This window comes from Silene latifolia, chromosome 9 (genome assembly GCF_048544455.1).
Source record: "Silene latifolia isolate original U9 population chromosome 9, ASM4854445v1, whole genome shotgun sequence".
In the NCBI taxonomy this organism is placed as follows: domain Eukaryota; kingdom Viridiplantae; phylum Streptophyta; class Magnoliopsida; order Caryophyllales; family Caryophyllaceae; genus Silene; species Silene latifolia.
The window spans coordinates 6,932,943-7,005,031 of record NC_133534.1 but is presented as its reverse complement, the minus strand read 5'-3'; the positions used below and the strand labels follow the sequence as shown (position 1 = coordinate 7,005,031).

The 72,089-nt window shown below is 36.1% G+C and overlaps 4 protein-coding genes across 5 annotated transcripts; 3 read left to right on the top strand and 1 right to left on the bottom strand.

The window, feature by feature from the left end:
* The first annotated feature begins 6,848 nt into the window (after positions 1-6,848).
* Positions 6,849-7,691, top strand: LOC141598916 (uncharacterized). The gene has a single exon (XM_074418738.1). The coding sequence runs from the start codon at positions 6,940-6,942 to the stop codon at positions 7,477-7,479; it is 540 nt and encodes a 179-aa protein (XP_074274839.1). The 5' UTR covers positions 6,849-6,939; the 3' UTR covers positions 7,480-7,691.
* A 27,692-nt stretch (positions 7,692-35,383) lies between these two features.
* Positions 35,384-43,414, top strand: LOC141598915 (ubiquitin receptor RAD23c-like). 2 transcript variants are annotated; one of them, XM_074418737.1, is made up of 12 exons: positions 35,384-35,608; positions 37,240-37,401; positions 38,988-39,041; positions 39,810-39,886; positions 39,973-40,038; positions 40,140-40,314; positions 40,444-40,596; positions 40,676-40,744; positions 40,868-40,915; positions 41,040-41,149; positions 41,718-41,796; positions 43,044-43,414. In XM_074418737.1, the coding sequence occupies exons 1-12, from the start codon at positions 35,543-35,545 to the stop codon at positions 43,158-43,160; spliced, it is 1,176 nt and encodes a 391-aa protein (XP_074274838.1). In that variant the 5' UTR covers positions 35,384-35,542; the 3' UTR covers positions 43,161-43,414. The 2 variants fall into 2 exon arrangements, with proteins under 2 accessions (XP_074274838.1, XP_074274837.1); XM_074418736.1 differs by having other exon boundaries at positions 35,405-35,608; positions 39,970-40,038.
* Positions 43,415-45,966: 2,552 nt separating this feature from the next.
* On the top strand, positions 45,967-50,292 carry LOC141598914 (ACD11 homolog protein). The gene is made up of 4 exons (XM_074418735.1): positions 45,967-46,475; positions 48,299-48,471; positions 49,115-49,260; positions 49,861-50,292. Exons 1-4 carry the CDS (start codon positions 46,281-46,283, stop codon positions 49,965-49,967), a joined length of 621 nt encoding a protein of 206 aa, XP_074274836.1. The 5' UTR covers positions 45,967-46,280; the 3' UTR covers positions 49,968-50,292.
* A 219-nt stretch (positions 50,293-50,511) lies between these two features.
* LOC141598913 (dihydrolipoyllysine-residue acetyltransferase component 4 of pyruvate dehydrogenase complex, chloroplastic-like) lies at positions 50,512-57,185 on the bottom strand. The gene is made up of 6 exons (XM_074418734.1): positions 56,124-57,185; positions 55,451-55,642; positions 55,210-55,297; positions 55,022-55,092; positions 54,791-54,874; positions 50,512-50,915 (listed from the first exon to the last, which is right to left on the bottom strand). Exons 1-6 carry the CDS (start codon positions 57,003-57,005, stop codon positions 50,811-50,813), a joined length of 1,422 nt encoding a protein of 473 aa, XP_074274835.1. The 5' UTR covers positions 57,006-57,185; the 3' UTR covers positions 50,512-50,810.
* Positions 57,186-72,089: the final 14,904 nt, after the last annotated feature.

The window sequence follows — 72,089 nt, the reverse complement described above, 5'->3', positions numbered from 1 at the left end:
GCATGAGGTGAGCAGATGATTATAACGAAATAAAGAATGAAATTTATTTTTCCATAGATTTTTTTCGTGTCATGCATGAGGTCAGATACTCTACAACCTTTTTAAAACCAACATTCTTCAAATAAAATTGCTTTATTCATTTATCTATCGGTAGGAGATACTTCAAATCAAATAAAACGCATAAGAACTAAACTATTAAGAGTCCCATACTCTTGGTATTCTTGCCATGAGGTTCCTTTAATAGTTTTTTTTTAAAAAAAAAAAAAAGAAATAAAAAATTGCATTTGGTGAAATTAAAGCGTAGTTTGGAAATTTGATAAATTATTATTATCAGTCTGCTAGGATGGCAGCCACCTATGATAAATAATTAAATAATTCCGTGAATTAATTTACGCACGTTAATGATGCATGATGCGTAGGTTTAGTTCATGCATCCGACATTATCACTAATCAGCATACTTACAAGTTACAAGAAAATGAAATTACGATAAGCTTCAAGTTGGTACGCAACTATTGTACTACATGATTATGGACTTACGGTCCCATTCAATAACACTATCAATTGCGAACTACCCATCTACAATAGGCGGGTAGCATTATAATTCAAATCATTCCAACTTGATCAATTACCTGCTACTTATTTATATCGATCGATAAAACATAATAAAAACTTCGTCACTAGAAAATTAACGGTGCTTATAGAGTTTTACGGAGTATTAATTAGTCGTAAATACAATTTTCTTTCTGAGTTTGCGACGGATTAATAATAATAATAATAATAATAATAATAATAATAATAATAATACCCAGGACACAAAGTTTCATCATTGTTAACAATTACTTCAATTACTCTGTAGTTTGTAATTAAAAGTCTAAAATCACATCAATTATACATAAATGTTTGTGATTAATATAAATGGAAGTAGGTCGTGTCATGTGTCGGCCCACTGTGCCTGAAGGGGAAAATGGCACGGCTCGAGCACAAGAAGGTGAGTTTTATATCGTGTCGGTGAAATAGAAATGGTGGCCAAGACACGACCCCGGTCCCATGGCACATCATGTCATGCTTGGGAACTCCACTTCAACCTTATTTATTTATATCTTGGACGAGCTTAAGTGGGCGATGTCATGTCTAGACTTGACACAATCTTCTTTTTCAAACTTTATAAGCTTAGATACAGTCCATGACCCATGGCGTGTCGTTTCATGTAGAGCTGTGTCAATCTCTAAATCGTGCTAAAGGCCATGTTGAGGACGTAAATGGGACAAATTTGACTAAGGAAAAATCTTTTGTCACTACAAAGTCACGATGCAAATAAACTTTACTCGGTACCATTAAATGCCTGCTCCAGCTAATATATTTCATTTCTAGGCGTAAAGGGAATCACACGATAGATCGATACTCAAACTATTTCAAACCAAGATTCGAGAATACAATCAAAACTATAATGTTTTTGAATCGAATCACAATAAATAAACGTTTTGGTTAGGACTCATAACGTTGAGGTAGATATTTAATTGACAAAAGTAGATACGAAGATACCGAATCCATAAACCCCACAAAATGGTGATCATTATGATTATGGAATAGCCACAATATTTGGTTGGTGGTTTGGAGAATAACAAGTCGTGACAATGAGACATTGCACCATACTTTACCAATTGCAATTAACTCCCAATTTATTCCGATGCCCCGGAATTAGATAGCCTACCCCTAAGAGGGGCCATACCTTGGGTTCTCAATTCCGTATCCATGGGAATCGTAAATTCTTATTTCAGATAGGTCATATTTGTCAGAAATAATATAAGACGGAATTTTAATATCATTTTATGGACAGATGTGATCACAATGGTTCAGCTAGTGTTCACACCTTTTGATAAAAAAAATTCTCCAAAAAGTAGTCACATTTGGCTGTTAAAGTGACCTCAAAACCCCGTCTTAGACTTTGTAAGATTTACATTTCGGAACTTATTTGAACAAAGTAGCTTATTTGACAAAAATTTCAGCTACCTGATTTTTTTGCAGGTGTTTGGCAAATAGCTTATTTGGTCAAATAAGGTACCTGGAATGAAATGCTACCTCAATTAGCATTTCAGAAATCATGTACCTGAAATGACTTATTTTCCATTTTGTACCTCTTTATTCTATAATATTAAATAATTTTCATATTTTTTACGTCATTTTACCAAAATCAGCTACATTTTCAGCTAGTTTGCCAAACACATTTTTATATAATCGGTTACCTTATCAACTCCTAATTTTCAACTACCTTATCGATTCCTTTTCGGGTTTTGATTAGCTTTTCGATTTTAAATACCTTTTCAGTTTGATTAGCTTTTTCGGTTTTTATTCCTTTTCAGATAGTTTTGCTAAACAGAGCCTTATTGTTCAGACGAAAATGATTAATCTTTAAGAAGACTTATCTTATAGTTTATTATGAGTATTTACAAAATTATTGTATTATAATCCGTAGGAAGCACATAAGTCCAAATATGTATAGTTGCGAACCAATTTTAATTTAGCTTTTTGCTTGATTTATTCATAAAGTTAAAATACGATACGACGATCAAGGAACTATTAGATATGTCCAATTAAAAGGAATTTAGGTCATGTCGATCCGATTGGAACATCTTGGGGTTCTAGATTTCATATCCTCGTTATGTTTGATGACAATAAGTAATCGAGTTGGGTATTAGTTGGGTTAAAGCGATAAGTCAAGTCATATCATGGATTAGGTTTTGATGTGTCAACATTAAGTTTGGATTTATGTTTTATCATCGAATCAGGTCATTATTTGTTGGGTGATGGGATGGTATAAGTTCAGATTCGGTCATTAATCGATAATTTAAAAACTTGTTTTACAAATTTAAATCTGGACTAATAATTTCTTGTTAAAAACAACTTTTAGATGTATTTACCTAGTTATAATCTTAAACAATTTAAACGAATGTCAGTTTTATCTTGGGGGGACCATTAGTATGTTAATTTGTTATCGTATCACCTGCTGGCTAAATTAATATCGGGTAGTTGATCATTTCACCTGGCTATCACATTTTAAACTTGAATTAGGTAGGTCATTTTCAATTCACTCAAATTTCAGGTTCTATTGAGTCATGTCACCTTTTGATAGTTCTACATATATACATCTATGATAAAACAACCTTATTACATCGAATCGAATTACCAATATGTATTTTATCACGGAATTTAAAAACAAGATTAAATTTGATGTCTTGATACATTGACGATAAATAAAAGAGAGTCTTGTCAACAAGCATAAATCAATACAATTATTATAAAGATAAGAGAAAGAAAATTCGATTCTTAAATTGTGACATATAAAATTATAAATGTATTAATAATTTACAATTTTACATACATATCGCTTTAGGTTTGCCGTAAATCAATGCTTTAGAATCATCTAAAATGTCAAACACGTATGTACATAAGAATAGTATTGATATTGATTTTGGTCCATTTCTAAAGTCATAAACATCACGAAAGAAGCATTCCATCTATTTGTCACAACATATGAATATTCCACCTAATTCCTCTAATCTTCTAATCTTCCCGTCAAACCTAATGTTCCACCAAAACATAGAAAACCAACCTTACTACTCCCTCCTATTCACTATGATCTTCCACATTATTTTTTGGGGAGTTTTTAAGAGGAAGGAGATTTGTGGTGAAAAATGGAGGAAAATGAAAATAAGAGAGAGAATGTGGGGTCACAAGTCATAAAAACCACAAATAATAGACTAATAAGGAAAGTGGAAGAAGTTAGTGAATTTGCCATTTTCGAAATTATGGAAGATCTTAGTGAATAGGAGGGAGTATTTGGAAAATACAAGTAAGAATTTAAAACAAAAGGTCAGCACCGTACTATTTGGAAAACTCCAATTGTAAATTACAAGGACATTGAATTGATTACTGACCCAACACAACAAGTGATTAGTATAGTAGTTAAATGTGGTAATCAAATAAATTGTCACACAATAACATCGGCTCAACCACTCTTTGTTTATCGGTTAAAATAAAGACAGTTAATTTGTTTTAAGATATACTTTAAGATAGTTATATTTATTTTAAGAGTAAACATGAGTGTTATTTTCTATGCATGCTTGTTTTGTCTCATCCAACTAGAGCTGGCCAAAGCAACGGGTCAGCCTGGTTTGACCCGTTATTGGCCATGTAAGGCCCGCCCAATTCACAGACAGACCCGAGTTCCATATATCCAGCCTGACCTGCCCTGGCCCGTTTATTTTAGGATTTTTTAAAAAAAATAATATACATGCGATGCCTGCCAGCCCGCCCCACCCCTGGCCTGGACCGGGTCATACATCCTACAGCCCGCCTCTCCCATGGGTCGGTTCAGTGCCTAGCTAAGTGAGCCCAGCCCGAGTACAACCCTACATCCAACTAATCAACTATGTTTGATCTATCTATTTAACTTGGTTTTTGTATTTAAGACGATATGCGCACTTTTTAAACAAAAAGTTGTTAAATAAAGAAGTAACTTTCAAATAATTGTCTTCATTTATTAAATTGGTTTATGTTCGGAATGTATACATTAAAAAAAAGCTTTAAATAATGCATGGAACACACACTCTCGTTTTTGCTTGAAATTAAAATGTCGGTCAAGGTCATGTGACATGTGGGATGAGCTAATGCTAATCCGTTGAACATTGGCTCAACTATAGAATATACGGAGTAACTGAATTTGACCTTCGTCTATCTATTGATTGCCGGATATATTTGACATTTTTAAAACATTGATTCAAAAATTGATCTTGATTCTTTAGATGGTTGTGATGACTACTAGAGTACAAAATTTACTTTGTTTAAAATCATCTTAAACTCATAACTTTAAGTAACAATCCCTAGATGAATTGCACAATATCCATTTTACAGGTCAAGTAAATCAAATAATATAGCAAATTAGTTAAGTTATATTTCATTTTAAAACCTAAGGCCTCGTTTACTTGCCCTACAAAAATAGGTGAATTGGAAAATCCTATGATTTAGAAAAATGGGAGATGTAAATCATGGAATTTTTTTTCCATGAATTGTTAACTCCTCCATAATAAAGGGTTTGATTATCTACTCCTAGTGGGTAATTGAAAATTCCTTTTGTCAATTCAACTCCCACGTGTTCACCAACAATATATGCAAGATTTGAAAGGAAAATCACCTCTTTCATTCTCCCCTAGTCCCTCTCATCCTATCCCCTAGGGAGGGGGAATGAGGGAAGGGAAAGGGAGAGAAGAGAAGGGGAGGGGGAATGGGGTGTGGGTATTTGGATACAATTTCTCTCCAAATCTTGTCTATTATAGAGAGATTTTAATTAGGTTTGGAGAAGGGTAATTGGATCCCTCCAAATCTCCCCCTCCATTTTCCTCCACACTCATTTGCTATCCAAACAAGGAATTTAAAATTCCCTATTCTCCCTTCCTTTATTTTTCCTTCAAATCACTCAATCCAAACACCCCCTAAAAATTCAAATAAAATTTTATACTGGAACATTATGCCAACACGTCATCGATAAACCATTTTACTCCCTCCCATTCAAAATAAACCTCCCTATTTCCTTTTCCGTCTATTCACAATAACCTCCCTATTTCCTTTTTTGGTAAGTGTTTGTGTGGTCCAAATTTAATTGTATGGTGGGGTAGTGTATTTGTGTGGTTCAAATTTAATTATATGGTGGGGTAGTGTGTTTCCTTAATATTTGTGCCAAATTGAAATGGGAGGTTTATTGTGAATGGGAGGGAGTATTAGTTAGTGTTAATGCAATTCAGGGAACGGTCACCCATTAATCGTGACGTTATTTTATACGCTATGGAATATCTACGTACAACTTCAAAGATATACAAGTTGGTCAAGTCTTGCACCCAAAAAAAATTAGAATAACTAAAATGACCTAACATGTGTAAGTGTGTAACACAATAATACTTCGTATCTGGAGTACGCTTTAGTTATACGGATATTTGTAAATTATTATTTTCAATCATAATGTTTATTTGAATTTTTTTTTCCAAATTTTCGTATGCTCATTTTCATTTGAGTTATAGTGAGTACAATAATTATTGTTTAGTGGGTTCTACAAATACCCTAGAAGAACAATAATTGTATTTTCAAGGGTAAAAGGTCTAGATTACATGTTTTTTAGGAGTGGTCATATACTCATATTTATACGCTTCTTTTCTAAGGCTCGCGTTCTAGCAATTTCACTGCTGATAATAAGTGTTTTCTAAAAGAAAATAGAAAAACAAAACAAGTAGACGCTTATTTTTTTTCTCTCGTTCATATAGCTCAATGTTATTAGGGGGACGATTTGACTTAAGAATAAGAAAATAAAACAGATCAAATTAATTTGTTGCATGATTTTGCAAACTACCAAAAAGTAAAATGTTAGTACTAACATTTATTTTAATAACCTCGTATAAAAAAAAGAATCTTTTGGTAAAATTATTAAGTGATCATTTATCAGTAAATATTTTTTAAGATGATATTATCTATCGTAAGTTTAAAACAAGTCAAATATATTTATCTTATATATGTAATCGGTATAATAATTAGTTCGTCTTAAATTTCAGACGGATAGTGTCGTGTTGGGTTGAGTCACTCCTATTTGATACCGTCAATGAAATGATGGCCCAAGGATTCGACCCCCACGCGGCGACCCCGCCCCTTTTTACAATTATCTTATTCCCACCATAATAAACGGAACATCACCAACAAAAAGAAATATAATTAAAAAATTCCGTATTTTTCTGTATTTTCTTTTAGGTACACGTCATTTTCCCGCTTTTTCTTCCCCCACTATATATAAAAACCGTCTCCTCCCTCATTTTCCACTACACCACATTTCTCTCTCTATCACCTACGTATTTCTCTCTCTATTTTTTGCATTATTAATTAACTATTATAATAATAAAATGGATGAACTGAGTCACAAGAAGCGTTCCCGAGTCGACTCATCCGAGTTAGTGTCCGAGTTTGAGTCGACGAAGGCGAAGAAGATGAGGGATCAGTTACTGAGCTTACTAGACGACTCGGACACGGTACCGGATCGTGACCCGGTGAGTCAGAATCACGACCTTGACTCGGTTATCCGGAGCTTCGAGGAGGAGATTTCCGGGTCCGGATCTAGCTCTCCTGCGGCCGACCCGATTACCGTTTTCGACCTTGAAACTGGATCCGGTGAAATTCTCCCGGATGTGGACGAGTTGACTCGGGTTGGAACTGAGTTACAGGGAATTGGTGAGTTGTGGGATTTTCAAGACGATTTACTGAGTTACGACCCGTTTAGATTCGGGTTGGATAATAATACGGATAGCGTTGCTAATGTTACGGGTGAGGTTGGTGGCACGGAAAATGGAAAAGAGTATGTGTCGTTGGATGGGATATTTGACTATTCGGATGAGAATTTCGGGTCGGATTTTTCTTGGCGTTATGAAACGTTGCCCGCTTTATGAGTTTCAGGTTTTCGGGTCGGATTTTCTGTAATTTAGGAACTCTTTTGTAAATTAAAAAAAAATATATACGGTAGAGATATTATACGAAAAGAAAATGATGGATGTTTTTTTATACTGGTGCCTTTAGGCAACAACCATGTCTTTTCTATTAAAATTAGAAATCCCCTATCTATAAAAGCTGAAGCATTTAAAGCTTTCTGATTGATTCCTCATTTTTAGAGAGTTAAAAATCTTTTATTTCATATGGGACCCCACCATTTTCTCACAAGAAATAATCACCCTCTCCCCTGTTTATAATTTTTAAGGTTTCATATGGTTTAATTTCATTAATTAGTGAAAACTATATCGTTAATTATGCTGCATCTTTAATTATTCGAAAAAATTCTTCAAAATAATACTGTGTATTGATATGAATATATTGTTTTTAATGTTTTAAAATGAAAAAAACACGAAAATTGGTACAGCTCCTTAATTTCTACGGCTACAATTCTATCAAATATAGAAATACATGAAATCAACTATACAAAATTACAAATCCATATAATATTTACAAATCCATATAATATTTACAAATAAATTCTGAACATCAAGAAAATACAAATTGAAAAGTTACAAATTTATAAAAATATTCTGAATAAATTAAAAAATTACGAAAATGATACTTTTAAAAATCAGATCTGTATGACCTCAAAATTAAAATACAATACATTAACTCCAACTAAATTAGTTAAAATCGAAAAAAAAACACCTTTGATACCAAAAAAATCTAAATATGCGCTATTTAATACACCAAGAGTAGTTAAAAATCTCAGAATAATAAGTAAATCTCAGAATAATAAGTATAGATTTTATAGAGCCAAAAAATCGATACATTGGAGAGAAATATCATGGATTAGTATTTCATGTGGTACATAAATAAATATATAAAAGAATGTTATTTGTATGATTTAATAGAGTGTTAGATGTAAAGATGGAGTTAATAAAATATTTGAAAGGGGGTGAGTGAGAGGAGGGAGCCGACGGTAGTGAGGGAGATGTGAGAGTGTTGATTGGGAGAGAAAATTAGGTGGTGAGGGAGATGTGAGATTATGAGTGACGTTAAAGAAGGAATTAGGGTTAAATACTTAAATGTGAGACAATTAGTGTGGGGAATATATTCGGGGGGCTATAAGGATATTGGTTAAAATTGGGCTTTAAAAGTAAATGGGTTGAATTTGATTACATTAAAAATAAAGATTTGAAATAATAGGGAATGAGGGATGTCAGGTAGTCTTTGCCCGCATCGATTAATGGGTAGATGGTATGGGGTACAACTTTAGTTGATGGGTTGCGGGTACAAAAATTTCACCGTTTAGGTGGGCGGGGATGAGTTTTACGTCATACCCACCAAATACCCGCTTACCCACCAATTATTAAAAAAAATATACTTCGTATATTATCATGACTTTCTATAATATTCTTTATTGATTTTATTATTGAAAATCTTAAAATAGGATTATAAATATGAAAATTTACGGATATTTATAGTGATTAAAGTACATTTTATTTAAAAAAATATTGATAAAAATTATAACATAGGTGGTTGGTGGGTAAACATGGCGGGTACGACTCTAGATTTTCACTCAGTGGGGCGGGTACGGGTATGGAAAACCTGTACCCGCCGTGGGTGGTGGGGCGGTACCGATATGAGAATTACTTGGTGGGTACGGATACGGGGGAGCCTATATCCACCACCGCCCCGCCCCAATGACATCCCTAATGAGGGATATATGCGGTGTTCAAATTGGGTCAAATGAAAATGAGTGGAATAGGAAGAGAGTTTTATATAGTTCTTTTTTTCATTTCATTTATTTGTTTAGCTTTTATATTTTTTGTAAAAGATATTTTAATCATAGAAACATTAATGATCGCGATGGAGGTAGCAAATTTGTATAATAATGCAATATAGTTCGGTTGTATTTTTTTTTTTATCATAATTATATAGAAATAAATTGTCGGGATTTACGTACTATTTTTGTATTGTTTGCTATTTAAATCAAAATTATTATTTTTATTATAATTATTAAATATTTGGCAAGTGCTTCAAAACTATCTCAATTATTCAAATGGTACATTTATTAATACGTTATTTACTCATGTTCTTGAATATTCAATCCCGAGCAATTCTATCAACATAAGCTTAATTTACAACTATATTATTATTATTATTATTATTATTATTATTATTATTATTATTATTATTATTATTATTATTATTATTATTATTATTATTATTATTATTATTATTATTACTATTACTATTACTATTACTATTACTATTATTATTATTATTATTATTATACATCGTATTATGAGTTATTGCATGAAAATATTACGCCATAAATAATCGTCTTAAGTAACATATTTTGGATATAATAATTTAAAATTAAACACTAATAACTAGGAAAAAGAAGTATTTTTAGCTATTTGATTGGTGAAAACTAGCCGCTTTCTAATTCTTCAAAAGCGTTTAATGTACATAAGTACATAACTAATAATATTACATATCAAACACTTCCTTAATTCTTGTGAAATATTGTCAAACGATATATAAAATGAAACGAGAGTAAGAAATACTATATTTTGTTTGCTTTTTTTTTTAAATCAGCTCGTGCATTGTTTGCACGGGTGTAAAACTTGTGTTGGAATATAGACGTTTTGGGTTGAAAAATAAAAGGGAGTATCATAAATAGAATAATAAGATAATGAAAAGATGTACAATTAGTTATTATTTTTATTAACAAAATGAACATTTCTGTTTTTTAGTGTTAAAAAAAATAAACATTTCAATAGTATTATAGAACAACAAATCTCCCTTTACATAGGGCTTTTTCGTCTTAAATTAAGATACGAAAATATATTCCATTTACCAAAAAAAAAAAATGTAACCATCTTTCGATAAAAGCTATCAAAACACTCTTTAATCTTTATAGCTCGAATAATTTGTAGATAGATGTTCTATTTTGATAGTTTAATCAAGGATTTTTCCGATGTGGTATCTTCGCACTTTTAAGAATTTTACCGTTCTGTGTGATACTTTTATCTTTTGAAAACATCACTTGTACTCTTAACCTAATGAAAACTAATTAAAATACCCAAAATACTCTATTTCACCATCTTCAACACCAATTCGGAATTCATGTGCATAAGTAAACTGGCCTATAACTTAATGGATACGCACTCATGGTCTCATGTATATAACTCATTTTATCCACATTAATTTTCACTTATCATGATTGATTAGTATAGGCTGCTTTAAGGGACCGAGATTGGGTATTCGATTAAAACATTATCCAATATGTACCATCATCTCTTACTCATACTTTTGGATAGCGGAAATGCATATAATAACTTCCGAGAGTTATTTCAGGCACAGAATAATGCTAAGGGGACGAATCTTTAACTTTATTATCTATATCAACACTTCTTTGTGGCTTGTTTTACCACGGGTATATAGTTGATTCGGAAAAACCAAAAATTTAGTCCTTTAATGTAATACCCCAATATTTTATATATATATTCTTGCGTAGTTTGTGAGTAATTCATGAGTATATATAAGCTATGGGTGTTGGGTATGACTTATGAGTCTTATGTGTTATTGTGTATCGTTTTATGAGCTACTTGGGTGTTTAGAAGTTCGGTCTAGCAAGATAGTGGAACTATCAACTAACTTGTGCTGGGAGTCGTCCGACTTGGGTGTTCAAGTCGCACGACTTGAGAGATGGCAACACTGTTTGCACGACATAGTGGTTATTTGAAAAAGGGGTGTTCGGGTATGTCCACCGACTAATTGATGAAGTCGGCCGACTGGTTTGGCGTGTGACACCAGGGTGTCGATCGACACAATGAGGGATGTCAATCAGCCAATCCTTGATTGTTAGACTAGTTACAACATTGAGTATAAAACATAACGTCGACTTCATCTATTCCCTTTTGTCAGTTTCTGAATACAAACACACACATAAACCCTACCTCTATTGAGAAAAGGAGAAAGAAGAGAGGGAGCACACACGATTCATCTCTACCATCTAGCAATTTAATTATTGATCGTCGTAAGTAATCTATTATCATTCTTAATCTATGTAATTAGTATTAATATCGTAACTCGGTATGGTTATGCCCTAATCACCCAATTATAATTATTGATTAGACGGGGTTTTGAGATGCTTGATTAATCATTGGAATTTATACCGTCTAGTAGTTGATTGTATGAATTGTGTTTTCGTAATTAGGGCACGGATTCGTAGAGGATCGATTCTAGAACCTTGCTTGTCATCGTATTGCGGATTTGCCAACAAGGTAGGGATAGCCTACTCAACTAAGCTTTATCGCTTATTGTAATTTGTGAATTGATGCGTGTAAGATGGATGCAAGAACGTGGTATTGAGTTTGGGCCGTTAGGTCGATCGAACGAAGTTGGTGGTCGATCGACTTAGGGCGTTGATTTGGTGAATGTTATCGTGTTGTTTTATAATTCATTGCGTAATGAATTAGCATTTATTATTTATCGTTATTGTGTATTGCATTGTGTGTTTTGAGGCGCGGTGACCAGGGAGATGCGCCAAGTGTGGTGTTATGGGGCACGCACGGTGACAAGGGAGTTGCCATAGAGGTGTATTGTTTGGTGTTGTGACGGTATGGTGACCAGGGAGTTGTACTATTCTAATATGAGCACGGTGACTATGGAGTTCTGCCAAATATGTGATAAGGTGGTCAGTTGACCTGCGAAGGTAGGGACCGTAGACATGCGCTTTATATGATTTTGGTTAATTATATTTCTACTCTAATTTCGGTACTATTGTTCTTGTTGTTATTTATTATCGCAACTCAACTAGTGGTTGACGTGTTTGTGTCTTGTGTCAAATTGTCACCTATTTTCGGAGTGGCCTGTGTTGATACATTCAATAATTTCCGGTTGAATGGGGAGCCGTTAATAAAGCAGGTCTAAATTAGTAGATGTGCTTGGGGGATGGATTATCGCGACATGTCATGAAGCTTGAGTATGGTCTCACAAGTCATTAAACATTAGTATTTCATTTGAGTTTAATAAGCATTGTAAACCTTTATACTTTGGTTACTCGGGTTGGTTGTAAAGCCGTTTTGGCTTTTCTTTTAGTTGATGTAAACTTTTATTAAAGTACCTTTGATTGTTTATACTTTGCTATTCATTAGCTCGGTTTACCGAGATGATAGCACGTTCATTTAGCTGGACATGCCTTGTTAAGGCTCCTTTCTAGATGGAGGTGTTACACTTAAGACGAGGCAAATAGATATAAAGTTGCGTAACAAGTTGCCTACAAAATGCCAAAAGTTTTGTCTATATTATCACTTGTGTTAGTTTTTTTTATCCATTTTATAGATAAAACGGATATTCCCTCGTAAGCAACACCTGATGATATTTTATACAATTATCCCCGTAGTTTTGCACTAGTTTCCAACGTTTTTAGTTTATTTTATGCGATATTTCCTTTTTTTGCGGTTTTACTACCAATTTGTATAATTATTTGCAAGAGGCTAGTTTTGACACTAAAAGTCAAGGCTCTGTTTGACATGATATTTCAGGTAGCTTATTTGATCAAAGTTTCAGTTAACTGGTTTTTGCAAGTGTTTGGCAAGTAGCTTATTTAACCAAATAAGTTACATAGAATGAAATGTTACATAGAGTAACATTTGAGATTTCAGGTAACTGAAATAAGTTTTCTTCCATTTTTTAATCTTTCAATCTATAATATTAAATAATTATCGTACCCTTTTACGTCATTTATCAAAAATAAACTATCTTTTTAGCTAGTTTGTCAAACATCTTTTATATAATCAGTTAGCTTATCAGATACTCCCTCCCATCCAAACCAAAGGTTACATTTGACTTTATTACGCTTGCCGAGACGTGTTTTGTAACGTGAATATCTTTAGTTACACACTATTAAAATTATAAAAACTTGATATTCTTATAGCATTCATGACGATGAATCAAACAAGATCTCGCATGACTATGTTTTCTCTTATACATTACTAATAATACCAAAGATTCTCCACAATCATGAATAGTGCCAAAAAGTCAAATGTAACCTTTGGTTTGGATGGGAGGGAGTACTAATTTCCAGTTACCTTATGAGTTACCTGTTCAGGTTTTACTAAATTTTTTAGTTTTCAGCTATCTTTTTCATCTAATTTGCCAAACAGAGCCTAACTCCAGTAAAAAAATACTCGTATTAATTAGGCCCTGTTCTTTTGGACTTAAAGTCACTTAATATAAGTTCACTTCAGATCCTATAAGTTGATTCGATTCGATTCGAGATCCTATAAGTTCGATTCGAGATCCTATACCTCACTTAATTTAAGTTCGATTCGAGATCCTGAAGTTTAGTTCGATTCGATTCGATCCTATAAGTTCGATTCGAGATCCTATAAGTTCGATTCGATTCAGATCCAATAAGTTGATTCGAGATCCTATAACTTAAGTTAAGTTCGATTCGAATCTATAAGTTCGATTCGATTCGAGATCGAGATAAGTTTTAGTCCAAAAGAACAGGGTCTTAGAAGCGGAGCTGTTATTTGCAATTTCCGTGTTGAAAATGTGTGCTTGGAGCGAAACGCGGACTGGGAGAAAACAATTAGCCCATTAATCTACAAGTCCACGTAAAATAAAGAAAATTGTTTAATTAACACAAGGCCATGGATGAATGGGCCATGGGTTGTTCAACTCCTAGTTGGGGAGACTGGGTTTTCTACCAAACGAAGAGCCTCCTAAACTTCCCGGAAATGATCATTGGATGTTACCGTAATTCCTAAGAGCACCCACAATAGAGAGGATTGAGTCTCCTCTTAATCTTCTGTTTCCTTTAAGAGAACATCATCTCTGTTGTGGGAACTATGTTGGGTGTCATCTTGTATAGAGGAAGATGGGTGCTTCCTCTACTTTTAGAGGAAAGGAGACATAGGCCCTTGTGTCCACAAGGACCACAAGCTAATGTTTATTTGCCATATGGATAATATTTTAATTTATAATTTTTATTTATTATGGAAAAAAATTACTCAATATACTTTTAATTGTTATTATACATTCATTCATATTTGTTCGGACTATACTTCAAGACTCGAATATAAACTAAAAATATGCATTACAATTTAATGTTAAGTTTCATGTATTTTGTTTTATGAATTTTATATCTTACTTTGTAATTTGTATTATGAATTTGATGTATTTTGTTTTTTGAATTTTATATGTTATTTAACTTAGCAACACAAACTTTTTTAAAATTAGTTTTTATTAATTTGTAATTTATTAAAACAATATAAAGTAACCAATGATATTAAATATAAAAATAAGAAAAGTAATACTCCGTATAAGAGGATTCTCTCTATTGTGGAGTAAAAAAGATTTAGTAGAAATGAAGAGGATGTTGATAGTGGGAAATGAGATGGATGAAAGAGGGAATGAGGTAAAGGTGGACATTGGGTTGGGGTTTGTGCGGGCCAAGGCGCGGGTCAAATGGGGTAGAGCAAAGACTGCACGAGTACTAACATAGGATCGGCCTTGCCGGCCGTTTTGTCGGGCCGGGCACGCACTATAGGGGCGGGCTGGTTACAATTTTTATTTTTATTTTAAAACAAAAACGGGTGAAAACCGGGGCCGGTGAAAAAAAACCCAACACTAGCACGGCCCCCCATAGGGTTTGGCAAATTTGAGCCATGTCTTGGCAAAAAATTAAATTCTGCCCGTGTGTGATCTTTGGCCGGCCCGGACCGACCATATGTTGTCCACCTCTAGAATGAGGTGTCAAAAAAATAAAAAGAAAGATAAAAAAATAAGAGGATGAAACCATCATCTCTATAGTGGATGCTCTAAAGGCTGCTAGTACTCTAAAACCTCATTGGTTTTTGTGTCCGTGCCCCACTTATCAATTAGTAGGCCCGCGGCCTACCTAAAGTCGACAAAGAAGCTAAATTTGAACACCAAGACACGAAGAAACATTTGTTATATGCTTATATTTCAATTATTTATATTTTAATGTACCAAATTAACTTATTTTGTTGTCAATTTTTGGAATTTCATGCCAGAAATTTTGATCTACTTCTAAGGCCATTCAGTGCAACTGTTTATTAAAACTTTAAGTCAAGCTCATGATTATATAAACAAGCACGATTATTATTTATCATTCTCTCCATCTTAATGAAATGCTTATATATACTTTGTACACAAAGATCAAATAACAAAAAGAAGAGAATTGATTTAGAGTAAAACATACCAACAATAGAAACGTAAACTATTATTTGAAACACTCAAAAAAGTAAAGTCATAAATTATTGACGGGACAGAGGGACTATTTGTTTATTTAGCTAAATATTAATGTTTTAATGTAGACCTGGCAAACGGGTTAACCGGGTTCGGTCAATTTCGGGTCTGTTGACTTCAGGTAAGGCCGAGTCGATTTTTTGTCATTTTCGAGTCAATTATTATCAGTTTTTTTTAATAATATTCTGTTTATAACAATAAATATTCGGGTCATATTATACTGGGTTGGGTCAAATTCGAATATCAGATCAAATGATTTGGGTCAGATCGATTTTGCCAAGTCTATAATGATGGGGACATTCCTAGACTCAGTTAGAAAGTGGAGGCTATAGGGTATACTTCCTCCATTCAACTCCACTCTACCACTTTCTATTCTCTACACTATTCACAACTTAACATTCAATTTTAATTTTCTCTCAATACATAAGTGAAAATATATTCATGTGAGATCTTGTTTGATTCGTCTTTACGAGTACATTAAAAATATCTAACTTTTATAATTTCTACAAATACGTAGCTAACGATATTTACCGCGTAAAACACGCATTGGCAAACGTGAAAAAGTAAAGTGGTAGAGTGGAGTTGAATGGAGGAAGTATATGATTGCTGCGATACTCGGTTATTTATTTACTAAGTTACTAGTGTAGATGCCGTACAATTCTTATACGGTATTTACTGATTTTTATTGAGGAGCCTGAAGCTCAACATTGTTTAGACCATCTTCAAGTAAGGTCAATTGCTTGGTCATGACCTTGCTTGGTCATGGTTAATTTAGTAATTAGTATTGTTAATATGTGACCAAAGGTGGTTAATTTGTAACCAAAAACAAGAAATGGTAAATTTGTGACCAAGGTTGGTCAAAAGAGATATATTATTGACCTTTTATATGTCAATTTCTTATTGTTTCGACAATTATAAAACAATAAAAAAACAATGATCGGGAATATTGTAAAGTGAATAATAATCGGGTTGATGACCTAGGTCGCAACCTTCTGCTTGGGAGAGTGAAAATGGGTCAAGGTTAATAAAGCGAGATTAAGAGTAAAATCGGGTCGCGACCTAATTAGCTCGACCCTTGGGAATGGTCTTAGAGGATTTATTGTATTGATTTTATTTGGTAAACATCAAATTCCGTACTGGATATGAGGCTATGAGCATGTACAATCATACCTAACTTCGACAATCTGTTTCTCTTCTTGGTCAGCTCGTTTCCTTCCATTGCTGTCCGCTCATTTTATTCCATTTTTGCCTTCTATTGTTATTCACTCATTTTATTCCATTTCTTCATACAATGAGGACCTTGAATTATTGCGTCTGGTATATTGATTACTGATATATGACGTATATGAAATATTTCATTTTAAACGATTAAGTTCGTTTTTAGCGTAACACTAATTGAATGTCATAGACAAATAGTGATCACTTTTAAAAAATAGGAAAAAAATAATCATTTTATAATACTTTTATAAGATAATTTTTTATCATAAAATAGTCACTTTTTATGTGGTCGCATCATACGACGGTCTTATAGACTATAAAAACTAAGTTCAATTCTAAATTATACTATAAGATCGTCGTATGATGAAGCCCTAGAAGAAGAATAATGTCTAGTAGATAAAGGATTATAATGATTAGCGTTTGTGTGTTCTACACAAACCATAAAAGAAGAACAATGTATTTTCAAGGGTGAAAAGTCAAAATCACGGTTTTTAATGGGAGGTTTAATTTCAAATTGTGTCAATTCGTTATAACTAATGAATTTATCCTACTCCTTTCCAGCCTGTTGATTAGTTTTCTCTTTTCATTTTTTATATATTTTTTATATATCCTACTTAGAGCAACTCTAATGATAAGTTATAACACCGTGTAGCTTGCATTTCCACATCACTATTCTAAGCAACTTAGCTTTCGAGCTACATCTTCCTCCAATCATAAACTACAATACATTATACTCCCTCCTATTCCAGATAACCGTCCCATTGTGAAGATGACACAAGAATTAAGAAAGTGAGTTTAGACCACATAAAACGGACAATGGGACAGTTATGTGAATAGACGGAAATGGAATTGAATTTAGACCACACAACACTTACCAAAAATGGACAATGTGACATTATTGTGAATAAACGGAAATGGACAATGAGACAATTATTTAGAATAGGAGGGAGTAGCTTACAATGCCCCGCATGACAATAAATATTACGGAGAACATTTTAAATTATTTTTTTAATTAATTATTTTTTCAATTTAAATGTCAAGTCATGTAGTTTGGGAGAGCTACAATGGCTTACAAGTTACAAGCAGGGTCATATTAAATTTATTAATGTTTATCTTTAAGACATACGTTAGAAAACCATATTAAAAACATAAAGTAAACTCTAAATCTCAGGTTCTAATTTATTATTCACAAGTTTTCATTTCAAACGTTTATTTTCGTCTGAAATCTTTAGACGCGCCATTATTTACCAAGACAGACTAACAGAAGGATATCATGAATCATGATTAGGCGTTCGCCTAATAATTAGTTACTGTTAGTTATACATAACGGACCAAGGAACATTCTCGACAATAACATGATAATTTAAAAAATAAAAAATAATACGTAATAATTTGTGTACACGTCATTTTCCCGCTTTTCTTCCAACACTATATATACAAACCTTCTTCAATTTCCATTTCCGCAATTTTTCTCACATTCACCTCTTTCTTTCTCTATTTTCTGCGTAATTTATAAACCGAAAAGGTCTTAGTCTAGTGGTTAAGATTAACGTATCGTGATAATAGGTCACGGGTTCGAATCCCTTTCCCCTTATATTGTCTTATATTGTACTGGCATTTAACAAAAAAAAAACTAAAATGGAGGAACAGAGTCACAGGAAGCGATCCCGAGACGATGACGACTCGTACGAGTTCGAGTCGACCAATGCAAAGAAGATTAGGGAACAGATACTGAGTCTACTAGACGACTCGGACACGGTACCGGATCATGACCTGGTGAGTCTGAGTCACGACCTTGACTCGCTGATCCGGAGCTTCGAAGAGGAGATTTCCGGGTCTAAATCTGGTTCTACGCTGCCCGACCCGGTTACAAATTCCGACTTTGAAACCGGATCCGGCGAAATTATGGCGGAAATGGGAGACTTGAACCGGATTGGAACAGAGTTACAGGGAATTTGTGAGTTGTGGGATTTTCAGGACGATTTATTGAGTTACGACCCGTTTAGTGTTGCAACCGGTAAGGGTGAGGTTGGTAACCCGGAAAATGGGAAAGAGTATGTGTCGTTAGATGGAATATTTGATTATTCGGATGATAATTTCGGGCGGATTTTTTTGGCGTTGTGAAACACGGTCTGCTTTATGAGTTATGACGGATTTACCGTATTTAGGAAGTATTTTGTAAATTCCGAAATATACACAATAGAGGTATTATACGAAAAGAAAATGCTACAGAGTACTTATACAACCATGTCGTTTTTTTCTTAAATTAAAAGTGTCTTGGAATGTATTATACAACTTTTGTGAAAAATTAAAATGTATTACCATTAATAATAGGATAATGAATGATGTACAATTAGTTACTCATTTGTGTAAAGTGTACTAAAATAAATAAATTAGTTACTCGTATTATTTTTTATAAAAAAATTGACTGAAACTCACAAAAAAAGAAAAATGTAAATTTATAACTCGGAGGAAGGGAGTAGCTTGGTTTGTGGACTTTTTGGTGCCTTGAACCTAAACTCTAAATTAATTGCTAATAGATTTAGGTGCTGTTTGAACTTGCTTATGGAAAACCACTTTTCTTTTTTAAAAAGAGTTTATTTACAAGTTACTTTTCGGAAAGGTTTTAGTTGTTTGGCCACACTTTTATAAAACCGGTTTCTCACAAAATTTACATGTTTGGCCTAACTACTTTAATACAACTTTTGTTTGCTTATTTGGTTTATCTAAAAAGTAGGAGTAGAAGTAGTAAATATCTACTTCTCCTTTTGGGGGTAAATAATGAGTTTTTGACTTTTCAAAAGCACTTTTAAAACTCTCTAATTTACCATGTTTGATCAAGCTACTACTTTTTCAATTACAAAAGCATATTTTAAGTTTGGTCAAACAGCACCTTACTTAGACATCTTAAATTTGTGATGTCAATAAATTTGTTGTTTTCTAATGCATTTCGTGTCCATAATATTTCATACTTTTTAGGAAAAGGACTTCGAAGGGAACGATTTTCTCGTACTTTTGATAAGAATGATTGTCTTTGGCTTAAATTACTAAACTATAGTTTGAATGACACTTTAAATTATTTTCCTTTTTTTTTCCAAAAAGATTTACGACTAGTTGCTATCCCAGAAAACAAAAAGTTATTGAAGTAAATGGGAAGAACATAGGCAGAAGTTCTAATTAGAGGACTTCTTAAATTTTCGTTGTCATAGACAACGACTAGTAGCTCAACATTCTAGTCGCTAACTCGCTACCTACACAACAAGAAGGTAAGAACTAAAACGTTATGTAAACAAACCTGCTGATTGTGTTCTCCCCATTTAGGGGTCGTTTGGTTGCCACTTAGAAAATATAAGCATTGGAAAATCCCATAATTTTGAAAAACATGGGTTGTTTGGTTGCCATAAATTTTACAAAATGTAGGAATTAGAACTTCCCAGGAACTTCCAATGCCTACATGATGTGGGAAGTTGCTTACCTACTCCCCCCCTTGTGGGTTGGAAGTTCCTGTGAAATTTAATTCCTACATGAGCAACCAAACACTTTTCCGAAATTCACCTGAATTGGATGAGGGAACTTAATTCCCATGAATTGCATTTTCCTAGGAAAATTAAGTTCCTTGATTAACCAAACAACCCCTTACTTTAATAACTTTTCGCTGTTTAAAAGAGTGACTTGTCCTAAGTTTATATAAAAGGGAGAAAAATTAAAAATAATGACGTAAATCCATTTTTGATAAATAATTTTGAAATTCGTTCAATTGTTTTAAATAGTTTGAATTTCAGTCTCATTTAATTAGAAAAAAAATTGTTTTAATAATGCTTATACCTTTGTTAATTTATTGATGACGTAGGGAACTAGGGATATGATGATTTCACAATTGACGTTAGCGAACAAGTATTTGACACTATTTTGCATTTTTCGGCCGAATGAATTTTCTCGAATATAATAATCCTCATAAAAATAGAATTTTAAAAAACAATAAAAAAAAATTGGTTACATGTCATTTTCCCGCTTTACTTCCACGAACTATAAATTCCCATTACCGCAAATTTCTCAAATTTATCTCTTTCCCCGTATTGTATTGCTGACATTTTATCGTCCGAGCATGTGAGGAGGTTTAATTAATCAACAATAAACCTGTTTTTCTAAAACCATAAACAAAAACAAAAAAAAATAAAAAAATGGAAGAACTAAGTCACAGGAAGCGGCCCCGAGCCGATTCGAACTCGTTCGAGTCGGCCAATGCGAAGAAGATCAGGGAACAGTTATTGAGTCTACTAGACGACTCGGACACGGTACCTGATCATGGCCTGGTGATTTTGAGTCACGACCTTGAGTAGCTGGTCCGGAGCTTCGAGAAGGAGATTTCGGGGTCCAAATCTAGTTCTGACCTTGAAACCGGAACCGGTGAGCTTCTGTCGGAAGTGGGTGAGTTGAACCAGATTGGAACCGTGTTAGAGGGAATTGTCGAGTTATGGGATTTTCAGACCATTTAGAGCAATAACAATAGTAATTTTTAGCATTGTTACCAAAAATATTATTTTAAAAGTTTTTGTTGCATTTAAAAGTTATTCTTATTTTTAAGAACTAAGTTTTAAAATAAGAACTAAGTTTATAAATACGGGTTTTATATCCTATGTCCGGTGGGCATAGGTGTGCCCGTGTGGGTATAGGTTAAGAAAGCAAAAATAGAAAGATTTAAATTTTTTCTTGGGAAAAAAGTAAAAGTAATTGTCTATTATAATTTTCCATAAAGACATCAAAAGTCTTTCTATTTTTGACTTTCTTAATCTATGCCCAATATTTGAAAATGTACAAGCAATAAATATAGCTTTGTAAAATGTGTTGAACCATCTAACATTATTCATTTTATAAATTTTTTCATCTAAAAACTTTATATAAAATTCTGCTATTGTGAACAAAAATTCTTAAAAATTGGGGTTGGTGTATTATGATATGGCATGTGAAGAACTTTATATAAAGTTCTACTATTACTATTGCTCTTACTGGGTTATGACCCGTTTAGATTCGAGTTGGATAGTCATACGGATAGTGTTGCTAATGTTACTGGTGAGGATGGTGACCCAAAAAATGGGGAAGAGTATGTGACGTTAGAGGGGATATTTGACTATTTGGATGAGAATTTCGGTGTGGGTCGAATTCTTGGCGTTATGAAACATTTCCCGCTTTTTGAAATGGAGTTTCGTGTGGGTCGAATTCTTGATATTTATGAAGACTTTGTAAATTTCGAAATATATACGATAGGGGTATTATTCGAAAAAAAATTAAAAATGTATAGAAAATACGTTTAGTTAAAATTTTGTTAACTTAAAAAAGGCTAGTTATTAAAAATAATGGTCATCAGTGACTCAGTGTGATGTCAATATGTTTTATTTGTCATATTAAAAATACACATAAGTAAATTTGATTATTGACGTCAAAAGATTAAAATATATTCGTACCTTAGAAACTTCAAAACACTCAAAAAATTTACACAAAAGTTCATTTTAAATTTAATAATCCTATTGTGTTTATCTAGATGTTTAATCCTTTTTCACGATTTTTTTTTTTTTTTTTTTTTTTGATGACGAGGGGTTGAATCCCCCTGGGCCCATGCATTCCCGCACCACCACATGGACCATGTAAGCCACTCCCTTCGAAGCTGCAGTGGCCAAGTGATCATCGCCCCAGCTGGGAGTCGAACCCGGGACCTCTCAACTCCTGCATTTCTGCAAGCTTCAAGGTTTAACCCGATTACCACTGGACTAACACCACTTGGTTTTCACGATATTTTGTCCTGCTGATATACGTCAATGTTATTAGGGGTGCGATTAATATGGTCGCATAAAATTCCATTGATATCTAGACGTGAAGACCTATTGTTATAACACAAATTCTCATTTTATTAGAGGTTTTTACCCGTCTGTTCGCCCCACCCGTCTATACCAAGACCTATTGTTATAACACAAATTCTCATTATAGACGGACACTATCTGTCTATACGTATAGACGGATACCATTTCCCCTCACAAAATACTCATTTCCCATAAAGTGGAAAGCACATGGGGGTGCCCCACCTTGTCCCCCCAACCCATTTTATCAGAGGTCTTTACCCGTCTGTTCGCCCCACCCGTCTATACCAAAACCTATTGTTATTATAATGGTAGCTGTAGTATATTGCTACTAATTTATAGTTCTGGTATTTTTATTTGTGCCTGAATTACACATAATAATAATAATAATAATAATAATAATAATATTAATAATATTAATAATAATAAATTTATATACTCCGTACTACTTACATGGATTTTTATTCTATACAACCGGTATATTTTAAACCATTATGAAACAGAAAATATCATTGCCACTTTGATTAAAATAATCTTTTCAAGGGACCGAACAACTCATTACAACTATAAGTATATTTTAAGCCTAATTTCGAATTGTTTCAATTTATATCACGTCGGATCAGTTCTATTATACCTAATAAATATATAACGGAAATTGTATTCAAAACCTCAAAAGATAACTAACTATATTTATCGTCATGTTAAGACATTCGCCTACAAGTGTATGGAACTAACACTCATTTGTTTCCTTGTCCGTCAAAGTTCTTCTCCAACTCTTGTGTTTCAAAATGGCTGACCCTATTAGCGGCCTCCCGCCGGAGACCGTTCAAATAGATATATCACAGGTGAATGATGAGTTCCCCAACAGTGAGATCCCTACTATCCCAGTTAAGAATGCTAAGAGAAAGACTATGCATCTGAGTAATTTCCTTGCCGCGTCACCGACTCAAGCAAGATCTGAGGAAATCTCCAAGACCCCTAGCAGTGGTTCCCGCTCCCCAGAGAAGAGACCGGCTGTGAATTCATCCTACAAGGATATGGTACAAGGATTCAACCCCCAGTCGTATTCCTTCGATGATCCTATGCTAGACGATTTCGAGGACGATTTCGAGGATGATATCGACTACAATGAGGAAGAGGAGGACAAGACTTGCCCTAGAATATGCCTAACGAAGCAGGAAAAATCGCAAATTCGGAAACCTTGGCGCCATTCTTTAATCGTTAAGATGTTCGATAAAAATATCGGTTATCTTTCGCTCATGAGAAAATTACAAGCCAAATGGTCGATTAAGGGCAAGCTTACTCTCACGGATTTGACTGGTTCTTACTACATCGCTCGTTTCTCATCTAGACAAGATTATGAGTTCGTTATCACCCAAGGACCTTGGATGATCGACGATCATTATCTAACCATTCGAAAATGGGTGCCTAATTTTGTGCCGGCGGAGGATAGCATCAAGTACTTGACAGCCTGGGTTAGAATCCCTAATCTGCCTGTCGAGTATTTTAACGAGAATTTTCTCAGGAAAGTCGGTTCAAAAATAGGAAAGGTTATCAGAATCGATAAGAACACGGCCTTAGCGGAACGAGGTCAATTTACCAGGTTAAGTGTGGAGGTCGATATCTCGAAACCGCTGCTCTCTAAGTTTCGATTATATGGAAAAGTTTACTGCATTCAATATGAAGGTTTGAAAATGATATGTTTTAAATGCGGGAAAATGGGTCATCAAGCGGAGAGTTGTGTCAAGGAGATGGACGGTAACTCCATCATGGCCACTGAATCTGACAATGGAAGTGAAAACTCCCCTGTTCCCGTGGCAGAGCATTCTTTGGAGGCCGGCCTCCGTCCAGAAGAACAATCCGACTTTGGAGATTGGATGGTAGTAAAAAAACCCCCTCGTAGAAAGCCAGCAGGTAAGGGTGACGTGGTCAATGTGCAGCCTAACCATAAAGGGAGTACTTTCGAATTCGGGAGCACTTCCAAGGACGGGTCGAGGTTTGGTGCCCTTAGTAATCTCGGACAGTCTGATGGCAGTTCTAATCCACCCCATGGAATTTTTGGTCAACCAACGAAATATTCTTCAACCAAGAATATCCCTTCAAATAATAGTCAAAATACTACAATCCTTCCTAATCTAAACCAATTACCAAAAAATAGGAAAATCTCATCTCCTAAAAATATTAGCAACAATAAAACTACTCGAAATATTCAGCAAAAATCTACTCTCGGTCCATCTACCCACGCTAAATCAAATATCTTACGTAATATTTCCAATAATATTCCTATTCCAACTAAAAATCAAACAACAAAACCTACAAACAATAATATCAAATCCACCCATCCCATTAACCAGCCTATCAACCCTATAATTCCATCACCAACGCAGAAAGAAAACTCACTTGTAAACACCGAGACACCAGAACTTCCTAAGAATGCTCAACTACTCGACAGTAGTCGAGTGCAATCCAGGGCCGGAGCACTCGATTGTGGACCTAACCCAAGTTCTTATGATACCCCCATATCGCCGGTTCATGTTCACGACTTGGGAGGGGATGGCCGTACCCTTTATGGGGGTGATGGCAAGGGAGTCCCCATCAATGAACCTGACATTCGAAGTGGTCAAGGAGAATCCAACGAGCCTATGGGTCGAGATGTCGATTCCATGGAATGTTAACGAGGTATTATCTATCGTCAGTCGAGCGTATGTTTCGCAGTTGTCTTCTTTACCTTATTTTATGTCGGATATAATTCCAAATTTGACACCAAACTTACCTCACATCACGTGTATGGTATGGAACTTCCAAGGCTCTGCTAGCAAACCAAAGCTTGCAGCTTTAAAAGATATTATTCAAACCTATAAACCCTCCGTTTTTGCACTTATCGAAACTCACATGGGCGGGGAGCATGCTGAAAAAGTTCAAAAAATAGTGGGATATGATAGTCATGCTAGAGTTGATGCAGTAGGATTTCGAGGAGGGATTTGGGTGTATTGGAAATCGGATATCGTCGAAATCACTCCTATTACTAAACACTCCTAGTACATTACCATGGAAGTATCAAGAAGCAGCGGTACTCCATGGTTTTTCACAGCCGTTTACGCAAGCCTAGACCCCCATAATAGGAAAGAACTTTGGGCTGAGTTGGAAGAGTTCGCGAGGCGTAATGATCAGCCCTGGATGGTGGCGGGTGATTTCAACGAAACGCGGAATCTCTCTTAAAGACACGGTGGTGATGCGAATATGGCCCGTCGTTGTGAACTATTTAATAACTGGATCGATTCATGTGAATTGGTCGAGCTCGAATTTTCAGGTGCTGCTCATACTTGGTCCCGAGGTAATAATGTCGAAACAAGACAAAGTGCTAGATTGGACCGAGCCTTATGTAACAGTGAATGAAGTCTCCTTTTTAGCGAGGCAAGCGTTAAACATCTGCCAGCTATTCAGTCCGATCATTGCCCCTTATTAATATCCCCAAACGGCTTCGCCCCCCTTATTGCTATCAATAGACCGTTTAGGTTACAAGCTGCGTGGCTTACACACGAAAAATTCTCGGATTTCGTTTCCAATAATTGGCAACCAGGGGGCGATCTCACGTCTCAACTTAGCACTCTTTCTTCGAAATTGTAGAACTGGAACGAAGAAGTGTTTGGTAACATCTTTAGAAAAAAGAGAGAGCTTATTGCTAGAATTAATGGATGCCAAAAGAAGTTAGCCTTAGTACGAGATAAAGGGATTATCGTTTTGGAGGCTAAACTCCGGCGTGAATTAGACGAAACTCTCGAAAGGGAAGAGATCCTCTGGTACCAGAAATCGCGGGTCGATTTTATTAGAGATGGAGACAGAAACACCTCGTATTTCCATGTTAGTACCCTTGTCCGTCGATGGCGAAATCGAATCAACTCCCTCAAAAACAGTGAGGGCATATGGGTAGAAGATCGAAATGCTCTTATCGATCTAGTTACTAATTTCTATAAAATTCTCTACTCACAGGAGGGTAACTATGATGCGAATGCCGAAGTCCCTTATGATCTTTTTCCCGAACTAAGTCCTGATGACTTCGGGTGGCTCACTCGACCATACACAGAAGCCGAGGTGGAAAGTGTAGTTCATAATATGGGCGCCTTAAATGCTCCGGGACCCGACGACTTTCAAGCTCTTTTTTATCAAAAGAATTGGGAAATAGTGAGATCGTCGGTTTGTGCGACAGTCATCAAAGCACTCCAAGGGAAGGGATTCCCGGCTGATTTCAACGACACCCACATTGTTCTAATACCCAAGGTAACAGGCCCCGAGTATATTACGCAATTTCGCCCGATTAGTTTGTGTAATGTCTCTTATAAAATTGTTAGTAAAATCCTGGCCAATAGAATAAAAAGGGTACTACCTCGCTTAATCTCTGAGACTCAAAGCGGATTTGTCCCGGGCCGGCAAATTTCCGACAATATTGTAGTTTTCCAAGAGGTCATTCATACAATGAGAAAAAAGAAGGGTAATAAAGGGTTTATGGCGATAAAAATCGATCTTGAAAAAGCTTATGATCGATTGTGCTGGGACTTTATTCGAGACACTCTTAATGACATGTGTATACCGGGTTATTTAGTAGATGTTATTATGGAATGTGTCACAACTTCTAGAATGCAAATTTTATGGAATGGGGAACCGACTGCAATGTTTACGCCATCAAGGGGTGTTCGGCAAGGGGATCCTCTATCATCCTATCTATTTGTGATGTGTCTAGAGAAGTTACAACAGCTCATTGACGCGGAAGTTCGAGAAAATAAATGGAAGCCGATTTCAGTCTGTTCGAATGGTCCTCGGATATCTAACCTCTTTTTTGCAGACGATATGGTCTTATTCGCAGAAGCTACAACTGAACAGGCAGCAGTAATAACTAAAGTTTTGGACATTTTTTGTCGAGCTTCTGGTGAGAAAGTTAGCTTAGCCAAATCCCGCGTTTTCTTCTCTGCAAACACGGATATAGCGATCCAACATTCCGTCTCAAATCATTTGGGTTTTGAGATAACTAATGATTTAGGAACGTACTTGGGAATGCCAACAATAAATGGATGGGTTACAAGGAATACTTTCTCAAGTATCATGGAACGGTTTAATAGAAGGCTAGCAGGTTGGAGCACCAAACATTTATCCCTTGCGGGTAGGGCTACCTTAATTCAATCTACTCTGTCTACGATGGCTAATTATAGTATGCAGACGGCGAAGATCCCAAAAACGACCTGCGACACGCTAGACCGCAAAATGAGAAGCTTTCTCTGGGGAGGGAATGAGGAGAAAAGGAAGGTCCATCTAATCTCATGGGAAACTATTCAAAAACCGAAAAGCTTAGGTGGGCTAGGCATCACTTCCTCTCGTCAAGCTAATGCCGCTTTCCTTACTAAATTGGACTGGAGAGTTCTTGCAGAACCTCAAACTCTCTGGTCTCGAGTTCTTAGAGCGAAATATTGCAGTGGGAGGTGTGACATTGATATGTTCACATCCAAGGCAAATATGTCTAATGTGTGGGCAGGCATCTCATCGCAAGCAAGTAACATTGTAAAAGGTACTACTTCAGCAGTTGGAAACGGTCATAGGACTCTTTTTTGGGACCATTCATGGGTCGAAGCTGGTACCCTGTCTGACATAGCTGTAATGCCAATTCCTAACACGCTGCTAGGAGCTACGGTGAGTGATATGTGGGACGAAAATAACGGGTGGAAATGGGATATCTTCGCCAACTACTTACCGCAAGAAGCTCTCCTAAAAATTGCCTCTTACTCGCTATCTCCGAATCCTAATTTAGCTGACTCTCTTTATTGGAACGGTACATCACATGGTAAATTCTCTATAAAATCTGCTTTGAACATTATAAGAGCTTTGGAACCGTTCCCGGAAATTAATCAATTACAATGGCATGTAATATGGAAGTTGCCGGTCCAACAACGAATTAAATTTTTTATATGGTTAGCTGCCCATGGTCGAGCTATGTGTAATGTGAATAGAGTCAGGCGTAATCTTTCAGACGATCCAAGCTGTCCACGGTGCCACGCTAGTGAGGAAACTATGAACCATGTTCTCAGACATTGTCCCATTTCTCGTGAAATTTGGTCCTCATTGGGTATATCGAACTCATCGTCCGCGTTTTATTTGTCATCGTTCTCTGATTGGATTTCGTGCAATGCTTCTAATAAAGTCCTCGTGGATATACAAGACTGGTCGATGAAATTCGCTATTACCTGTTGGTGGATTTGGAGGTGGCGAAATAATGTTGCTTTCGGCCGCCCTAATGATAACCCCATTAACCCAGTTGCTCTCCTCCATCAACAATTCGATTCCTCTAAGCAAGCTTTCGACAAACACTCCCTGTTTATACCTACACCTGGCTCCATTCGCAATGAGATATTTATTCGTTGGCATCCACCTCCCTTCGGCTGGTGCCTCTTGAACACGGATGACGCGTCTAAGGGGAATCCGGGTCCTGCAGGTTGTGGTGGTATTTTTAGAGACGATACAGGTAACTTCGTTTCTGCTTTTTTCTTCTTCGGTGGAATTTGCACATCGATGAGAGCGGAAATGCTCGCCTTGCTGACTGGTCTCCAACGTGCGAAGGAGCTTCATATTGACAAGCTCTTAATCCACATGGACAATGATACTTGTGTGAATTTGGTGTTGGAGGAACAACTTCTTAGCAACAGCCTTCGTCACCTTGTGATTCGTTGTAGAGAACTAATTCAGGACCCCGGTTGGAAGGTCAAGCTTTTACATGTGTATCGAGAAGCAAACAAAGCTAGTGGCTGGTTAGCGAACCAAGGAGTCTCGTCGTCCACAACAGTGATCCATCTCGATGAACCCCCTGCGGCTCTCCGTTCTATTTTACGTGAGGATATTATGGGTGTTACAACCCCTCGTCTAGTTCCTTAGTTATGGGCTATGCCCTCTTATGTACCAACAAATAAAAGTTATATATGACGGGCCAAGGAACATACTCGAAAATCTAACTCCCAAAAAAAAAATGGGTACATGTCAACATGACATTTTCCCTTTTTTCTTCCCCACAAAATATAAAACAAAGCATGTTATTTGGAACCTAATTTTAGCTAATTTTAGTTTAGTTCAACCCTATTTAATTCATTTTAGCTTCATTCAGTTCAGTACGGTTCAACTCATTTTTTCACATATTAACTCTTTTTTTAGTTCAGATTAATTGAGCTTCATGGAATAGTTCGGGAGTAAAATTTTAATCGGGTGATAATTATTGTGAAGTTAATTACTTGAGTAATTAGTTCTTTGATGATATGTTTGACATAATAATTAATAAGGGTAATGATTACTGAGTAGATGTTTTACTCCCTTTAATCATTACCCGGGGGTGGGTAATGTATTACCCATTTGTGAGGGTAACAGTTTAGGGAGGTGAATAATTACTCTCATGTTAAACAAGGAAAATGCACCACACATATCACTCCCCTATTTATTTCCGTTCTTTTACCCTCAATCCAAGCAAGCTCTAAGTCTAGTTCAGTTCCATTACATTTAGTTCAACTCTTTCAGCCGAATAAGACAGGGCCTAAACCTTCTAACTGTAAAAATAAAAATAAATAAATAACCTTTTGAGTCGAATCTTCCAAGTTAGTGTCCAAGTTAAAGTTCGAGTCGGCCAAAGCGAAAAAGATCGGGGAATAGTTGCTAAGTCTACTAGACGACTCAAACATGGTACCGAATCATGACCTGGTGAGGCAAAGTCACGACCTTAACTCGGTGATCCAGAGTTTTAAAGAGGAAATTTTCGTGTCCAAATCTAGTTTTTCTGTGCATGACCTCGCTAACCCTTCTCGACCTTTATACCGGATCCGACGAACTTAGGCCTAAAGTGAGCGAGTTCTTTAGTGGCGGAGCGAGGATTTAGGGCGAAAAAGATAAGTGAGAGCAAGCAAAAAACACCATAAGGCAACTCAAAATTTTTTTGAATAGTTGAACTAAAACTTTCGCATGTTTCAGTGTTCAGCGCAGACAAGCCCTTTAAATCCGCCACTAGAGTTTACCCGTGCTGGAACCTAGCTATAAGGAGTCAGTAAGCTGTGAGATTGAGAGGACAATTTATTGAGTTACAATCATTCTTATCTTCCTTCCCTAAAGGGATCGTTCCATCACTAAAGGGAAAGTGGAAAGGGAGACAAAGGCTGAAGTCTTACCCGATCGAGAAGGACAGTACTCGACCAGGACTAAACCCTCTCAGCACCCGACTTTAACGAGAAGGATCTATCCGGCCGGAAAACCTTTACTTTTTCTTGTTTGTTTTTAAGGTGTCTTGCTTTATTTTGTGAGAAGTAGCATTTGAGGGCACGAAACCTTATATCTGAACTTTTATCTATTCAGTTTTAATCTTCCTTAATTGTTCGTAGTCTTTTCTTAATTAATCAAACTTAGCGTTTCTTCAACTTATTAATTAATCTAGTCTAGTTTAGTGACTTAATCCTTGGGTTATATTGATTTGGAGATTTAATCTTCTTTCTTTTAATCCAATTTTCTATCTTTTTTACAATCTTACTTTAGTTTGGTATAAATATATTCTCTTGTTCATTATTTACGGAGTACGTAAATCTTGTTTATTTTAGTACAAGTGACTAGTATTTTACTATGATTGTACATTACATATTTGTTGTAATACCCCGTATTTTATATCGCTAATTGAGTCGAGTTAATTGTTTAGTCGTATTGATATCGTAAGATCGAGTTATTCGTAAACTTGTTGAGACGGGTTTAACTGAACGAAGTCACGTTAGCTTACCCATTTACCCAATCACGTTACCCATGATCCATTTACCATCTAACCTAATCTTTAACGTAAATTTTACCCTAGCTCTACAAACACTCCCCTCTCACCCGCCTCCCTCTTTTCAGCGGCACAAACTTCAACCCTCACGCAAAACGAGAGAGAGAGTGAGTGTGGGTGTTGACGGCGCAGCAAGGAAGAGCATAGGGTGGTTGTCGACGTCCGAAGGCGACCCTGGTGGCTGTTGTGGTGGCAGAAAAGGTATGAGTGCAACCCTTCCCTTTTTGTGTTCGTTTTTCTGTCGGGTTTTGGTTGCGGTTGTGTGTCTTAGGGAGGTGATGTTGGTGGTCGTTGACAGGGTAAAAGGGTTGTGTGGTATGTGACCAGTGTGGTGGTGGTTGTTAGGGAGGTTTTAGGTGGTGTTAATGGTAGGGAGAGGCGGCTTCGACACGGGGTATCAAACGGGTTTATATATGGTTTTCAGGCGGGTTTAGGCGGGTATGTTTGGGGTGGCGCCACCGTGGACTCGGGGGAGGTCGAAACGGCGGCGCCATGGCGTCTGGGTTCGTGGAATGACGGCGAGCAGGGCAGTGGTGGTTTGGCAGGGGATAGGTGATGGCTGCGGTGGTGGTAAGGCGGGAACAGGGGGTGGTTGGTGAGGCACAGTGCTGAACCAGGCCAAAAGACGACCCTGGTTTGACTCGCCGGCAACAGTCGACCCTAGTGGGGGTGGTCGTTGGTGGCTGGGTCAAACTGGGGGTTTGGGCTGGTGGTTGACACTGGCTAGTGGCGGCGCGTGGGAGCGTGGGAGTGCGTGTGATGGGACGGGGGTTGATGACGGGTTGTTTTTAGCTTTGAAACGGCTTTGTCATAGTTTAATCGTTAGAATTCGTTAATTTATCGTATTAATTATTTAATTTCATTCCCGAGTCTTTTAAAATAATTAGAGACGGGTTTTGAGTCGGGTTTGTTAAAATGGAAAAGCTGCTAGATCGGGAAAGTTTCCATTTAGGGAAACTTTCCATTTTAAGAGGTTTCAATTTTAGTAACTTTCTATTTTGGGAACGGGAATGGTTTAAGTAATTGTTTATCATTTATTTATCTTTCAGAGGGCGAATTGTTGTGGAATATTACTGAGCACCCAACTATTTGACTGCGGTATTGAGGTAGGGAAACACACTTGACTTATTATCGTTGTTGTTGAATTGTGTTGACTTGTTTGTGTTTCATATGACCAAACTGTGAACGTTGACTTGATTCGTGGTTGTTGATTCATGTTATGATTCATATCCTGGAATGTGCTTGACTGAATTGATCGTATTGAGTATATTATCACAAATTCGGTGAACTTAGCATGATTCTATGATTTACCAGTTCAATGATATACATATTGTGTTGCATTAATTTCTTGAGCATTCATATGCATTGGGTTTGGAGGATGTTGTGGTGACGTGGTGTGGTGATTATGATGTTGTGATAAGGCCCAAAGGCGGGTTCTGCAGACTTGCCCTGTGTCCTCAACTGAAATGGGCGGATCGGCTACGGTCGATATATAGTCTCACTGGGATCGGTATGGTTTGGGTTGTCCCAAGGGTTATGAGATATGAGTTGAGATGGAGATGGAGGTGACGGAGGAGCATGCATATCATACTTGTTGTTTCATTGTATTCCCTACTCAACCTCGTGGTTGACCACGTGTATTCGTGAACACCGTGATGATCCAAATATTGGGAGCGGACTTGACGGGTTTATGAGATAGGATGGGAGCTTGATGGGCGTGAGACACTGGATCAGAAGACTTAGTAGCTAGATCACCATTTAGAAGACTTTCACTTTTATTTATGTTAGTTCTTTGTAATTTGATGTAAATGAGGTTTTGTAAAAAAAAAAAAAAAAAAAAAAAAAAAAAAAAAAAAAAAAAAAAAGTTAAGTTAAAGAAATTATGTAATTTGCCTTGGAGTTTAATTTGTTATTCACTACCTCGGGAAACCGAGATGGTAACAGTCCGGTTTATTAGGGAATGTCTTGCTAGAGGCTCCTTTATAGATCGGGGTGTTACATTTGTTGAATTGGTTGCTCACGCTTTTATTCAACTCATCGATAAGTAACTGAAAGCCTTAACCGGTGATAGCGAGTGTGTAACTTGGTAGTAAAGCATAATAAGTTGCGATAGCCCGTTGTGATTGACTTATGGAATTGTAAGACCAAAAGGATCCACCCTAAGCTAGGCAACTCTTCAGTTTTGACCTCTTCCCCACCTTGACCCGTTACATTATTGTGAACCGACCAATCGTAGACCTTCCTCTTGTTTTATCACTCTACTCATGTTATTTTGCTGATTTGCTTATTAGTGGTTGCTTAATCTCATTTTAGTTTCCACTAGATTTAGTTAACTCAATTTAATCCAAACACTAGTGATTTAGCATAGACTATTAAATAGCAACCTTGTTCTCCCATCTCCATGGTTTCGACCCAACTTAACATAGCTAATAACCTTATGTATTGTTGGATTTAATTGTTAGATGAGGAACCCCACATGCCACAACAATTCTAACATCCAACCAACTAGTTCAAGAACTAGTTAAAAAGACGACATTTAACACCTTCCGGATTAATTATCATCGAACACAATAATATTCAAAAGATAAATATAAATATATAATTAGGCCAAGTAAAGCCGGGCCTTAAAATTGGTAAAGAATATAACTCAATTTAAAAGCTAGAAGATCGCTGTATACACCGTATACCAATTTTATTAGGTTACTAGTATGAGTCCCCGACTTTGTTCGGGCTACCTTTATACACCATTAAAATATATTTTCAGTTAACTAAAAATACTTTAAAGTTCTATAACTTTTAAATTTATCATTAATATATTTTTCTATGATATAGATTATATCTTAAAATTACAATGAAATAAATTATGAGATAAATTTACTACTCCCGCCATTAATATTTTAATTAAATCGATCGCTTAGCTATTAGTATTATTACTTTTATTGCATTTTTATTATTACTTTTACTTTCACTACTCCCGCCGTAATTATTGTTACGTTCACTACTTGTACATTAATATTGATAATTTCACTACTCCCACTGTTACTTCGGTTACTTTCACTACTCCCGTTCGCTGCTAATATTGTTATTTTGACTATTCAAATGAGTAATTTATATTATCATATTACTATATACGATGTTACTACAATTCTTTCCACTACTAACAGAATTACTTTTACTCTCTAAGTGTCCAATGAGTGATTAATATATCCAAGGTTACTTTTATTACTCTCACTACTCGAAATAAATATATTACATATACGCGTTAAATTAATTAAGTCGAAATAATTATGGAATTTTATACTTTTTTTGGAAATCTAGCTTGATTTATTTACTTTTTAATAGTTTCCAAAATATAATATACTTATATTATATTTTTTTTTATGTTAAAATATCTTTATACTAATTAATACCATAAGTGAGTCATGTTTATATGTTTATTTTTTGGAAAATAAACATATTCCGGTGTTCTCTAAATTTATATTTCTACCAAAACTATATAATATTTACATTGAAATCCCTTGTTCAGGTTCATATTATTGATTTAAAAAAATTATATAGTATAATTAATTTATAAAGATTTATTTATTTTTCTTGAAGTTCGTTGATTTCTGGAATTAATATATACGGGGTAGTATTGATTAAACAAAACCAATCCTATTACCCTACGAACTCTTTGATCCCTTTCTTAACACACAAGTCCACGACTCCACGTATATAAACCCTAATTCTCTAATTTCCCCCTTTTCCTCTTCGTCTCTCCACTCTCTCTCTCTCTCTCTCTCTCTCTGGGTTTTCGCAGATCGCATACTGAACACCATCGCGCTGAAAACGATGAAGATTATTGTCAAAACTTTGAAAGGATTAAACGTTCCTATCGATGTTCAACCTACCGATTCTGTTCGTATCTTTTTCTCTACTTTTTCCCGATTATTTTCGTCAATTTATTGTTTTTCCTTGCAATTTTGCTGTTATTTGTTTTGTTTTGATTTTGTGTAGTGATTCACATGCGTTTAATTGAATTAGGTTAATCTAATTGACAATTAAAGTAATTAGTTTTGTAGAATTGTGTATTGGTTGTATTTTATGCTATAGTAATTTTATCTTGTTCGTCTTGTGAATTGTGTATTGGTTGTATTTTATGCTATAGAAATTTTATCTTGTTCGTCTTGTGATTGGGAATTGGTTTTATCGGAGTGATAAGTTTCGGTATTGTTTAAAATATAGGCGGAAGTATGGTCAAATTTTGTTGTCGTTCGTCGTCGGGGTTGACGGAGTTTGTTGTGAACTTGGGTGAATATAGACTGTATATTGCAGGGATGTAGAAGATTATAGGAAGGAATAGTGATGATATAGACTATAAAGAGTCATTGGGTTGGACTATTGGAGAAAGTTCGAGTTTGATTTTTAGTCTGCGAATTTAGGAAAAACGAGGATAGAGCTGGGGTGGTGAGGTGCTGTTTTTTATGGTACGTTGTTGTTGTGTTAATTGTTAAAGCTTTAAGAGATAAACACTAGGAGGCTCAGTTTTGGATCTATAATGATGATGTTGATTGTGTTGGTTTGGTTTTGATTTTATTCAGAAGTTCTCCAAGGTTCCTTGCTGTTAAGTAATATGTTGAAGTTGTTGCAGCCGGAAAACGTTGTAATGGCATTTAGGGCTTGTTTGGATGGGGGTTTCGGAGGGAAAGGAAGGGGACGCGGGATATCAATTCCGTTGTTTGGATGACATTCGTGGTAGGAGTGAAATGGAGGGAGAGGGATTTGGAGGGATTCATTTTCCCTCCACTAAGACAAATCAAAATCCCTCTAACATAGGATAGATTTGGAGGGAAAAAAAATCCAAACACCCCTTAGCGTTTGTGCATTGGTGCATAAAGAAGATTTCACATTTAACAACAGCACATGTTACAATATAATTGTAGAGCATAATAACTGATAATCATAGATCACTGTTTATTCTAAATGTAAAGGATTATCGCTACGGTTTTCTTTGTAGATAATTAAGAATAAATTTGTCTTAGCTCCTGTTGTATTTGTTGTGTGAATTGTTTCATTTAGGAGGTTTCACAATTATCAAGCAGTACGTGTTACTCTTAAGCCTATTTCTCATACCAATTATAAAGGTTGTGTTTAGAATGGGTCACGACTCACGTGTTGACACACAAAGTGTTATGACAGTTTGACTTAGCTCCTCCATCCTCAATGGTTGACATCCTCCTTCCCCATTATTGACCTCTACATCTTTCTCTTCGTAGAGGCGGTTGTGCAGGGTGGGAGTGGGTGTTGTGTAGTGAGTTAGGTTGTGGCATTTGAAGGAGTAGCTTCAAAGGTGTGGGAAAGGGTTGGATTTTGAAATTGGTTTGGTTTAATTAGTGTCTTACCAGGCCATAACCCATGTCACTTTGGTAATTTTTTGTCATATAATGTGATTACCTTAAACAATGTGCCTAAAAGAAATTTCTGGTGTGGCATTGAGAAATGAGTGTTGGCCTTTTTTTTTGATTTTGCGTTCTATCAAAACTTATCAGATTGCTGATGTCAAGAGGAACATTGAATCTGTACAAGAACTAGGTGTCTTTCCAGCTGCGCAGCAGATGCTTATTCATCAAGGAAAGGTTCTTAAAGACAATACAACATTGGAGGAAAACAAGGTTGCTGAAAATAGTTTCGTGGTTATCATGTTGACAAAGGTATATTGCTTTGTTGCCCCCTTTATTTATATGTTTACATAAACATATTGTTTATTCATGGAACTCATTCCAAACATTTAAGTTCTTTTGGGTGTTAGCGTGTCTCTTGGTTGGAGGAGATGTAACTACCTTTTTTTTTCTACATCCACGATATCATGATTGCATGACCATTACCTTGCTTGTGACTGACACTACATTTTTGTACCATGGTATATGAGTTAAGATATCCAGCTCTGTATCCCCTTCGTCACCTGGCATAAGCTGTAGCCTTTCAGTTGCTCAGATGTTATAATTTTCTTGGGAGTAAAGTTGTTGATTTTACATAAACTGGTGGTGGTGCATGCTGTTGTTGAACTTTCCATTTCTCTCTGATCATGTGATTTGTTTTTATGTTATTAATGTCTTGCGACTCCTAGCCCATATATATTAAGTGAAAATGGTATCAGGTATAGTGTATAATACATCTAACGATATAGATTGGACATTGTATCTGGTAGGTTGGCATTGCTGTTAATTTGGGAAACGTGTCTCTTGCTTCATTAGTTTAAATTTTTTTGGTAGTATCTAGTGTAACTATCACTCCATATGGATAATTTGTCGGAATAACTGATCTTTTGTAGGCATCGTAGCCATTACTTGACCTGCAAGGCTCTGTTATTAAAAGATTTATTAAAAACCATGCACTGACAGCGATCCTATCCTACATACATGTAAAGTCGACTGTTATTAATTCACCTTAACAGTCACATGGAAAATATTTTCTGAAAAATATATAGGGTACTTAAGGTACAACATTAGGGTACTGAAACACAGTAAAGATGGCGAGGTACGAACGATGTGAAACACTAAAGGGTAGGTCTATTATCTGAACTTATGAAGTACTTAAGGCTAGGTGTACATGCTAAAGTGTTTAATTGGGTGCAGTTGATAATTTGTCCTGCTTGCTATGTTGAGTTGCTGTTAGGGCCGATGCTGGAGTCCTTTTAGTACATTCGCAAACTGGCTTTACTGATCAATGACTAAATTTTGGGCTTTTGACACTTTATTTACCGTATTAGTCAAATTTGAAATTGACGGAACCCTTTATACAATAGATCGAACCGACATCTGAAAAGCCAGTTCACCGACCTCTGGAAATGTTCTTTGCTATTTTGAAGAGTGCCTGTGGGGAATATGTTAGGTCCTGGTTTTTTTTTGAACTCTTGAAGTTTGAATTCAAGGTTAAGATCTGAGGTACCTTTGTGGAAATGAACCCGAGTTAAGGTTGATGGTACCTATTTTCTGAATACTTGTGTGTCAAACAATTTTTCATTTGGCCAAAATGGGTGCAGAGTAAATTTAGAATTCTGTTTGCATAGTTTTAGTTTCTACTTGCTAATGATCTTTGTTATGAATCTTTGTGAATTTTTATATTAAACACTGTAATGATGCTGTATAATTTGGGGTCTGTCTTGCTCTCAACCTTATACTAAAGGGAAGTATGAGAAAGCTGTTATTTGGTGGAGGGATTATTTTTGCAATTCAGATTAGTTTTTTGACATTCCCTTCTGTCTTGCTAATTTTCTTGAATGATTGACTGTTGTCAGAATAAGAGTTCGTCTGGCGAGGGGTCGGGAGCTGCAGCAGAGACGGCATCCAAGGTAGGAAAAACTTTGCGGGTGTTGGTCATGCAATATGTTTACCTTAGTCATTTGTTTTGGTTTATTTTGTTATTTTTTCTGCATGTTTTTCTTTTAGTGTGTATTGTGGGCATAGAATGTTCTATTGCAAATTATTTTATAGCTTGTTCTTGTTGGACCGCTGTGAGTTTTTTGGGGCCTTGTTCTTGCATCTATCCAATGTTTGGAGCTTGAAATCCTAAGATAAAGATATGTTCACACTCACCATTTCTAATTTACTTTGCACGTATAATGCAGACTTTTTTTTTAGTTTGCTGCCCTGCTGCAGTGCAGTATGAGAGGTTTCCCCGTGTAAAATTCACTGTGAAATTTTCATATTCATACCTGTGATTGATCTCTTAAGCTTTGTAGCAAAAGCTAAGCTTCCTTTAAAAATGTAGAAGTTTGAAGAGGAATGTAGATTAGGATTTTCGTTGAGGAGTGAGAGGCGCTGTTAGTTCAATTAATTTTCTCCTTGCAGCCTGTGTTATTCAAAGTCAATATACTGCTCTCAGACTTTGTTTCAAGCATAAATGCTTGATGATTTTATCTTGTATGCATGTGTGAAACCTGTAATGACGATGATGTAATCTCGTTTGTCACACTTTTTAATCATAATATATCACTGACTTGTACTTTCCTTTCCCATGCGGTTCAAACTTAAAAGCATATTTCTTTATTTTACATGAGAACTTTTTTTTTGTATGTTTCACTTGTTCATGGCAAAAAATGTTCTATGCTTTTCTGCAGGCTCCATCAACAGCTGGTGCTACCCCTTCAGTCGAGGCAACTACCGCGCCTCCAGCTGCTGTGACAAATGTGGCTTCGTGAGTTTGTCTTCTTTACTATATGGTTCAAGTTTTTGTAGTTCGAGTTTAACGTTTTCCGGTTTTAACATTTGCACCTTCAGCAGTCCTGTTTCTATGCCTGGATCAGCTCCACTTGCGGCTTCAGTTCCAGCTACATCTCCTGCCCTTGCGTGAGTATCTTATTTCTGTTGTTAAAGCAAATGAAGCGGAATATTATTGTTTCTACTTTGGAAAAATTTGCTATTGAACTTTAATTGGAAAATATTTGCAGGTCTGGTGATGTCTACGATCAGGCAGCTTCCAATCTTGTTGCCGGTAGTGTCCTTGAGCAGACAGTTCAGCAACTTCTTGATATGGGCGGAGGAACGTGGGATAGAGATACTGTTACACGTGCTCTTCGTGCTGCTTTCAACAACCCAGAGAGAGCAGTTGAATATCTTTATTCTGTATGTTCAGTCTTGAAATAGCAGTTTCCATATTTTACTTGATTATGTGCACTTTATTTTTTTTACTGGATTTCAGTCAAATAAAGATTCATGATTTTCTTTCCTCTGTTTCTTTGTGTGAAATTTTAGGGTATTCCCGAGCAACCTGAAGTACCACCTACTACTCAATCTGGCGGAGCTCCTCAGCCTACCAGTGCTCCATCAGTTCCCCAACAGCCAAGTCAGCCCGCAACTGTTCCATCTAGTGGGCCAAATGCAAATCCTTTAAATCTTTTTCCGCAGGTTTGACGTGTGATGATTGTTGGTGCTGGGTCTCAAATGTTTTTCTTTCCCGCCTTTATCTAACCCGGTCATGAAACAGGGTATGCCAAACCTGGGGTCTGATGGTGCTGCAGCTGGTGCCCTAGATTTTTTGCGTGGTAGTGAGCAGGTAAGTGGTCTATCATCCATATGAAAGACGTTCTTGATGTGTACATTATCCAATATAAAGAAGTGGTAGAACTTGAGGAGCAATATTGAGATAGTTTTTGGTTTATTTGTTCCTTTTGTGTAGTTTCAAGCGTTGCGAGCCATGGTGCAGGCTAATCCCCAAATATTGCAGGTATCTTGTGCTTGGTACCTGAGTAATTGACTATCCCAACCCCTTCTACAATTTTCTCTCTTTTCTATTCGCAATCCTGAATAAATTTGTTTTTTTTCTTTCCTTCTCCACTCCTTGGGAACAGCCAATGCTTCAAGAACTTGGAAAACAAAACCCTCAGTTAATGAGACTTATACAAGAAAATCAGAATGACTTTTTGCAATTGATGAATGAACCTGTTGAAGGTGAAGAAGGGTAAGTAATCTTAGGTCTTCATAAATTTTTGCTTTCCAACTCCACGTTACTAGTGGCACATACTTCTTCCACTCTATGGTGGCTTACTTGGGTTTTTATCATTTGACTACAAAACTTCATATTTTCTGTTATTGTTTTTGACTCACTTAGAGGACAGACCGGTTTTTATCATTTGACTACAAAACTTCATATTTTCTGTTATTGTTTTTGACTCACTTAGAGGACAGACCCCTATTCGATCACGGACTCTAATTTAAACTGGAGTTTGAGACTTCAGGGACATGGTCTGGTTCTGTATCTTCTTATTACTGGAAAACTAGTGGTTATCGTTATTTGTGGCAACTGCCTGTTGAAGTTTTGTTGTATTCGGGTTTAACATAACCAATGATTTTGCCTTTCGACCGTTTGTGCTTTTGCTGAAGTAGAATGATGGGAGTTCGGAGATGCAAATCTTTGCCAACCTTGTCTGGTTGGAGATGTAACTAGGCAATTGAGTTATTCCATCCATTTTTTTTCTAGTAGGAACTAGTAATTTTCCATTCACAAACTAATAATTGAAATATCTCAGGAATATACTTGGCCAACTTGGCGGAGAGATGCCTCAGGCCATCGAAGTTACACCCGAAGAACGTGAAGCCATAGAGCGGGTTAGTTCTCAAAGATCTCCTTTGTCTCGTAATCTATGAATTATGTATACTAAACAATGATTCTGAAAACGGTTTTTCTATCCTATGCCCACTAGGCATAGGATAAGAAATTCAAAGAGGAAAGAATTAATGATGTTTTTCTTGTAAAGTGATAGAATATTGTAATTTCCTATAAAAACATCATTAATACTTTCCTCTTTGAGTTTCTTATCCTATGCCTAGTGGGCATAGGATAGAAAAACCCTTCTGAAAATAATGTTGCAGACTAGGGATTTTTTATTTTTATTTTATTCAAAATTCATTTTACTAGGAAATGGGTTATTCTGTGCTGCATCACAACCATACTAGTAGGAAATAAATAGAGTTTTGGTTTATTATGTTCTTATCTTTGCTGAGGTGTTGGCGGTGGAAGCCATGTAGGCAATTGATACATTTTCTAGGTATTTGGGGAATCTGGATGGGAATGAGTTTTTGTTTCTTCTCCTTTTGTTTTCCCAGGTTTGCGTAGTTTCAATTTCTGGACATCGGATGTTTAGGGTGTGTTTGGATAGCAAAAGTGGAGGGAAAGAGAGGGGAGGGGGAAGGAGGGAAGGGAAAGTGAGAAGGGAAGGGGAGGGGGAATGGGGAGTGGGTGTTTGGATACAATTTCCCTCCAAATCTCGCTTATTGTGGAGAGATTTTGATTAGGGTTGGAGGAGGAAAATTGAATCCCTCCAAATCACTCCCTCTCCATTTCCTACACCCTCATTTGCTATCCAAACAAGGGATTTTAAATCCCCTACTCTCCCTCCCTTTCTTTTCCCTCCAAATCTTTCAATCCAAACACACCATTAAAGTTTGTTGAACATATACCACACTGAATAGTGAATACCTTTCTCCATATCAGTTGATAAACCACATGTGCCTTTTTCTGAGAGGAAATTTTGAGGGTGCAACTTTTCATGGAAAAACGTTTGAAATTCAACTTACTCGTAAACTAATACTCCGTAGAATCGTGTGATCAGTAGTAACATGTGTCCCCTTTATTGAATATCCTTTCCCATAACAAGAAAAAGAAATATACAGTATGTAATACGGTGTAATTTTTAGCCCTTCCCCGAAGAAGCTGACTGGAAATAGAACTCGGGCTTCTCCACCTACCAGGCTTCCGATGATGGAATTTAAGATTTATTTCAATATTTTTTTATTTCATTTATCGGTGGTGTTTCAGCTGTTTGTACTGAAATTTTAAGATCCGTGATTTGTAGCTTGAAGCAATGGGTTTCGATCGCGCGACCGTGCTACAAGTCTATTTTGCGTGCAGCAAGGATGAGGAGCTCGCCGCAAACTACCTTCTAGATCATATGCATGAACTCCAGGACTGAGATGCTCAACAATTGATGATATGGTTCCTCAACTTTTCGCTTATAAAAATCCTAGGACATGCAATTTTACTTTTCGAACTCGTGTACATTGCCTAATTAGGTTCAAAGTTAACAGACCAGGCTTTGAGACATGGTTTCATTTGTGGTATATACTACATATGCTTCAGTCATCTAAATTTGATTGTTCTTATTTGATTAGAATTTCATATTTAAGAAAAAGACGATTGAAATACCATTACAACCCTTCAATATTATCTTTACGACTTCTTTCAGCAACTGCTCTTATATTCATCAAGCCTTCCCCCAAGCACGGACGGGAAACTCGACGATTAGATTTACAGTACATCATATGTACCGTAAATCTAAAAGAACGGTAAAATTTAAAAGAGCGGTAAATATTAAAGAGGTGAAGGGACGAAGAAGGGATTTGGGAGGCCGTCATTATACTAGAGAGCAAAACTTATTGTTTAAGATGGTTATATTTGTTTTAAACTGAAAACGGGTCAAGTAGGGTAAATAGGACAAAAACAAAATATATAGAGATTATCAAAAAATTTATCTCATCTATTTAAGTAGGGTGTTATTTAATCCGCTTTAATTTTAGGCTGAATATGTCCGTCTTAAGAGAGACTGATTGTCAATAAAGTATAGAGTAACACCTTAATCAAGGTCATTTTTTATGTTGTTTCATCGCAGTTTCCGTTTTATTTGGCTAATAGTTGTACCATACGTCTAAGTAACGTGGCTCATAAGCTTGCAAATTAGGCTAAATTGTGTATATCGTTGAACTTTCTCTCCAAAGAAATTCACAAGTGGTTTCCCCCCAAAACAATTACAAGTGGTATCCTCTGCAATTTAAGCAAAAACTAATACGTACTTGTGAACGCGTTTTAAATGATCTAAATATTTTATGTTTGATTATGAAACTATTTATTGCAAATGTCATGGAATGATGGAATATTAGGTCATAAAATCTTTTATTTCATCAATTTTGGCCAAAGTCTTTGCGTGAACGAGTGCTCTTATGAATAAAATAAAATGCCTTTTATTTTGATAAGATGAACATTGAGCAAAGTAAAATGCCTTTATTTTGACAATAAATAGTTCGAGATAATCTCTAAATAAGGTGCCGTCAAAGACAGGGGCGGATCCAGGATTCAAATCTACGGTGGGCTAACAAATTTACTCGTTGGAAAAATTTTCTTTCTAAAATGCTATATAAGACTTGGAATTTATAATTATACGTGGTTTACCCTAAACTGCTTCATTTTAACGTATTTTTCGTGATATTTGAAGCAACAATAATTTTAAAATTATGAGATTTTTAAGACATTATACTATGAATTACTTTAGTTTTTGTGCATTAAATAAAGTGACTATGAGTATGGGGTACTGGGGTGGACATTTTGTATAAGAAGTATAAAAACCTCTAGCCTAAGTAGCATTTGTAAGGATACCGTCATACAACTACTACACTCTACAACAAAAAATAAGTGTAAAAATAAGATAGGTATAAATACAAACAAAAAAGTTGGAAATTTCTCCCAGTTGGGTTTCGAACCTGCAATCAAAAGAATAGGAGACAAGTATTCTAACACAAAACCAATTGTATCTTCATGCTTTTATGTTCCTTACACTTTGTTATACTCCCTCCAATTCTATGTATTCTTCCCCTTGTTTGTGGGCACGAGAATTAAGGAGAAGAATAAAATAAGAGTAAAAATTTGGGTGGGGTTTGGTAGTAGGAGAGAGGGATAATAATTATGAGTTAAATAAGAAATGGTGGGGCCAAAACATTAAGGAAAGTAATAAAATATGAGTAAAAGAGTTGGGTGGGGTTTGGTGATAGGAGAGATAAATGAATAAAATAAGAGTAAAAGTTTCCAAAATAAGAAAAGGGAAGAAAACCTGAATAATCCGTTTTAGGAAATAGGGAAGAATATATAGAATAGGAGGGAGTATATATTTTTGTTTCTTCAGAAATGAGGTTGGGCTCCAGCCCATATAGCCCTTGGGCTGGATCCGCCCCTGGTCAAAGACTAATATTTGTTTCAGCAACTCTTTATAGGACCGTTCTATAGCATATGATTGACCCAAATGGAGAAAAGCCCAAAGTTAACATGTAATTACATTCATATTTCAGTTTTATTTTGATTATTCGATATCTTATACTCCCTCTTATTCACTATATTCTTCCCTTTCCTTTTTGCACAAGGAATAAGAAACCGATTTGGGACCGCACAAAACACACTATCCCACATGTAATTTAATTTGGACTACACAAATCAACCTAAAAAAGGAAATAAGGAAGAAAACTCGAATCATCCGAATAAGGAAATAGGGAAGAAAATGGTGAATAGGAGGGAGTAATAAATACTGACATATTTAAATATGCAAGTTATCAAGATAAAATATTATGTTATCAAAATAAACAATTTTTTTACAGATTTATTAACTTACCGTTGGGATTTGGGCCATTAGGCTAGTCTTTTGCTAAAAATGGTCCTATAGAACAATTTTGTATTTACGTAAAACTTCCCGAAAAAACAAAAGGGCCTCCCGTAAATAGTCCGACTGTTTTTTTTTTTTGGTGACGAGGGAACCCGCAACCGTTACCTTCGGTACGCACTGGGTAAACCCTCGGGTGTACGCGATAACCTGCAAATCACGTAAATGTTTCACAAGATTTTGAGGCTTGAACCTGTATTTCTTGAAAATTTCACCCAAATTTTAATCACTAAACTACACCTTTGCGGGCTAGTCCACTAAACTTCTTTTATTACCGTGTTTACACAAGACAACATGCGATCAAAGTCTTTTTGTTTACGAAACACTTGTAAACTAAAAAAAAAACACAAGAATATTCCCGCAAAAATTTGTTCTGCGTCTCCATATAAACAACAACAAAAAATTAACCTTTCGATCGTCAAATCAAATCAAAAATTTGCATAAAATCAATAGAAAATTCTCTTCCAATAATTCTCCCAAACCATCCACCATAATCATCCTTCCTTTCTGTCAACAACAATAATAATTAACAATTTTAATTATTAAATAATAATTTAAGAAGAATAATAATAATGGTGATGATGTACAAAAGGGAAGAGAAAAGGTTAACAAATGGCGTCTGAAAAAATGCAGGCAACGCCATTATCCTCGATCGTAGAAGCATTCGAGGAACTTGCGGAAATAATAGAAGATGGTAAAGAAGAACTTGGTTTGAAGACTTTTTGTGATGCTTGTGCTTTGGTTTCTGTTCTTTTTAATTCTTTAGGCATTGCTTTTAAATTTGCTGAGATGGAGTATTGTGCCAAGGTAATTATTATTTTTTAATTTTTATTTTTATTTTTATTTTGTATGATCTATGTATTGTTTTGATGTTTTTGAATTTGGAATTGTTACGATGATTCATGTTAGTCGACCCCTGATTGGTTTTCGATACAAGTTTGTCTTGTTGTTTTAAGGATTGTTTTTTGGTAGATGGGTTATGTTGAATTGTTACATGATTCATGTTAGTCGACCCTATATTGGTTTTCGAGATGAGAAGGGTTTGTTGTGATTGGTTGTTGTTAAAGGATTGGTTTTTGGTTGATGGGTTATGTTGAATTATTACGATGATTCATGTTAGTCGACCCTATTTTGGTTTTCGAGATGAAAAGGGTTTGTTGTTGTTAAAGGATTGTTTTTTGGTAGATGGGTTATGTTGAATTGTTAGGATGATTCGTGTTAGTCGACCCTATATTGGTTTTTGAGATGAAAAGGGTTTGGTGTGATTGGTTGTTGTTAACGGATTGTTTTTTGGTAGATGGGTTATGTTGAATTGTTATGATGATTCATGTTAGTCGACCCTAAATTGGTTTTCGAGATGAGAAGGGTTTGTTGTGATTGGTTGTTGTGGAAGGTTGTTTTTGGTGGATGGGTTATGTTGAATTGTTGCAATGATTCATGTTAGTCGACCCCAAATTGTTTTTTTGGATGAGAATGGTTTGTTGTGTCTCTTGTTGTTTAAGGGTTGTTTTTTTTTGGTAGATGAGTTTTGTTGAATTGTTGCAATGGTTCATGTTAGTCGACCCCAAAAGCGCTTTATTGTTGTTTAAGAATTTGTGTGCATTGTGTTTTTATTTTGTAAATTGTGTGGATGTATTGCAATTGGATTGTTGGCCTTTCCTTTGTTGTTGTTGAGATGATCCTTGTGGGAATCATGAATTTTATAGTTGGGTGTTTCAAAATAAGTTCTTTTTATTGAGATTTAAGGTTTAGAATTTAGAAGGTGTGTTGTCTTTGATTCGAAGTATAAAGTTTCAACCTTTTCTGATGATCAATTTCGTTTCTGTCATGAATTGTGGCTAACCAGTAAAGATAAAACCTTTTCTGTAATTTTAAGTTTTGAAGTTTGGAGATGGCTTGATGATTGGTTCGACAAATCAAATGAGTCAATTTGATACAATTAGAAATATTTTTAAGTTCCTGTTTAATAAAATGGATGTACTCATTCATCTCTTGATTGATGAACGAAGAGAATCCGCTAGGCTAACTCAAGCGGGAAGTAGAGACATTTTGTTAGAAACTTTGATGTACTCATTCATCTCCTGATTGATCTTTACATAACAAGGCTAATATGCCTTGGAGAAGAAATACTAAAATTGAAATATGTCTATAATAATGTGAAAACACTGCATTAATTAGTAACAGATTCTGTATATCTCTTCATTTGATGTACGGGCATTCCGGCAGTATGTATTGCATCAATTTCCTCCAACCGGTCCGTTCCATGCTGAATTTCCCTGCATATTGGGGTAGGCTGGAGACTGCCATTTTCTGTTATTCAGTTGTAGTTATCTTAGACTTTTAAAATGTGTTGTCTAAAACATAGAAATGGGTCATGCACTCATGCATACCAAGCATATTAGGATTTTTAATCCAAATTGATTGATTTTCTTACAGTATTTGCTATTTCCGAATTTGATATATGTAACCGCTGTCTGTCATAGCCGAAATTTTAATATGATAAAAACTTAGATGCTTAGATTCATGCTTGTTCACTGAAATGTACGACAACGCGAGTTTTTTTTTATGCCAGTATAACACGACTATTCACCAGTGTCTTCATTCCTTTCTGTTGATGATGCATTGTGCAGGTACGAGGTCTCAGTGAAGCGTCAAACACATATTCCAACTTACATTATATACTTGACCGTGATGTTGAAAATGACACAGTGAAATGTCAAGGAAGCCTTTCACGTAACTTGCGTAGAGTTAGACAGGGTCTTGATCTCATCAGAGCTCTATTTGAGCAGTTTTTATCTACTTAGTAAGTCCGATTTTTCTTGCTCTATCTTGTACTGTATATTTTATCTTGATTGATTCGTGTTTTCTGTTTTGAGCTCGAGTACTTTTTTTTTTTTTTTTTTTTTTTTTTTTTTTTTTTTTTTTTTTTTTTTTTTTGTATTACCACATTAGTGGTATTGCTGGGAACCTTTGAATTGATTTCCAAATAGTTGCAATTCTCTTAATATCGGAATTGGAAATTTGGAAATACGTCCAGCCTAACTTTATAATATCAGGACACACTTTTCAAAGACAGAAGTTTTTGTAATTTTTTTCCATTTCCGTTTTGAGATAAAGATTCGTTCTTCTTAGGTCAGATCATCACGGAATTATGTGAAAATTACTTGCTAAACTCATAGCGTTTTTATTGTCAAGTAGCAGTCCTTGATCTAATTCGTGACGCAATTTTTATACTGGGTCATTTTGAACATAAGATAGGCTAGTTACAACCGAGCCCTCTTACTCCGCCATTTGTGGGCTCCCGAGGAACTGCTGTAATGTTATTGTAATTCAGTATAAAATTGATTGGCAGAACTCATACAACTCCGCCATTTGTTGTCATCTATTTTATTTATGACAATATTTAGTTTACATCATCTCATAGATTGCACTTTGATATTTCTCAGTGACGGCTCTCTTAGAGAGGCGGCTCAATCAGCTTACACACAAACATGTGCTCCATTCCATTCGTGGGCAATTAGAACGGCTGTTGCAGCTGGAATGTATGCTCTTCCATCAAGACATCAACTTCTTATAAACCTGAATGAAACAGGTTAGGGTTATCGTTTCCCTCCTTATTCAGTGCATACTCATGTTGGCGTAGACCCATTTTCTTTTACATATTGTTCATGTCCTAAAACAAAAGCAAGTGGAGTGAATTCAAGTGAATGACCGAGTACTTCACCGTTGATTATAACTCTCCGTGTTAAAACGAAATAATTCTCTGCTTTTGGTACAATCTATACAACAACAACAACAACAACAACAACATTACCCCAGTGCCTCAATGGCTCCCGCAAATTGCCGGGTAAGGGGGGTCAGATGTACGCAGCCTACCCTTGTGTTAGCAACACAAAGAGGCGGTTTCCGAATGACCCAACATGAAATTTGCGTCGAGAACTGCATCGAAGGACCGCCACTTCACAAAAGAAAGAAGCGCAGCCACTTTAGTGAGCCATTTTGATTTATTCCATTATAATCCATAATCAAAGACTACTGAGTTTTTGGCTCCATTGGAAATATTGAAACTTTTGGTACAATCTATAAATACAGTAAAATAGTCGGTATTTTTGGTAACCAGTATTAGTTATTGTTCTTATCGTTGTCCTGCAAGATGATTATATATCTCATTGTTCCAACACTTCCGTTGCAGATGAATCAGCAGAGAACAGAATGAAACGATACATGAGGGCCGCAGAGCCTGTTATAGAGTACATTGACAAGCTTTACATCTCTCGAGATATAACTTTAGATTGGTAAAAGTATGCAAACCGAGTTTATGCCATTGATGCATAGGGCGCTTTTGAGAAGATGGCATTTGATAAAAATTGTTTGGTCTATAGATGTTTGTAATACATGGGCCGGGATTAGAAGCATATCAATTGGTTTTTGTTCATATTATGATACAGAGCTTTTCTTTTCGGACAGTTACTATAGAGTTTGTATAGGCGTTCAAATACATTATATATTGTTACGGTAATTCTTTTGCTACAATCCGATAATTCTTTCACATTTTTGAGAGCGTCTTCATGGCAATGTTCCTCGGTTAGCACCGACTTAATCCAAAATTAGTCTGTTTCTGCTGTCTTGTGTTAGTATTGGTTGCTGTTTGTTAAAGTACTTTAGCCTTTTTTTTTTTAATATTGTCCAGATTAGTACCATATTTTCTCGACCGTGTGAAAAAATGTTCTATATGGACATGGTAAATTTTGGAACAATTCAAATAACATTGCTAAAAACACGTCCTATACTAACCGCAGTAATATGAATCGCCATCTTTTTACAGTCAAGTCTACTGTATATCTGAGTTGAAAACACATTCCTCCATATTAAAGAACTACAGAGTACAACATCGTGGTCGAAATTGTCAAAATACAAAGACTGGATGATGTGCAATTAACAAAAGTTAATGATACATAATTATTCTTGTAAAAAAAACAAAATTATAATTATTGTGATGGAAAACAATGAAGGACTAAATCAAGACATGAATGCTATAACATCCTCTAGTAAATCTGGTTGTCGCAACTACGCCGCTGCCTGCTTAAACAAGAGTTCAAGGCTGCAAAACAAATGTCAGTACCCTGGTGAAAATTTTAAGCTCTACATAGTAAGGCTGTCGGGGTTTTGGATGATTTTCGAGAAGGTCTGGAGGAAAGCAGCCAAGTCTGCGCCATATATGACTCGATGATCGGCTGTAACGTTCACCTACAAATACATTTAACAGAGCAAGTGAGGTGCGATCGTTCTTGCAGTGCGAAGAGGAAAAAGTTGGTCAATACAATTTTATTTTCCTTTGCTTTCAGCCCCATGTAGGCCAGTTTTTCCGAGCGAGGTGCAAGTAGAATTGTTGTCATACCAAAACCATCTTGCTGAGAAAACACTGGTAAAATTCCGAAGTAAAAAAAACTCATGAAATGGTTCGAAAACCTAAAGCCCCGGACCAGTTGACCTCAAATGAGTCTGGTCTAGCCAAATTCTCAACCCATTCTGCTAATTTTAAGATCAAGCCTGCCATGACCCTTTATCCCTTCAGAGATTCAAGAAAAGGATACACAACAGTCTACACAAAAGAGCTCAAAGTTTTTGAGTTTTCTTTTGGGTTTTTTTGTCAAAAACTACCTTATATTAAGGGTATTTGTAAGAAGACTGTCTTACATTTTTTTTTTTTCAATTACCTTTTTCTTTATTTTTGTTCAATAACTACCTATTCTGAAAATCTGAAGAGATTTGGCCAGTTTGACAACATATTAGCGTAGTCATGTACTGCGACCAACTTGCAATTTAACTTCAGACAAGCAAAACTTATGTTTATATATTCAATAATAACTACATTCACTAAAGTAAAGTGTAAGTACATCTTGACTTCCCCGAAATTGGGCCTACGTAAGATTAAATCAAGAAAAAAGTCTTATGAGATAGATAATGACGGAAAATTGACTAAATATGGCTAACTCTCAGCATAGGTAGTTATTGAACAAAAATAAAGAAAATAATGTAAGATAGTCTTTTTACAAATACCCCTAAATATAAGGTAGTTTTTGACAAAAAAACACTACTTTTTTATAAAATTCTATTCATGGGCCATTGCTAAAACTCACAATAGAATGGTAAAATCTAAAAGCCAACAAATAGATTCCGATTCATCAAGAAAAGGAGATGAAATCTAGATGTCTCCATCTTTACAAAAAGTTAGACAACAAAGTGATACGGCGCCACCGGGTGGCGCCCAATTTCGGCGCCACCCTCTCACATGCACCCCTTATTATTGGGGTTCCCACTTATTCTATGGGATGTATCCATTATTTTGTGGGTCCCCATTTATTGCATGTGAGAGGGTGGCGCCGAGATTGGGCGCCACCCGGTGGCGCTAACTCATTTTCCAGAGAAATTCAACAAAAACCCAAATTAGAACAATCAAAGGAAAACGAAAATGGCACCACGGATTCATTTATGTATGCTTCCTATCTTTCCTTATGTATCAACATCCTATACAATTTAAACCAGAGGCACATAATTTCACATTTTCCATTGTTTCCAATGGAGCCAAAAACTCAATTATTTTTGTTCCACATGTACAAAGTACTCCCTCCAAATCTCTAAAAAATTATGTACTTGTATTTATACGAGAAAGACAAAAGCGTAATAATACCAGTACTTTTTTGTTTTTATTTTGCACCTTATTGATGAATATAGCATATTCATTAATTAAATTAAATGCAAAAAATAGAAAAATATGTATTTGTATTGTCGTATTGCTATTCCTAATACGTCTTATGTATTACTCATAAAAACAGTATGGAAGCTGTCTGAGTTTTGAAGGGAGTAATACACCAAAATGGCTCGCTAAAGTGGTTGTGCTTTCTTTATTCAAAGTAGCAATCACTCGATGCAATTTTCGACACAAGTTTCATGAAGAGTCATCCAAAAGCAACCTATTGTGTAGTTAAAGACAAAGGTAAGGCTGCTTGGGTGAATGGATAGTAAAGAATACTTGAGAGGAGTCGAGGACAAAAGATTCATAGCCAAACACCAAGTTTCACCAATTTGTATCTCCTTATGGATTCTCTTTTTCATACTTCCGAGACAAAAACCACGTTACTAGTCTAAACAAGTCAGGGCATTACTGGTAAAATAACACATTCAGACCTCCCAGCCAACCTTGCAAGTTAGGGGAGTGTGAAACAATGGTCTTTGTATTAGGCTCAATTCGAGTTGTGAGATTCAGTCATCCCAATTCTACAAATAAGCATCCTTTTCAACTCAGACATCTTCCCTCCATGTCAGAAATAACCAACACGAATAAGACAAAGCCAGAGTCAGATTCCAGCATGCAAGTGTTATTATCAAAGACTACCCCTATGATACAACTATAAAAGTCAAAAAGTCATACAAAACAGACAAGTACACACCTACCCCGTACTATTGACGGGCAAAGAATGTACCCAAAAGCGCGAAAGTGGTAATTGGGCCCCATTACTTTGCCTAATTTTGAAATTAAACCCCTTAAGTTTAGATTGTAGCGATGAGGCCTCATAATAAGTTATATAAAAGGTGAAATTAAACCCCTTACCCAAAATCTCATGAGAAATTCAATATATCATATATAAAAAGTGAAATTGATTATACTCGTTACAAATATACAACCAAAATTAGAAAAAGAAAATTTAACAAAATAAATCATAATCTAAAATGAATTAACATCAATTAGAAAAGATTTTAAATTATTTTATGAAAAAAGAAATATTTAAATTTTATAAAAATATTTTTCCTAAAATTGTTAACAATTCTTTAAAAAATATACAATATATTTTTTTTTTTGAAAAAAAAAACTGAATACTCTAAAAATATATGTGCCTGATTTTAATTGTCTAAAGTTTTCTAAGGTAACAAAGAAATGTTTTAATAAAGAAATGTTTTTTCCTCAAAAAATATAAAATAAAATTAAAAATTTTCATTTTTTTTAGAATTTAAAAACATAATTTTATTTACATTGAAAAACTCCGATCTTTGTTTTTAAATAAAACATAACTAATTTTGGTTTTTACGGTATGAGAAATGAATTTCTCATGAGATTTTGATATGGGGTTAGTTTCACTTTTTGCAAAAGTTAAGGGGTCTAATCACCCCAATTTAAACTTAAGGGCCGCATCTCACGATTAGACTAAGTGCTAATTTACTACTTTCGCGTACCCCGCAGTATTGAGCAATCAAAGGATAGCCAGGAAGGAAACTTATGGCTGGTATTTTTGAGCCGAATAACTCTGAACAGAGAGACGAACTTTACATGTAAAATATTGCTTGCTTAACCACAAACGGTGTTTAATTGCATCCATGTACCAAAAAAAATGTGCATTGGTCTCGTAACTATCTAAATTGGTTACGTTGCTAAGCATAAGCCAAAGAACAACATACGGGTAAGTTTGAGTCTATCCGACCCCTCCCTAGTCCTTTTACCTAGAATAGGCAATAATCTTTGAAGCACGGAGATTATGTTGTCTGGGGTAACATATCGATCCCGACGACAAGATGCACAATCATGATATTACCAGTGACACCAATTGCTATTAACATGGATGCATAAATGAGATGACTAGATGGGAAGGCTCGCTGAAAAGCTTGACGCTTAAGAGCCGGAATACATATCAAGTTATCTTTAGGAAAAAAGATTCATTCAGTCGTTCGATCAACTGGTAGCAAAGCAAACCCATCAAAACGAAGATGTTCCATTTTGCAACTTATCTACAAGTTAATTTATAAAATGGATAGAACTCTAGAAGAGATATTAATAACCTCTCTACTCAAAGATACTCAAATAAGCAACTCGGATATTATTTAGCCCAGTACGAGCATTATTCACCTGGTGAAAGCTCTCGAAAGTACTCACAAAAGTCTAAACTTTAATGTTCAGGCAGTTAATCTATGGCATCATATGATAATCAGGGAGGACATCTAATATTCATGTGCAGAAAATCATACACGCAAGAATCACACACCTAGTGTCGAAAATCATTAACCTATCTTCTAGTTGGTGCAGTGAAACACCAGAGCTCAAGCTTATCAAGAAAAGAAATAAAACTCACCAGCATTTTGTTTTTGACTGAGAAGAAACCGTCAGCATCAGCAACAACAGTTGGCTTCGATGCTCCCACAGCCATAATAGCTCCCTGGTTAAAATCCACATAATTATACTCAGCCTAATAGTTTCTTACAGCAATGCGTCATGGAACAAGTACTGTTACAACCACTATGCACACCGTAAATTAATTTTCAGAAAGCATTTTTGTCAGAGAAATTTGGAACTAGTCAATCACCTGGCCAGGAGGAAGAATTGCGTCAAATCTGTCCACCCCAAACATGCCCAAGTTGGAAAGGGTGAATGTACCTAACATAAATTCATTCAAACCAGCAAAAATTATAAGCAACTCTGACCATTTTAAAAATGATTTAAACTGTGCTCATAACAAATACCTTAAATGAAATACAGATAATAGAACCTAACCTGAGTTATACTCGTGAGGTTGGAGTTGTTTAGCACGAGCCTTTTCTACTAGTTCTTTCCATTTTTGTGATAACAAATATAGATCCAACTGCATTTCACAACAAAAAAAAAACGATAGATAATTGACAACTGATAATCACTAACAATCTACCAATTAATTATTCTATTAGATACTTCATACAACATTAACTAAGATCTGAAACGTAATATCAGCATGACTTAACAGTTAAAGTCCACATACCTTATCAGCATCCTGTAAAACAGGTGTGATCAATCCCCCGTCAATCGACACTGCAACAGCAATGTTTATCTTCTCGTTATAAGTAAATCCCTTCCCATCCTTACACGTACTATTAACCACAGGATGCTGAACAAGCGCCATTGCAGCCGCTTTTGCCAGCAATGCAGTCATTGTCACTCCCTTCTTCTTAACCTAATCATCATATTCAATGAATCAAACCAACAAAACTATCTACTAATCATACCCAATTACAGCAACCTATCTACTATGCACACAATGTAGTACTCCCTCTGTCTCTGTCCCGGTCATTTGTTGTCCTTTTCCATTTTTGGGTGTCTAAGTCAATTGTTGTCCTTTCTATTTTAGTATTGCATTTGATGAGCAATTTGGTCCACTTGTCATCTTATAATTGGCCCCTTCCGAGTAAAATTTATTCAGTTTTATCTGTCAAAGGCTCAAAGCAACTATCTAACCGGCATAACTATTGTATGTTTGCGATCACACAAGAAGAATAAATCATGATGTGATACTCTAGCAAAATAATATAGCCACAATGTAAATTCAAATAGTACCAATCTACAATTCTACGATTTTCGACCGATCTTCCTCCTAAAGTAAAAGGGCTAAAACTACAATCAAAGCATCAATAGGAGAAGAGTTGAATATGAACTACCTTCTGATAAAGAGCATCAAGCGCATCCGTCACAACCGGATACCCAACCCGAAAAGTCGGTACAGACAAACTCTCCACCATATTCCTCGCCACCGCCACCTGCATTGTCGTAAACGGCACCACACTCGACCCCGCTATCTCCACAAAACTACCACTACCACCACTAACAACCGCCTTTGCAGCCGGAGCAGCTGCCTCGGCCGCAGCCACAACAACTTCTGGCGCCTTCTTCGACACAATTCCCGCCGCCTTTTCGACATCCTCCGGCGTAATCCTCCCGTAATTCCCCGTCCCTTTTACTTTACTCAACTCCACCTTATGCTGCTTCGCCAATTTCTTCGCGTATGGCGTGGCTACTCCCTCCTTCCCTCCCTCTGGCGCCGGCGCCACCGCCTTCTCCGACGCAGGCGGTGGTGCGGCGGACGGAGCTGCCGGTGGAGGTGTCGATTTTCCGGCGGATTGTCCAGCGGCTTTAGCCTTTGCTTCTGCGATTTCAGCCTCGGTTTCGGCTAAAAGTCCAATCGGAGCTCCAACAGGTGCAGACTCACCTTCAGGAACAACAATGGCGGCAAGAATCCCATCATAAAACGTCTCAACATCCATATCAGCCTTGTCGGATTCGACAACGACAACGGATTCGCCTTTCTTGAGAATATCGCCTTCTGATTTCGACCAAGAGACGATTTTACCCTCGGTCATGGTGGAGCTAAGGGCAGGCATGAAGATTTCGCGGATTTTAGCGGAGACTTGGAAGGTGTGGTTTCGACGGGGGAGGGTGATTGTGCGATGATGGGGTTTTAGGATGTGTGAGGAGAGAGAAGAGGAGAAGGAGAGGGATGGGGAAGAGGAAGGGCAGTTTGGTAATTTAGTAAGGGAAGCCATTGATGGAGTAGAAGGCTAGATTGAAGGGGGTGGTGATGGAGTGAATAATGTGACTATGTGAGAGTGGAGAAATGGGCGGAGAAGGCGAAGAAGAAAAAGGGAAGTCGACGGAGAAGACGAGGGAAAAGAGTAGTTGTGTTGGTTGGGATTTAGGAACTTTATTTGCTAAGGACAGGTGATAATGAGACCAGACTAGGGATGGCAGTCTCACCCTTACCCTGTGGATATTCATCCACCCGAAATTAAATGGGTGGGATATGGATGACGAATTTTTTTCGAATTTAGGGTAGGATATGGATATGGGTGAATTTAGGGTGGGATATGGATTATCGTCTCTCACCCGCTTAACCACCCTGTGGATATCCGAAATTAATATTTATAATTAATTTTTTATTAAGTTAATAATTATTTAGGTCATTAATGATTTCCCTTCAAAAATATATTTTTTTTATCAGAAATTTTACTTAATTTTAATATCATACTAGTTTAAATGCCCGTGCGTTGCAACGGGGTAATTAGCTTATTTATAATGCAAAAAAAAAAAAAACGTTATAAGCGTTAAATATTTACATTATATGTCTAATGATTTGTTTACATATTATTAAAATATCTCTTTCAAAAAAAAAAAAAGATTAATATATACGTGGATTAACTCTTATTTATAATCATATAATCACCCCACCTTATACTAATCTTTCGATGTGGGACAATTCTACTATTTATAAGTAATATATTCACAAAAATTGGATTTTTTTTTCTGATTTGGGACAATTCTAATATTTATACGTAATATATATTTATCAAACCTGCATTATTTTTCAACGCGACAAATAACATACTTTAATTACTCCATCTTTGTTGTACTTAGTTCGACATCCAACCAGATCTCGAATACCGAATACAGATAATTGTTGCTCATTATATCTAATAGTTATATTTAAATTTAATAATATGATCAAGTACTCTCCATTAATATTTGTACGTTGTTTTTCTTCAAAAAAAAATTTAACATAATTGAGATACTGAAATTTCCCGTGGTACCCCTTAATTTTGTTAGATTTTTCATGTTACCCATACTTTTAAAAATCTGCCTATAGTACCTTTGAGGTTCCATTTTTTTGTCCATGGTACCCCCTAATATAAAGGCTGTTAAATGTACGTTAAGTTTGATGGCGTGACAATAAAATAACAATTAAAAAATAATACCCCCTTTATTGTTTTATTGGTACGGATATCTCTCTTTTAAATGCAAATTTTATTAACTATATCATTATAATATTGGAAATTTCTCATGGTAACCTTGAACTTTGATAGATTACACATGCTACCATGGACGTTTGTTTTCTATTTTGTTTATCATAATTAAAATATGTGCAAATGATAAGAACATATACTCTAATGATAGAATATTTTTTAACACAATTCTAATTATATTATTTAAACATAGTATACTTACCACACCTACATTATTTTTCAATATGGGACATATAAAATCTATAGGTAGAAAATATAATGATATAAACTTTTAAGAGCTCTCCAAAACAATACTTAAGCGACTCAAAGGATTTTGGGTTGATGCCTAAATTCCCAGGATGCTCATAGAATCACCCACCTTATGCTATATTTCGATATGGGAAAATTCTATTTTTTATATGTAGTATATTTATCACACCTATATTATTTTTCAATGTGGGAGATATAACATACTATGAAATACACCATCTTTAATATGTGCAAATTATATGAAATCTATATATACTCTAATGATAGCATTTCTTACCATGAATCTAATAATATTATTTTCATAATTTTTTTACCTACATTATTTTGTCAAATGAAATTTAAAAGTTTTTATATAAAAATTAGAAACATTACTTGAATATAAAATAAGAAACACATAGTATATATTATAATAACTAAAAGATTTTCCAAACATTAACTTAGGTTAGAAACCATTATTGTTGAAACAGTAATACAAACTCTTTTAGGAGTTATCCCTGATAATACTTAAGGGAATCAAAAGATTTTGGGTTATGACTTCTATTTATAATCATAAGATCACCATGCCTTATGATGATTTTCCGATGTGGACAATTCTAATATTTATACATAGTATATTCACCACACTTACGTTACTTTTCAATGTAGGACAAATAATATACTAAGTACACAATTTTTTTTTCACCTACTTCGACATCAACCCGATTTAATAATGAGAAAATACAATACAATACAATATACACTCTAATGATAGCATTTTTTTGTCACAATCTAATTATATAATTTTCATACGATACTTTTTTTTTCAAATGAAATATAAAGTTTTTATATCAAAATTATAAACATCACTTTAATATAATATAGAAAATGTATATATATGGGACATATCTATTATTTATACATAATATATTCACAACACCTACATTATTTTTCAATGTGGAACATATAACATGCTAAAAAGTCTATATCTTTTATATCAAAAAATTTTGGATTAATACATAAGTTTCAAGGATGCCTCCTATTTATATTTATAGAATCACCCTACCGTATACTATTATTTCAATGTGAGATACATAATTTAATTATTTAGACGTAGTATGTTCATAATGCCTACATTATTTTTCAATGTGAAAGATATAACATACACTATTGTATACATATTATTTTTCTTTGAAGGTAAAATCATTTAGTCTCGATCATTAGATATGGATCTCTACATCGTACATATAACGACTCATTAACGCTTTATTACTACATTCAGAAGACAACCATAAGTACAATCTTTAGTTTTGTATTGTGTCAGGAGATTACCATTAGTAAAACCTTTAGTTATTTTCTTGTTCATGTTCTTAACTCTTTCCCGGGTAGTTCCCAACGATTTCCACTTTATTTTTTATATCATATCGTAGATAATGATAAAAAATCTTAAGAGCTCTTTAAAACAATATTTATGAGACTCAAAAAATTTTGGGTGGATACATAAGTTCCAAATATGCATCCTATTTATAATCATAGGATCACATCACTTTATACTAATCTTTCGGTGTGGGACAATTCTACTATTTATATGTAGTATATTCACCACACCTACTTATTTTCCAATGTGGGACAAAACATACTAAAAAGTACACAATTTTACGTATTAAGAAGTACACCATCTTTAATATGTGCAAATAATATGAAATTTATACTCTAATGATAGCATTTTTTAACACAAAGCTAATTATATTATTTTCATAATTTTTTTAACGATATTTTTTTGCCAAATGAAATGTAAAAGTTTGATATAAAAATTGGAAATATCACTTGAATATAATTTAGGAAATATACATATTATAATAATTAAAAGATTTTCCACTTTATTTTTTACATCAAAAATTATACTTTCCTAAATTGATTTTTGATGATGTGGACGCTCTCAGATCGGTGAAAAAACTCTCTTTTATATATATATATATATATATATATATATATATAGATTGTTATTTAGGAAAAGTAAAACTTGTATTTATGTGGATATTGTTATTTTCACTAATCAAAGTAACTTACTTTTGTTAGTTTAATCAATAATATAATGCGTTGGTGGTTTATTTGTAGTTAGCGTTGCGTATTTGTATGGTCACTTGCTTTGCAAAGACACTTTGTTGTTGGATATATACTAGGTTGCTATTTGCTAACACATATTGTTAGTTGAATTATGTATGCCATTTAATTTTATCGCCACAATTTTTTTACGATATATTATCTTTAAATTTTATACGCTGTGAAAATATCCAACGGGTACCCGCTCCACCCGCTTCACCCGGTGGATATGGATATGGATGGATGAAAAAATATTAAATGGATGAGGGTGGGATATGGATGACCATAAATTAAATGGATATGGATATGGCTCCACCCCATCCATATCCCACCCATTGCCATCCCTAGACCAGACCGCTCGCGATCAACTTGGTCAAAGCCTGGCTTGTGCCGGAGATCTGCTTGAAGGCTTAATGAGGTAAGGCGATCAAATGTTGGCTCGACTCGAAAAGCTCGCGAGCGGCTCATATTGCTCAGATTTTATAAAAATATTTTGTCATGATTATATATTTATGTCATACCTATCAAATGTCTCATTTATTTTTCAAATATTTGTATATATAATTTTTCGAGTTTTATTATTGAAAATATCAAAAAAATAAAAATAAAAATTCAATAATTATATATAAGCTCGAGCTATATATGCAATGGTTTAAGCATGAGAGAGGATTTTCTGTCCTATTTTGTGTTCCATCTTGTGTCCCATTATCCCTCCTTGTGACACATCATTAGTTTAAATTGTCATTTTTATTATGTAATGGATGATGTGTCGTAAGATAAAGGCAATGAAACATGAGATGGGACACAAAGTGGGACATGTGATCTCTACCCGTGTATATTACTCCCTTTGTTCCGGTCATTTGTTTGCTTACACCATTTTTTGGTGTCGGTTAATTGTTTTTTAACTTTTTTTAGGAACTAGTGTAGATCCCGCGCAAATGCACGGTAAATATAAGCCTTTTAATTTTTAATGTATTAGTTATCAAAAATAGGATTATACATCAAGTTGTACCATAAGCATGGTACAACCAAGTATAAGAATCCGAGCTTACGTGTATTCTTTCTGAGCTAATTTAAATTTCATGTTTTTAATGTGTAAATGAATTAACTCAATACTTTCTAATAAAGCTCATATTCTTTAATATAAAGTTCAGATACTTTGACACAAAGCCCAGGTTCTACACCGTACAACATATACAACTTGTTGTATAGTCCATAAATTGGTTAGTTATAAATTTTAGATTTATATCTCGCGTTGGTTTTTGTTCATATTACATCTTATAATACTTGCAAACAAATTAGAAAATAAAAATTTTAAAGATTCTTTTGTTATATAAGTCGGTTCATGGTCCAGCCTGCAATCTATTCGATTTGATTAGGACCAGATCGTAACGCAAAGTAGAGTAAATAAGTGGACCGTTGACCAAACCAAATAAAATTCGATCTAGTCTGATTCGGATCAAATGGTCTGATTTAGTCTAGTTTTTGGTTGGGAGTTGGACCATAATAATTTGATCGAGTCAATGGTTAATTCCAGGATGACTTTCGGGTTAATGGTCCCCAAATCTATTTGATCGAGCCATGACTAGAGGTGGCAATTGGGTCAGCCGGGCCGGGTTATATCGGGTTCGGTCATATCGGGTCAGCCACTCCTTTCGGGTCGGGGTCGGGTCATTTTGGGTCAAATGATGTATCGGGTCGGGTCGGGTTTGGGTCGGACCATTCCAATGATGTATCCGATCGGGTCGGGTTTGGGTCGGGTCATTATCGGGCCGATTACTTTATCACATTACTTCAAGTCAAACATAACAATCTAATTACAAAATCACTTTCATTTTGATCAATATTAAGCTTAAGAATTGTCGGTTCATCAATTTAATCGGGTTAGTATTGGGTCGGGTGAATATCGGGTCGGGTTTGGGTCTGGTTCGGGTCACTGATCATCGGGTCAAGTCGGGTTACGGGTCGTCATCGAGTCGGGTCGGGTCGGTTTCAGGTCACTGGTCATCAAGTCAAGTCGGTTACGGGTCGTCGTCGGGTCGGGCCGGGTCACTGGTCATCGGGTCATATCGGGTTACGGGTCATCATCAGGTTACAGGTCATCATCGGGTCAGTTCAGTTTTGGTTTCGGTTTCGGGTTGTAATATTCTCGGGTCGGTCAAACTTGCCAGCTCTATCCACGACATTCTAAATTAGGCAAATAGAAATAATGATTTACACAAAATTGCTTTAATGTTTCGCGTTACTTTATTTTTAGCTTAAGTAACTGAGTTTATATTTTACGAATTTTATTTATCTTCTTTAATGGTTTTTTATCGTATTTAAGGCAGGGTTGTCCCCGACATTTTGGGGGCCCTATGTAAACTGAAAAAATAGGCCCTCAAAATAAATACACTTATTTTAATATAAAAATACAAATTAATAAATGTTTACAAATATTAAAAAAAAAATTATAAAAAAAGCTAAAAATCCAACAGATATATATGATAAATAAAATTTCCCTTCCCTAAATAACATTGATAGCTTCATTGTAGAAATGATCCAGGAAGGAGTCAAACACAGGATGTTTAGAGTGCAGGGAAAAGACTACTACCACTAAGACAACGACTATTTATTCTTTTGATAGGGCGATATATAAATAATATACTAAAAGTACTAACATGGCCTTTTATTGGGCCCTTACAAATTGGAGCCCTATGCGGCTGCACGAGTTGAACACCTCTTGGGCTGGCCCTGGTTTAAGGTACATGTTAAAAAATGCGTTTTATCTATAAGATACCAATTAGTTTTCAACCCGTGCAATTTGCACGGGCATGGATTTATAATCACTGAAATCACTGTAAATATTTAAAAAATGTTAAGTAATATACATGGATATTTTAATTTGTATTTCTTTTATATATTGATAATAGAATAAAACACGTGCTAAATTTGCAAGGGGTTGAAACTTGCACATGTTTTAAATATGTGATATAAACCTCACAAATTCGGTGTTGTAACATGAAACATAGTATATAATATATAGTATATAGTATATAGTATATAATAAATGCAATATATGAGAAATAATAAAAAGCAAACAATATAAATATCGCTATAAAACGAAAATAGTTATCAAATTTAAAACAGACTCACTAGTCACTTACTCACTTCCCTTAACTCTCTGCTTCAAACTTGAAAACAATGACAACAAAATTAAAACACAAAATGCCTTCCCTTACGATTTATACCACTTTCATAGTTTCTTTACTCATCATAATCAATTATGGACTTGCATACAAAATGGCCATCCACCATCACAAACACCCAAAACTCAAACACTTGTTCAATGATAACAACAACAAGGTTGATGCTCATGGCTACCGTAACAAACACCCAAAACTCAAACACTTGTTCAATGATAACAACAAGGTTGATGCTCATGGCTACCGTAACAAACACCTAAAACTGAAACACTTGTTCAATGATAACAAGGAAGATGCTCATGGGAAAGCATTGGTCCACGCCTTAACTGGTATATACGTGGTAAGTTTTGAAATTGGGAATCAAACAGTTTATCTTGTTTTCGACACCGGTTCCCACTTCACTTGGGTCCATTGGAAAGAGTGAGCTAATTGCCTCCCTAATTATCCCCCGATAACCACACAATACCAAATGACACCTGATTTTGATTACGAGTATTGCAATGCCACAGCCATAGCCAATGACTGCAACAATAGCGAGGCCATCCCTCGCTCAAGGTGCGAGGCAAACTTATGCACGTATAGGATTGCGTATCTAGATGGTAGTAGGTCATATGGCTATGTAGGTAGTGATCTTTTTACCCCTTTCACCGACAAGAGCATTTTACAAAATATGGTATTCGGTGTTGGGTACGAAAACGAATGCTACCAAAAAAACTCTTGTTTCCAAGGTGTGGCGGGATTTGGGGTCGGACCCCTTGCCCTACCATCCCAACTCACTCCTAAACTAACCCGGTGGTCCTTTTGTCTTCCTTTAAACGAGTCGGTGGATGGGTCTTTTATGGTTGGAGATGAGGCCCGAATCGTTGGCGAGTATAATGTCGCACCGCTCTTCCAAACTGATTATTACTATCTAACTAACTTGACTGATAAACATGTAAATGATTGATTTATTGAGAGGAGAACTGAATGTATTACAATTGTGTATTTACAAGGATATGTATTATCTATTTATACATCATAAGGAATAAGCTAAATATGGAACAAAATAAACATAACAGCTACAAATTACATATTGACGGAAAGAATAGAAGATTGCATATATTGTGTGATTTGAGTCTAACGGCTCTTTGATTTGATTCCTGCAATCTTGGCTAACACCCCCCCTCAAGTTGGAGCATGGAGTGACGAAATGCCCAACTTGGAAAGGAGTTCAGTGAATATGGCACGGCCAAGAGCCTTTGTAAAGATATCTGCGAGTTGAGCGATTGTGTGAACGTAGTTTGGTCGTATTGTACCACGTAGGATCTCATCACGAACGAAATGGCAATCAACTTCGATGTGTTTCGTGCGTTCGTGAAAGACCGGATTCTTTGCGATGTGTAGGGCGGATTGACTATCACACATTAATTGTATGAGTTGCGGGTGTGGTATCCTGATGAAGCTAAGCAACCCTTTAAGCCATTTAAGTTCACAAGTGGTGTGAGTCATAGCGCGGTATTCGGCTTCAGCGGAAGATAAGGTAACGGTCGGTTGTTTCTTGGTTTTCCATGAGATGGGAGAGGAGCCCAAGAAGACTAAGTACGCGCTGAGGGATCGGCGAGTGGTAGGACAAGCAGCGTAATTGGCATCGCAATAGGCGTGTAAGCATAGGTCGCTGTCGGACCGAAGTAGAAGTCCTTGGCCTAACGCACGACCGTAAGGGCAGCATCCCAATGTTCTGTTGTTGGGGCGTGCATAAATTGGGCTAGAATATGAACCGAGTAAAGTAATTCAGGCCTGGTAATTGTGAGATAAACTAAACGGCCCACAAGTCTTCGATACGGTTGTGGGTCCAGCATAGGGGCGGCTTTGGAGCGTCCGAGTTGGTGATTTGGTTCCATAGGTATAGAGGCGGGCTTGGACCCAAGTAACCCAGACTCGGAAAGAATGTCGAGGGCGTACTTGCGTTGGGATATAAAAATGCGAGATTCATTTCGGGCGATTTCGAGGCCGAGAAAATATTTCAGAGGTCCTAAGTCCTTCATGTGGAAACAGTTGCTGAGATATTGTTTAAATTTCGTGATTTTAGCAGCATTGTTACCACAGATGACTAGATCGTCGACATAAATAAGAACGTGTACCTCCATGTCTTTTGTGGAAATTGAGAAGAGGGAGTGATCATACGGGCATTGGCGGAATCCATATTTTGTGAGGGCGGAAGCGAGTTTGGCGTACCAGCAACGTGGAGCTTGACGTAACCCATATAGAGACTTTTGTAATCGACAAACCCGTGTATCGTTGGATGGTAAAAAACCGGGAGGAGGTTTCATGTAGACTTCCTCAGTCAGATCTCCATGGAGAAAGGCGTTATGAACGTCCATTTGGTTAATGACCCACTTATTGGCTGCCGCGATTGCGAGTAAAGTGCGGACGGTTACAAGCTTGATAGTTGGGGCGAAGGTTTCATTGTAATCGACACCTTCGACTTGGCGATTGCCCATTACCACGAGGCGGGCTTTGTATCGTTCAATGGACCCATCCGCATTATACTTGATCTTGTAGACCCATTTGGAGGCAATGACCTTCTTATTTTGAGGTAGAGATGTGAGGGACCAAGTATTATTGCGTTCAAGAGCATTTAGTTCGAGTTGCATCGCATTTCGCCATTCGGGTACTTGTACTGCATCTTTATAAAAACTAGGCTCGTGATGTTTAGTCACGGCCGAAAGAAAAATACGGTGGTTAGGGGAAAACTTAGAATAGTCAATATAATGTGAGATAGGAAATCGAGTACCTGAGGATGGTGTAGATGCGGTGAGCGAGTGAGACGAGGGACGGATTGTTTGTAACACGTAATCTTGTAGATTGGAGTTGGGGATTTTGATACGGTGTCCACGTCCCATATTGGGAGGTTCGGGTGTGGGAATCGTGGTGGGTTGGGTGGGCGTAGGATCGTGTGAAGAATTGTTTATGGTAGGAGGGTTTTGTGTGGTCGAGGTGGGTTGAGTGGTTTGAGTCGAGGGCGTAGGAGTCGGGTTTGAGGATGGTTGAACTATGACTACTTGGTCAACGGGTGTCAAATGGTCGCTATTGAAGGGGTATGAGTCTTGGTCAAGGTCGTCCAAATTTAACGAGTGGTATGGAAAATTGTTTTCAACAAAAATAACATCCCTTGATACGAAGTAGGAACCGGTGTCTAAATCGTAAAGTTTCCAACCCTTTTTTCCAAAAGGGTAGCCAATAAAAATGCATTTCCGGCTCCTTGAAGTAAATTTGTCTTTGGTACGATTTTTCGCATAAGCGAGACACCCAAAGACACGGATATTATCCATGGGTGCTGGTTTTGAAAAAAGTTTTTTGTTCGGAGATTTTCCATTAAGAAGTTTGGAAGGAGTACGATTTAATAAATGAACGGCTCCCAACAGACACTCGCCCCAAAAGAAAAGGGGTAATTTTGCTTGAAATAAAAGTGCGCGGGCAATGTTTAAAATATGACGGTGTTTTCGCTCCACCCGACCGTTTTGTTGAGGTGTGTCTATATTTGAAATTTGGAAAAGGATGCCGTTAGTTTGAAAGAATGGAATAAGAGGTTCAAATTCACTGCCGTTATCACTACGTAAAAGTTTGATATTTTTTTCAAATTGACGAGAAACTATGGCAAAAAAATTTTAATAAAGTTTGTTTCGCGTCACTTTTGTGACGTAAAAGGTAAACCCACGTGGATCGTGAGTAGTCATCGACAATTGTTAAAAAATAACGAGACCCGCAAGATCCGTTTTCGGAATAAGGACCCCATAGGTCACAATGAATTAAATCAAAAATAGCAGTAGCATTGTTTGTACTTAAAGAAAAGGGAAGACGAGTTTGTTTCGCTCGTATGCAAATATCGCAATTATTAGAATGAAAATTACTAATGTCCTTGTGTGAAATAAAAGGTAAAAAACGCATAGCATGTGGAGAAGGGTGCCCCAACCTACGGTGCCAAAGATCGAATGTGGAAGCAGATTGCACCGTACAAATTGTTGTTTGCTTGTTATTAACTCCTTGAAGATAGTACAGTCCCTCGTGCTGCTCACCCGCACCAATCACTATCCTCGAGGTACGGTCCTGTATGAGGCATAATTTATGAGAAAATTGTATAGTTAGAGACGTGTCAAGAAGTAGACTTGAGACGGATATAAGATTACATTGTAAATTTTCAGCATATAAAACATCTCGTAAAATAAGACGGGAAGACAAACATATATCACCGGTTTTAGTAGCAATTGTAAGATCACCATTGGGCAATCCTACTGATAATGGGGAAATATCACGTATATTGGTGAATTGGTTTATAGAACCCGACATATGATGCGACGCCCCCGTATCAATAATCCACGAAAAATTAGAAAAAGAAGAAACATTACCAGAAACTTGTTCGTTTGCAGGAGTCTGATGTCGAGCCCGCCACATATTAGTGATTTCCTTAAGTTGTTGAGGAGTCATTGAATTGAAATCCAACTTGTCAAAATTGGACAGAGGAGCATTCGTGGACAGAGGAGCATTTGAAACAGCCATACCTCCATTGCTACTCGGACTCGAACCAGCCGCCATATTCACGCGAGGAGTGCTACCTGCAGATTTATATTTGCTACGTTCCCAAATTTATCTGCCCTTAACATCAGGGACAAAGCGAGCATTGCTTAAATCCGTATCAGACGGATTAATGTAAACACGATCGCGGGGACGATTTCCCCACCAATCAGGAAACTCACCAGTGACCTGATAGTATTTCTTAAAATAATGACCAGGACGATTGCAAGCTATACAAAAAGGGCGATTGGAATTGTTCGAAGAATAAGCAGTATTCGTATTCGAAAAAACAGGGGTTCCAAAAACAGAGTGTGTTTCTCGTCTTCCTCCTCCCCCCGATGCCTTAGTCCCATGGTGAACCCGGGCTGCAAACGCAACTGTGTCAGGGGCAGACTCGTGTTTTGGATAAGACAAATTACGGACACCTTCATCTTGCAATAAACGGTTATATACAAGATCTAAATTGGGAAGAGGATTAAGAGAGATAATTTGAGAACGGGAGTTAGAGAAACGGTCATCAAGACCCATCAAAAAATCGCGTACCCGTTTCTTTTCTCGTCGAGAATTGATAATATTCATCCAATCGCAGGCGCATGGATTGCAAGAGCATGAAGGGATTGTGTCGTGCTCAATTATTGCATCCCAAATCGCCGTCATTCGACCATAGTAATCCATACGACTTTCGGTAGGTCCCTGTCGACACCCCATCAACTCCGCTTGCAAATGATATATGCGTGCTTAATTGCTCTGAGAAAAGCGATTCTTGAGATCCACCCAAACCTGTTTAGCCTCAGGTCGGAGTGAAATTTGCGGCCTGAGACCGGGTGCTATGGTGTTGAAAATCCACATCGTCACCAACGCGTTGGCTGCTGTCCAGGATTCGAATTTGTCGGAATTAGATGCCGGCTTGGTAATAAAACCATTAATATAGCCAATCTTGCCTTTGGCAATTAACGCTAGATTGAAGGAACGAGACCATTCGTCGTAATTTTTACCGTTGAAAACGATCGGAGTAATACTGTGTCCGGTATGTTCCACATGAACAACCGAATAATTGGGTTGTGTTTGTGGAGTTTCGATGAGAGGTTGATCGGGGTTTGTCATATTTGTGATTGAGGATCGAAAGAAAAGAGATCGAAAGATGGAATTGGATCGAAAACTAGGCTTTTAAAACTGATACCATGATAAACATGTAAACGATTGATTTATTGAGAGGAGAACTGAATGTATTACAATTGTGTATTTACAAGGATATGTATTACCTATTTATACATCATAAGGAATAAGCTAAATATGGAACAAAATAAACATAACAGCTACAAATTACATATTGACGAAAAGAATAGAAGATTGTATATATTGTGTGATTTGAGTCTAACGGCTCTTTGATTTGATTCCTGCAATCTTGGCTAACATTGACCGATATATTTGTTATCGGTAAGGGGAAAGTTACAGTTCCGCATGAGACCTCCACAATCCTAATTGACTCCGGGACTAGGCTAAGAATTTTGGAAGATAGTGTTTTTGACGATCTTCTACGTCTAGTGAAACACTTCGTAAGAGTCACTTATGATGTCAGTCCGGCATTTTCTGACAATCTTGATTTCGAGTTGTGCTATACCGAAACCTACCAAGTAGAAATAACCGTTGTACTTGGGGAGGCTCAATTCCACATTTCCGACCCACAAAGAATATGGTGGGCCCTCAATGACTCGTACTATTGTCTGTCATTTCTAAGAAATGATGGAAGCCATAGTAACATACTTGGTACTCAACACGTAAGTGGATACAAAATCTCTTATGACTTGAACCCGGACAATCCAACTATACAAGTGTCACTCGCTCAAGGTTATGATAACACCGCCGAGTGTTTTTCCAAAGTGGCGGCTTAAGTTTAGTTGTTAGTGTGTTAGTGGCCGGCGGCTTAAGTTTAATTAGTTGTAGGCGGCTTAGCAAATTAGTTGCTATTTCTATTCTGTTTTCAATTATCAGTGTGTATTTAAGCATCAGTAGTCATTTTATTGGCTAGCTTGGTACGTACTGTATTATTTTCTATTCGTGACTTTGATTATAAGTGTGTGTATTATTTAAGCTTATTCTGTGATGCTGCTAGTTTTGGTATGCGGAAATGCTGCTGAAACCTCTGTTTTCTGGTATATGTTCAGTTGCAAATGTACTGCCCTTTTCGGGATTTGGGGCGGGGGTTTGTTTTTCGACATCCTCTGGTGTAATCCTTCCGTAATTCCTCTTGTTTGAATGTGTGTCCAAATGAATTGCCTATGGCCGCACTTGTATTTTTCTAGATGCTAAATATATCTAAGCTTCTCTAAAAATCAACTGTTACATGTTTTCTGAATGAAATTGATTCCGAATTCACAAGATTAAAGGTTGAATAGGAATGCGAATGCCAGAAACCCGAACTAGATACGCTTTCTTCCTAATCAAGATCGACAAGCTTTCCATGTCATGAGCTTCCACAATAATAGTGTATTTTAGGTTGCTCTCGATAATGTCGGCCTTTACTAACTTCTCCGCACGACTATTCACTCCTCCATTGCATGTTTTGGACAGCTGCTCCGTGTCCATTATATTCTTGCCATCAGTTGGAAGACCATTAAGAAGAATCATACACATTATTATTGTTAACAAAACCGCTACACTAATCGTCACCCTCAACGACGACTTCCCCATCCTCTGCTGTCCTTAACCAACTACTTTTCCTTTCTTCTTTATCACAATTTTATAAAATTATTGATTATATTATATGTTAGAAAATATCGTATTACTTCCTTGTTTATAATTTGTATTCTTAGCAAGTATCCCGCGTAATTAGGCAAGATACGATTGCATATCACTTATATTACCCTTGGAAATATATCAATAATAATCACCGATATTCACAATTATTATTCTAACAATATATAAGACTAATATTTAATTATTTATAGTAGATTTATCTATGCACACAAGGATATATAATCCATACTTTCCTAACACGAGATTTGGAAATTGGAAATATATGGAATTCTATATCTCATATTTCCGGAGTATCAATTATAATCTTGTGCTTGAGGATGCAGATGATTAGTCTCTAATTATAACTAAGGTTGTTAATGAGACGAGAATATGGCCATGAAAACAACTCGAGATCGCCGCGTTAAAGTTCGCTCGAGAGCTCAACGAGTCAAGCCGAAAGAAACATTGGCCGACTTCGAAAAGGCTCATGCTGCGAAAAATTCGAACTTGTGTAATTGTAAATGATATTAAGGGTGTAAAGGAGACAACAATCCCCAATGTTGAGAAAAGTCAAGTGCAAACTAGCAAAGCATTGTGTACAGTCAGCAATTAGCTAGTCTTGCTGAAGACGGGTCGGAGCAAGTGACAGGTAATGTCACTCACAAAACGGATAGGGGGACAAGGTGAGGGCACCCCCATGTGCTTCCCTCCGTCCTCTATTTAGGTCATTTGTGAGAGAAAATGGTATACGTCACTCCAAAGTGACAGATAAGTGCCGTCTTCAATAAAATTTTGTGTACAGTCACATGAAACAAAGGAAAAAGAAGATACGTGCCGTCTTCAATAAGTATGTTGGACTAGCTAGGCCTCTTTTTTCGTGCTGTACAATATAGATTCAGCTATCTCTATTGTCTGATGGTCTTCACTCAACCTAGCATTCAGTCTGTTGATCTTTGTCCAACATAGATTATATACATATGTAAATCTCTGCCATTGTACTTATTCAACAATTAATTCAATAACTCAATAC

What these genes read in the sequence shown, in the direction of transcription:
- LOC141598913 (XM_074418734.1), bottom strand. Translation starts at nt 57,005, where the DNA reads ATGGCTTCCCTTACTAAATTACCAAACTGCCCTTCCTCTTCCCCATCC. An exon ending in ACCTCACGAGTATAACTCAG is followed by an intron (nt 55,093 to 55,209) that starts GTTAGGTTCTAT and finishes AATTTATGTTAG; the next exon opens with GTACATTCACCCTTTCCAAC. An exon ending in CAGTCAAAAACAAAATGCTG is followed by an intron (nt 50,916 to 54,790) that starts GTGAGTTTTATT and finishes ATGTATTTGTAG; the next exon opens with GTGAACGTTACAGCCGATCA.
- LOC141598915 (XM_074418736.1), top strand. Translation starts at nt 35,543, where the DNA reads ATGAAGATTATTGTCAAAACTTTGAAAGGATTAAACGTTCCTATCGAT. An exon ending in CAGTTGAATATCTTTATTCT is followed by an intron (nt 40,315 to 40,443) that starts GTATGTTCAGTC and finishes GTGAAATTTTAG; the next exon opens with GGTATTCCCGAGCAACCTGA. An exon ending in TTTTGCGTGGTAGTGAGCAG is followed by an intron (nt 40,745 to 40,867) that starts GTAAGTGGTCTA and finishes CCTTTTGTGTAG; the next exon opens with TTTCAAGCGTTGCGAGCCAT.
- LOC141598914 (XM_074418735.1), top strand. Translation starts at nt 46,281, where the DNA reads ATGGCGTCTGAAAAAATGCAGGCAACGCCATTATCCTCGATCGTAGAA. An exon ending in AGATGGAGTATTGTGCCAAG is followed by an intron (nt 46,476 to 48,298) that starts GTAATTATTATT and finishes TGCATTGTGCAG; the next exon opens with GTACGAGGTCTCAGTGAAGC. An exon ending in TATAAACCTGAATGAAACAG is followed by an intron (nt 49,261 to 49,860) that starts GTTAGGGTTATC and finishes CTTCCGTTGCAG; the next exon opens with ATGAATCAGCAGAGAACAGA.
- LOC141598916 (XM_074418738.1), top strand. Translation starts at nt 6,940, where the DNA reads ATGGATGAACTGAGTCACAAGAAGCGTTCCCGAGTCGACTCATCCGAG.